Below are 72,089 nucleotides of genomic sequence, written 5' to 3'. Positions count from 1 at the left end.
GAAAATTGCCACCCTAAAACATGAAATTAGGAAATTGCCACTTCAAAGTCATCAAATTTATAAAATTGCCACAATTATACATTTGATCTACAAATTTAATTAAAATTAATCTGAAAAATAGTGTATAAAAATCGTATTTTAGTATTTTCAATAATACCCTTCAATTGAAGAGATCAAATTCCACCAGTACTTGTCTCTTTCACCCTTCCCTTCCAGTACTTCATCTCTTTAACCTTCGGCAATCAAGTTTCTTTTTCTTTTTCTTTTCTAATATTTCGAGTCGCCATGAAACCAAGAGAAAGAGAAAGAGGAAGAAGAGAAGATGATGTCATCTCCGATGGAGGTGCTTGCTCCACTCCACCTCCACCGGCGCTGAGGCCTCCTACTGACGTAATTTGCCAGGTGTTCTCCCAGCTGGACTGCGTTGACCTCCTCACTTGTTCCCTCGTTTGCAAGTAACTACTCCCTTCCTCAATTTAATTAATTAATTAATTGGATGATTTTGGGAAATGAAAATGAATTCAAAGAGGCTACTGGTTAGTTGTTGGTGCCTCGTACCATTGACAGTTTTACTAGTACAAAAAAGCTATATGTATCCAAGTAACATAATTTATTTATAATTTTTACCAGAAAATGTTTCCTTGCATTTGGACAGGGCAGCTAGATTAGATTATACATCTAGATATGATTGATGGTGTCATTTGATTGATTTCAGGCAATGGTACAGAGATTCGTCGGAGCTGAGAGAGGGATGGAAGAGTGAATACAAGGAAGCATCAGCTTTGTTTTGTTTGGGTATCAAACGTGACGTGCATCCCCCTTCCTCTACTTGTTCTATCAAAGGCTTGCATTGTTGCACTAGTGGAAAAACTAGAATCATGATCGGCCTATCTGGATCGGCTATAAGAAACAACCGATACTAATACCTATCTGGATCGTTTTTATTAATAAAACCGATCCTAAAAACTAATAAGATCAGATTTTTTGGTCAACCGATCTTAATTTATGAACTTTTAGTATCGGTTCTTATAAAAAATCGATCCTAATAGTATCATGATCGATTCTAACAAACACCCGATCCTAATTAGCATATATTAGGATCGGTTGTTTATAAAAAAACCGATTCTGATACTATTAGGATCAGTTATTTGAAACAACCGATCCTAATACTTTTTTTTTCAAAGTTGGTTCTGCAAAACAAAAACAAAAAAAAAATAGTATTAGGATCGGTTGTTTATAAACAACCGATCTTAATTTTTTTTATTGTTTCAAAAATTAATTAATGGTGTTTGTATATTGTTTTACAGTCTCGAGGACATCTCGCTCAAGTTACTTAATCATCCGGCCGATCAACTATCACGGTATTAGCTTTATCTAATTTTTTCATTATTATACTTTAAAAACACATTTTTTTTTTGTATTTTTTATTGTAAAATATTTTTCCATCTAATTGTTACCTTTGTTTTTGTTTTTAGGGTCTTTTTTAATCTCAAGTGATGTGATTGCAAAAGAGACAATTATTGATTTTTTTTATTGTTGTGCTTTACATTAATTGCATAAATGTGTGTTAATTGAAGAAATAGCTCAATTAGTCACTTGTATGTTTGTTAATTAAATTTTTTGGATTTAAATTTCTTGTTATAATATGTAATGCTTCACAAAACTTTGTATGAACATGAATTTTTTGTAATAATTTAAGATGTGTATCATATTTAATTTAGGATGTGTATATGATATTTGATTATTGCTTCTTATTGTGCAAAAAAAAAAAAAATTAGGATGCTGGCCAGCAAAATATATATGGAAGCTGGTCAAATAAATAAAAATATTTTTTTAGCTTCAATAAAACATCAGGATCGGTAATTTTAAATAACCAATCCAGATTACTACTATTAGGATCGGTTGTTTAAAATAACCGATCCTAATTCTAAAAAAAAAAAAACTTTTAGGTTCAATTATTTTTTAATAACCGATCCTAAAATTTTTTTTAAATTTTTTTTTTTTTAAGAATTAGGATATTAAAAAAAAAAATTTTAGGTTCGGTTATTTTTTAATAACCGAACCTAAAAGTTTTTTTTTTAAGAATTAGGATATGAATTAGGATCGGTTAACCGAAGGAACCGATCCTAATAGGTATTAATCTGGATCAGTTATTTTAAATAACCGATCCAGAAGGGTGGTAAATTCCTGCTATAGTTTTTGCTTATTTTCCATTATTATTTTTATTAACCAGGTTGATCACAATAAAATGTTTTAACAATTTAACAGCTTTTTATAGAACAGGTTAAAAGAATTCCTAAACTAAATAATTAATTTATTGGTATAATGGATTAATTGGCCATTAACATTTATACAAGTATTAGCACTTCTAAGTAACAATGATATCCAATAATTAATCCATTGGTGGTTGAAATTTTTTACTTAACAATACTTCTTCCATAAATTTTCAATTCACTTTATCATAGTTTTTTTCCTGATACCACTAATTGGTTGCTTGATACCACTAGTTCCCTTCAGAACTTATGGTTCTAGAAAAGAATAATAACGAGATATATGATTTTTAAAAGTACTATAGAAATATATGCACCAAATTGAACTTTGACTGAAATATATGCACTGTAACTTTGACAGAAATATATGCACTGGAAATTCAAGTTGCAGCATATATGCACCAAATTCAAGTTGCAGCATATATGCACTGTAACTTTGTCAGCTAGTGAGGTTTCAGCTTTTGGTTTTAGAGAGAAGATTTATTTCAGCTTTTGGTTTTGGCGTAGGAGGAGGAGGAATGGAGTTTAGGGTTCCCGTGAGGTGAGGCACTACTGTATAGCAATTGGACGTGATATGAATTCGATTCCAAATAGAACCAGGCCTCCGCCTTAAAATCTTAGGCGTGATATGAATTCGATTCCAAATAGAAATATCAGAGATGAATTCAAGGGTATTTTAGTCCACATGTAAATTTATTGTATTTACAGATTAATTTTAATTAAATTTGTAGATTAAATGTATAATTGTGGCAATTTGATAAATTTGATGACTTTAGAGTGGCAATTTTCTAATTTCATGTTTTGGGGTGGCAATTTTCTAATTTCCATGTTTTGGAGTGGCATAAAAATAATTTTCCCATTCAATAATGATGTTGATTGAAGAATTAGAACACTTGTTTTTGTGAAGAAAAAGAGATAGAAGATTGGTCTAATTAATTTATTGTTTAATTATTTTACTTTTGCTATAAGACCCTGATAATTAATATACCTACTACTTTAATTTGCACAAAAAAAGTAAACAAATAAGGAAATATAGGTGGGCATTAATATACAAGATTTTTTTAAAAATAAATAATTAATAAAGAGCAAATTTATCTAGACTATTAAATTATTTGAATATGTTGTGTTAATATAAAAATTAGTGTTGTTAATATCAGCACCCCTCCGCATCTTATTTATAAACCTTTTATTGTAGACCCCACCAAAATGCAAACTTTACATTTTTACCATGCTTTCTCCATGACTCCATACATGTGGGCCCGAGTCCCCATCCTCTGAGTCTGAGCTAATAAAATTGCATTATTTTTTAGTTTGCATTGCATGTGGGTCCCAGTACAAGTGTTAATATATTCTAATAAAATTTTATAATCAACAAGCCTTCCAAAAAATGTACGTGGAGAAGAACAGAAACTGGAGAAGAAAATTCATTATATTTTGGTTCGGTATCGTTGTCCGAACCAAATTTTGGGTCGGTAACGATGACTCCGATCTTACTATCAATCTAACAATTCAACTACTCTCTCTTTTCCCCTTTTTAGTTTTTAATAATTTCTATTAATAAAAAATTCTCTATTAAACCGGATTCGGCTAAGAAATAGTAAGTCGGATTTAAAGAGTTAATTAATAAGTACTAGTTAAAGAACAATATTTTAATTTCTAAGCATCTACATCTCAGCAACTCAAATAAATTTTTAAATAATTGTTAACTGCTTTTTAGAAATTATAGTCTCTAAAGTTTTTAACTCTCACATTTCTAAAATTAATTTTAGAATTTCTATTAAGCCACGTCAGCAACAAATTACAAAGGAGAAATAATTTGAGCCAATTATTTGACCAACATGAAGTTTATAAACAGTTTCTTAATAAAAAAAAAAACTTAACTGCATAGTTTTCTAAATAAGAAACTTTTACAAATCTCTGAAACTAATTTAAAAACTGTTACGTCAGATTAGAAACTCTAATAGTTTCAGGGATGCAGATGTTAATTAATAATCAGAATTTATAAAATTTATCTTAATATTTTTTAAATTTAATTATAATTACAAATTAAAATTTTAGAAGAGGATAAATAAATTTTTAGAAAAGGATAATTCAGTCAAACCCATAAATCTTCATAAAATATAAAATCGAGGCACTAACACCTACTAGAGTCCACCCCGAATTCGTATCCTCTGCATTAACTCAAAAGGGAATCTTTTGAGTTAATAAATCCTGATCATCCGATTTGTTTAAAATTCATACAGACTAAATCGGCAATAATATTAAAGGACCCCTATATCATAAGCAGAGGGTCAAATTAGCTCCGTTTAAAATCAGACAATTGAGATTCATTAACTCAAAAGATTCCTTTTTGAATTAATGCAGAGGATACGGATTCGTCCGCCCCTGCCTCCACAAATACCGTAAAAAGGAATCTTTTACAATTATCATAATCACGATCTAGATTACTCCTCAGCCGGTGTCTATTCGAGATGGCGCAGGAGCCAGTATTATTTGTACAAAGTTAAAAAAATGGTCCGGATCAACTAATTGTAAAAGATTCCTTTATGCGGTACCGGGAGGATCTGAATTCTGCCTCCACCTCATTCCCGTTGTAGCAGAATCCTCATATTAAATACCAACAAGCATACATTCATGCAATTCAGAACAATCGATCTTACCGTCGGCAGTAGCAGAGAGCCCCACAGCTGCTCTTGTATCTAGTTGAAATCCAAAAACGTCACCAGATTTGAATCTAGTTGGTTAAAATTTGAATTTTACCTACTTAATCTGAGTTTTGTTTATTTCTGATTGGACCTGAGCCTTAAGCCATTGTCTAGGTTGAAAATTGAAAAATTTGCTTGCACTCAGAGCCAACAGTACATACGCCTTCACTTTGCGTTCGAAACGAATTATTAAATTGTTAATAATGCTTGTAATATTGGTAAAAATAATAATTGATCCTTGGAATTTTGTTTGATCGGAAAATACCGTTGAACAACTTGGCTAACTAAGCTGTTTAATAACATTTTTCGAGTGGAGGAGAAACACATTAGTATCAATTCTCAAGAATAAAAGAGATATTTAAAGTTGTACAAATTACAGATGATCAAGTTTATGAGTTATATAATGAAGCTTTGAGAGAGAGTCATTGAACATCGTTTAAGAAGGATGACAAGTTTACGAAGAACCAATTTCGTTTTATGCCTAAGAGGTCAATCACGGAGGCAATTTTCTTAACAAGACAGCTTATGAAGAGATATAAAGAGTAGGAGAAGGATCTACATATGGTACTTATTGACTTGGAGAAAGCGTAGAACAAAGTACTGACAAAGGTATGTGGTGAGCTCTTGAAAAGAAGAACGTCCCAACAAAGTACGTTATCCTCATCAAAGATATGTACGACAATGTTGTGACTAGTGTCAGACCATGTGATAGCGAAACCAGTGACTATCATTTTAAGATAGGATTACATCAAGGATCAGCTTTGAGCCCTTATATTTTTGCTCTGGTGGTGGATGAAGTTATAAGGGACATATAGTGGGAATTCTTTGGTGTATGCTCTTTGCTAATGATGTGGTGCTAATTGACGAAAGTAGGATAGGAGTTGATAGGCAACTGGAGTTGTGGAGACATACTTTAGAATCAAAGGGTTTTAGACTTAGCAGGACTAAAACCGAGTATATAAGGTGCGAGTTCAGCAGTGTTAGGTCAGAGGATGAAGATGTCACTTTGGACGGACAAGTAAGGCCCAAGAATGATACTTTTTGATATTTAGGGTCGATGATGTAGAGTGATGACGAGATTGATGAAGATGTGAGCTATAGGATATGAGTGAGGTGAGTAAAATGGCGACTGACATCTGGCATCCTATGTGACAGAAAAGTCTCATAAAAACTCAAAGGGAAGTTCTACAGGATGACGATCAGACCTGTGATGTTGTATAGTGTAAAATATTGGAATATTAAAAGACAACACATCCAGGAGATAAGTGTAACAGAGATGCGTATCTTGCTGTGGATCTATGGCCTTACAAGACGCGACCAAATTAGAAACAATGATATACATAACAAACTTGAGGTGGAACTGATTGAAGAGAGGCTCATCCAACACCGCTTTAGATGGTTTGGGCATCTCCAACGGAGACCTCCCGAGACACCGGTGCGTACTGGGATTATACGTCGTATCAAAAACACAAGGAGAGGCAAAGATTGACCAAGATTGACATAGGAGGAAACAATAAAAAAAAACTTGAAGAAATGGTATGTATCTAAAGAGTTGGCTTCGGACAGAAGCGCATGGAAGTTAGCGATTTACGTAGCAAAACCATAACTTGAGAAATATTGTTTAGAGGTATTTAGGGGTAGTATTATAGGCTTTAGGCCAAATGACTAGAAATTTGGGATCAAGAACATAAAGCTTAGGACTTTAGTCCCTACGATCTATAGTGTAGGCATAATATAGTTAGTATATTATTAGTATTATTATTATTATTATTATTATTATTCGTATCATTATTACTATTAATATTACTACATTTTATTTTATTACTATCTTATTCACTTGTGACTACGATTAAATTTCATTTTTATAGCATATTCCAACTTATTTGAGATTAAAAATTTAGTTGTTGTTGTTGATATTTTTATTGAATTGTTTGGAAATACGTGATCTCCATTTTAATGAAAGGGTGCGTTGGTCATTTTAGTTTTCAATTAAGAAAATGATAATAAATTAGGGATCGACTAACTATCCCCCAGTCAATTTCCCCCATTCATCCCCCAATCAATAACTACTTGTGGGGACCATTAACTAACTGTACTTCATTAATTACTTGGGGGACCACTTAATATTTGATATATTTTATGACTGACGCGTGCAAGTATGAATACCTATGCACGTAAGTGTTAATATATAATATATCAAGTATTCATACCTAAGATACCAAGTATTTTAAAAAAACAAAACTGGACACATCATACACACATCTTCTACATGTTTTTAGAGTTGGGTTTTTTTTCTCCGTTTAATCTCAACAATATTTTCTGAAGATCTGTGAGGAAATTTGCAAATCTAAAACCATTGACGTTTTCTACGTAATTTTTTCTTTCAAATGAGATCCATGATGACATACTTTCGGGTTGTTCGTCGTGCAAGTATTCATATCTTGTTGAGCAAGTATTCATACCTCCTCGTTCAAGTATTCATATCTTGTAATGCATGTGTATATAATTAACGTTTGAAGTATTTATACCTAACATATTTTATCAATTTTTGTTCCATATGACACAGGATGACGTCTGAAAATATTAATATTAAGTAGTGCAAGCATTTATACATCGTCATGCAAGTATAAATAGTTCACATGTCAAGTGTTAGTAACTAACAAGTGTGCATAGTCATGTATTAAATGCTTGTATCTAACAAATTCTATCAATTTTTTTCATATGACACTGGATGATGTCTGAAAGTATTAATATAAAGTATTGCAAGTATTCATACATCGTCATACAAGTGTGAATGGTTTGTGTATCAAGTATTTGTATCTAATATATTCTATCATTTTTTTTCCGTGTAACAATAGATGGCGTTTGAAATAATTAATATAAAGTATTGCAAATATTCATACTTCGTAAAGTAAGTATTTGTATCTCATACTGATTCATATTATGAAATGAATATTATCATCAGTCTTATGTATTTAAAATATAAATATTAAAATATTAATTAATAAAATATTAATATAAAAATAAATGAATAATGTCTATACATAGTTCTGATTCAAAGCTTTGATAAATTTAGTTTTTTTGTTTTGTTTTGTTAATACAAGCCCGTAGGCATCAATGAATTCAGCTAGAGTGGAAAAATGTGTCGTGTCGTGGAGTGCTGCGATCAAGTTAATTTTTTATGTGTCATGCAGTGTGGTGACTAAAATATCAAGGAGTGGTCACAGGACGCAAATGGTCACGCCACGTGAGTCACACCGTGCCTAAACGTGTCATGACCGAACGTGACTCGTGTGTCCATTTAATCATAATTTAAGTTAGTTTATTGAAGATTTACCATCTAATCAATATCTAATGATCCTAATTACACGTGACTCGCGTGACTACGTGCCATGTCGTGATTAGATCTTTCACGTGACGTGTCGTGCCGTGTTAAAGTATCAAAAGATAATCACGGCACGCTAATGGTCACGGCACGATACACACGAGTCACGACATGTATCTGACAAACGTGCCATGCCGTTACGTAATGTAATCGTACCGTTCCATGATGTTACCGGCTCCGCCGTGTCATTTTCCTACTCTAAATTCAGTTATCAAGCGAGAAAATCCATTAAAAAGTTTGTCGAATAAAAATCCGAACACGTGAGTGTCATGATACATAGTCTGACCCATTAATTTTTGTACCTATTCAGTACCAAGCTGTTAAAATAGCTTCCTGGAAGCGCTTCATGCACCTAAGAGTACGCACATAATTAAATTCACATAAAACGATCAGACAATACAATAGTTCAGATGGTATTATTTTTTAATAGAGGCTAAGTTCAGACAAAATTGCATGGCCTTACCAACTTTAATGTCTCTTTGAGAGGAAGGAATTCATTCTTGCATACGTGTACAGCTGATAACCACTGCACTTCAAATCTGGAAGCCATTCGCTTACCCACGTGGCATAAAAGAAATAACCGGATAAAACTGGTAATGAAGGAAATATGTTTTGAGAAAGAAACCGGATATAATCGGTAAAGAAGAAAATATGTTTTGAGAAAGAAATCGGTTAACCATATTGGATTTCAAAGAACCCACGTGATCATTTAATTTTAATTATCCACGTGATTCTAGTGAATTGTACTTGCCCGATTTGTTTTGGATATAACTGTGGGGGATAATCGGGGGATAAAAATCTTTATTTATAAACTAATAATAAATTAAATGAAAAATTAATAATAAATTATGTGAAAAAAACAAAATATAATAATTTGTTTAGTCTATTTTTAATAAAAATTCTGACGAAAATTCTAACTACTGCTAGGTGGAAAAGTTGTACAAAGGGCAAGAAAGATACAGAATATTCATCAAAATAGGTACAAATGGGTGCCGTTATGTTTTTATGTTTTATGTTTTATGTTTTTTTGTCTTTTGTCTCATTTGTCAAGTAAAACATTACCTAGAGAAAATTGACTACAAATTTTGAAAGTAACTTGGTGAAATAATTTCACTCCAGTAAGCATTCGCTTCATCTTCATGGCAGCGTTGTTGTAAAATGTCCAATACCAAGCCAATCTTATGATGTTCAGAAGTTTTATCGTCAATCCCTTCCTACAAAGTTGAAACAGGAAGTAAAATAAATCATACATGATAATATAATATACACGTGTGTGCGCAATTTACAGGAGTTCAATGTGCTACCAAAAGAGGTGTATGTACCAATAATTCCAGAAAATGAAACGGATCATATTATGATAAGTAGAGTGGGAAAAATGGCACGGGGGAGCAGGCACGGTTACAGCACGGCACGTGTGATTGTTCTGTGCCGTGACTTGCGTGTCCCATGTCGTAATCATTCGCGTGCTGTGACCAGCTTTTGAAAATTTGGCACGTCACGTTACGCGAAAGATCCGGTCATGGCATGGCACGGCACGGCACGTAATCACGCGAGTCACATGTAATTATCACCGTTAAGTCTTAATCAAATGGTGAACCTTGAATAAACTAACTTAAATTATGAAAAATAGTTAAACGTGAGAAATATGATCAGTTGCGTTTGGACACGACACGTGAGTCACAATTATCTTGATTAATTTGAAATTAAAATTTCGGAATATAACACATATAGCATATTTACATGAGGAGGGATCAGATGACACCCTTTTTTGGTGACATCGAATAACATCGTGCATTTCCAAATTTTTCAAAGTTCAAACAGTCGATCCAAACCGTTCAACTTGATGAATATGTTAATTCAACTTGATGAATATGTTAAAATGTGCTTGCAGATCAAGTTTTACATTTTTCTGAATTTTTTTACTATTTATTAAGTATTTAACAAAATCGCTATATTCAGACCGTTGAATTTTTGTACACATCTTAATAAATAGTAAAAAAATTCAGAAAAATGTAAAATTTGATCTGCAAGCATATTTTAACATATTCATCAAGTTGAACAATTTGAATTTCAAAAAAGGATGTCATCCGATGTCATCAAAAAATTTTGACTGCTTAGACTTTGAAAATACATAGTGTCATCCGATGTCATCCAAAAAGATGTCATCCGAACCCTCTATTTACATTAGAGCCCGAAATATGATAACAGTCACCTTCCATGTTTATATTGAATGAGCTAGTACTAAAGTCAACTCTCATATTATCTGGAGACAAAAGTAGTGATATCCTTTCGATGGCATTGAACAAGCTACAATTGGCTATCATCCATGTGGTAAGAGCTATATGGTTGATTTTCATTTTTGCAAGTTATTTTCGAAAATAGGAGATCCAGGTTGTAATATCATGGGCCAACTCGGCCCGAATGTACTTTGGTTTGGATATAGTAGAATTGAACCATTATCTCCTCTTAATGGGCTTGGATGTGCTAGACCCACCCGTCATATGAAATATCTCCTCTTATCGGGCATGGTTCTGCTAAATCCGGTCGATATTTTCTAGGTTTCCTCATATCAGGCTTGCATCATTGCTTAGATCAATCTGTTATCAGCATTTTTCTCTTGTCGGGCTGGTAATGTCAAGACCTACCCATTATTTCAAGGATTTCCTCTTAGCGGGCCTAGATCTCTTGATCCACCCGTTATTTTAGAGTTAAGAACATGAATTCCTGAACTAGGCAAGTACACTACACTTTCAACCAGCAATCAAAGCTGCAACAACCGAAAGTTTATTTTTCTTGTTCGATCCAAAAGCGAGGGAGTCGACTAGCGAGTATCGACGAGATTATTTGTTCAAAAATCGGGAAAATGTACAAAAATGCGATAAAATCAGATCAGAATAGTTGATCCTATCGGGGATGCTTTAGGAAAAGTTCCTTTTAAGAATAATTTAAGGGAATATGCTAGCATGCTATGCATAGCATAGAGCCTCTCCATGCAACGCCTCGGATTTCGACTTTTTAAAATTCTAACGGTTGATCCGAACCGTTCATCTTGTTCTCCATATTAATATGTGTTTGGGGACCAAATTTTATATTTTTTGGAATTTTTTTACTGTTTCTTTAGATTTATTGAAAATAACTATTTTTTATGGTCCAGATATGCTAAAAACAGCGATTTTCAATAAATCTAAAGAAACAGTAAAAAAATTCCAAAAAATATAAAATTTGGTCCCCAAACACATATTAATATGGAGAACAAGATGAACGGTTCGGATCAACCGTTAGAATTTTAAAAAGTCGAAATCCGAGGCGTTGCATGGAGAGGCTCTATGCTATGCATAGCATGCTAGCATATTCCTAATTTAAGACTAGATAACTGAAGGTACTATCCGAACTCCGATAGGATACCTCACTCTCTAGTAACTGGAGAAAAGAAATAGACTCGAACACCAGAATTAGAAAAAGTGAAAAGGAGAGTAGAATAGAACTTGAGTCAGTCTATGCTACTATGCATAGTATGGATTGGTCCATAATACGAATTAATGTATTTATTTTAAAAATTATAACAATCGATTTAAACCGTTCAACATGATTCACATATGAATATTTACTTGCAAATCAAATTTTATATTCTTTTTAAATATTTTTTTTTATTTTTAAGATAAATCCAAAATCACTGTTTTTGGATGGTCTAGAATTTTACATATTAAGTGATTTTCTACCTATCTTAAAAAATAGTAAAAAAATTCTGAAAAATATAAAATTAAATTTGCAAATACTATAAATATGAGAATCACGTTGAATAATCCAAATTCACCTTTAAGATTTTGAAAACAAAAATATTGATCCATATTATGGACCAATCCGTGCTATGCATAGTACCATATCCTCACTCATAGAACTTTGTTCCTCGAAGCAAAGAACTCATCATCTTGTTCCTCGTCGCCATCTGCTTCTCCCTTTTCATCCTCCGTGGTCTCAGTTTCTCCATCGTTGCTCTCACCATCTTCTTCATCGCCAGAGTAGATATCTGGATCGTACACCAACAGCACGGAGAGGCCACTGGGAAGGTGCACGATTTGGTAACACCTCACATCGTTCGGAGATTTGATCACGGCATCGTCGAATTTTTTACTCTCTCCGTTACAAGGAACATGATCAAGTATTCAAGTATTGAGAGCAAGTCAAAACATATTGAGAATTATAACTAAGCACCTTCCATATTGAGAGCAAGTCAAAACATGATCAAGTAGGCTGAAAGGCAGTTGTGTGCATTTGAGATGGACAAGAGTACAAGACTACAAGTTGAGTAATTTACAAGACATGTCCATAGCACCAAAAATACATAATAATTTATAACACTTTGACTTCCGTCCAAAATATAAGCATAACGGGAAATCCAAGATAACCAGTTTCCACCCTAAATAATACAACAACAAAAAACGAAACAAATTTATCATCCATCCATCCATCCCACATAACTTACAACACATGAAACAAACCGAAACAAATTACAAACATTTTAATTTCCACCCATTGAACCAACAAATCAAACAACACAAGAATAACAATTTCAAAACCCCTCCCAAAAGAAGAAAGCAGCATGAACGAACAAACAACAAATAGGTCAGGCTATAAACAAAGTGAATCAATCTAACAAATTAGGTCAGGCTAGAAGGTGCTGCTACTCTCACTGGCAGAAATAGAAGAGCTCTCAGATTTTACCACAATAGCAGGCCCCTTGCTTATATCCAGGCCTTGCAATCGACCAATTGATTCTTGGTGCATCATGTCAGGTAGGGAATTGGGGTTGTGAAATTGAGACTGATGGTGAAATTGGGAGAACGATTGGGTATGGTGGTGGTGGTGCTGGCTTTGGTGTGGTTGTTGCTGTTGCACTTGAGCTTGCGCCAGAGCAAACAAGGAGGAAGGATGGTGGAAAGAGGGCAAGTGTTGCATTCCAATGTTAAATGTGTCACTTGGATTTGACAGATCTCCTGTTGCCATCTTCAGCCTTTCTACTTCCTGCTTGAGAGCCTCATTTAATGCTGTTAATAAATAACAAAATGAATGAATGAAACTTAATATTTTTGGCTCCAAAAAATTATTGCCACAACAAATCAACCTTTTAGATTAGGAGTAGTACTCTTCGACTTGGTAAAATCCCTGTAAAATCCTTTCTGATAGGTTATTTTCATAATATACTTTTTGTGGTGCAGTATATAAAAGCCACATCTGTGTTTACTGTGTAATTCTTTGATGCGGACATTAGCAGCCAGCAAACCACCCTTAAATAATTAATTTTAGGTTTTCATAAAATAAAAAAAAAATCATGGATTCAGTAATATGTTATCAACAAGGCACCATTGAGGTGAAGACTAAGTATACCATTTTAAGTTTCCTCAAAAGTCAAACTATTAGTCAATTACCAATAATTGGCCCAGAATCTCAGGTTTTGACTTTTGACTTCCAGCTAGAACCAGCTGGTTTAGCATACAATACCAAGCATATGGGTGATACATCAACAAGTAGCTACCTGTACTTCACTGAAATTACACAGAACCTATCCTTTACAAACACAAGTTTACCTAAAAAATCATGAGAATTACTAATATGATTTTTTATTATTCCATGAACAACAGCCAATGAGATACTGCAAGGACCAACTAAGCAGCAACTTGAGTTATCAAAACTTTGCTAAACCAAAAAGGACCACATCTGTATGTAAGCAGGCAAACATACCATCACGTAATTGGGCTTGTTGCTCCATGGCTTGTAGCCTTATCTTAAGCTCTGCATTTTCAGCTGAAAGCCCTGTTGTGTCTCTCTACAAGGAATATGTATGTGATTCTCAAGTTAGCTCAAATTTCAAAACATTTTTGAGTTTGAAGAAAAGCATGAGCACAATTCATCACATATGAATTGAATTGTGGGCTAACAGTTACATTTTCACCTAGCTAAGGGTTATTACCCACGAACTTTCGGTACCATGAAAGAGTATATAACTGTAGGGGCTTAGTGCCAGTACTATTTGGGCCATCTTTTTATCCTTTCATTTTGTTTCACTTTCTTTCCTGGCCTTTGGTGTTGAATTGCACAACTGAGGGACCTTGAGGACAACTCAAACTCAATTGCACAGCTGAAAACCATTTTTAAGGCTCATTTAAGCCATAATTGCAGAATTAAGGGATTAGTTGGGCTGAAAGGAGGGAGTAAGTGCACGGTAACAGCAGTACGATATTGTGGTCTGATAAGTACCGTATTTACCAGCCAATTTTTTTGTTAGTGCTAGAACCAAAGCTTGCCTTAGACAAAATAGCTAAGGCTCTCCATCAGCAAAATTTCTCCTATTACAGGTCAGTACTCGGGCATCGAGTCCATAAGCTTATGAGATAGACCCATGTAAAAAACAATTACAATAAAATAACAAGCATTTTGAAGAAAAAATATGTACCTGAAATAGAGTAAGCTGCGCAGACAGAGTAGTGGCTTCAGTTTGAAGAGTTTGTACCTTGCGCTCCAGCTCTGCTATATAACGTGCCTTTCTTTCTTTTGATCTAGCAGCTGATTGCCTATTGGCCAGGATTCTGCATTTATTGGTGGTCTTTTGGGTTAACCAATTAGCCTTTCTAAATTATTGCATAAGAACATCCCCAAAGTAGACAATCCTGAATTGTACATTCTCCAAATACTAAATTGCACAAGTTGATAGAAGTGCAATGTGTAATGATGCCAGAAAAAGGAGCACAAGAATACAGAAGATTTAAAATAAGTGATAAATTTAACTCTGAAATATACTCATTCTTCCTAAAAGATCAAAACTAAACAGCGCCACATAAAACCACACAAAACTCACCAAGGAACAGAACATACCTCTTAGCCCGTTTGGGGTCAATTGCGGCGAGCTCAGCAAGCTGGTCAGATGACATGGCCTTTTTAGCCTCCAGGACGTCGCTAAACAGTGCGCCGGGCCCGCCAGACCCCACCATTGCAGATCCATCAATGGAATTACTATGCCTATGCTTGGGCCTTGGGACACCATTTCCATTCGCGCTTCCATTCCCTCCTCCCGAGCTCTCCCCAGTTCGATCCCTATTGAAGCCTCCTCCCTCAGATCCCGACCCACTTCCTTCGATCTTGCTGCTGATCTTCTCTATGTCCATGAAAGTAGAGAAGAGGTCATCCTCTGATCCGATCTCGTCGAAGCTGCCCGTAGAGACGGGATCACCGGAGCTTAGGTCGAGATCGTCGGGAATGCGAAAGGCGACCTCAGATCTGGCGCGGCGGTGGTGGGCCCCGCGCGCAGGGGGACAATGTTGGGGAGTGTGACCCGCGAAGGCATTGGATGGAGGAGGGAGAGCACAGGGGAGGTTGAGGTTAGGGTTAGAGTTCGACGGAGGGGAGGGGAGAGGCGGCGGGTGGTGGGGGAGGGGAGGAGGCGGCGGATCCGTGGCTTTGTTTTGTTGCATTTGTTTGAGAGAGAGCAAGAGAGATGGCGGTGCTGTGTGGTTAGCTTTGTTGCTGAGCTTCTGGAGTTTCACAACATCATGGATTAGGAGGGTTATTTTTTTTAATTTTCTAAGAAAGTGCGGGATCTGGATACTGGACTCTTGACTCTGGACTCCGGACTCTGGACACTGGAGAGGGCAGAGAGTGAGAGAGCGCGCAAGGAGACGACGATGCTGTTCTTCAGCGCCTTACAAATGGACTCCTCCATTTCCAAAAGCACTATTTTTTATATTTAACCAAACATTAACGTAATAATCTTTTCAAAAAAAACATTAACATAATAACGTCTAGCTCATTCCCAAAAAAAAGGAATCATTAACGTCTAGCCATAAAAAAAAATTAACGTCTAGATTTTTTTTTTCAAAATTTAACGTCTAGCTTATTTAAAAAAACATTAACGTCTAGCTTGAACTGATAGTTGGTGTTTATAGCTGGCTTATTAGTTATTATGCTCCCCCACTAAAAAATAAACTTTTTTTTTTCTTAAAGTTGGTGGAAAACCGCCAACAATATATTGATTAATTAAAAAAAATATTTACTAAAAATTCCTACTACAATAACACCGCCACAAAACTATATACAGACTAAAAAATGAACTTTTTTTTTTTTTTTTTAAGGTTAGTTGACAAAGTGCCAATCTAACAAATATATTATAAAAAAAGTTTAATTACAATCCTTAAATTTATACATTGACCTTTGCGGCCATCTACTCTGCTTGCCTGCCCATCTAATTCTATTTGTCGAAACTTGCGTGTAGCATTATGTTATATGCACTCACATGTCCCCTGCCCCTATACCCTTCTCTTTTGCTTCTCAATTTTTATGCATTTTGTATCCAATCAATAATTTCTAATACTGTGCTCACAATGACCATTCTCACTGGTCTGTTTTTCTAAGTAAACAATCTTTTGTTCCTTTTCCTCCATATTGCTCATGCTCATATAGCCCATACCGTATCCCATTTACTTTTATGCCTTCCGTTCAAACTTGATCTGATTTGGAGGATTTGCCTCTTATTATTTGGAATCTGATGTTGAATTCCCCCATGATTCCTTTTCAGAAGGACCTAAAAAATAAACTTAATGTTGGGTTTAATTAATATCATTGATGGGAGATCAAATTTCAAATTTCAAAATAAAACCTAGAACCGTTATGGTATTCAAATGACAAACTAACGTACTAGACATATATACGCATTTAAAAGTATCTTCCTTAACAAGATTTAAATTTATATGAGATCAGTTTAATATACTGAACATGACTGAAGAGACAAATAGACAATTAAGCAAGGGTGGAACCACAATCTCATGGTGTGAATCAATTTGTAACTATTTATCAGCCTTTTGATCAAAAGAGTACTTATTTGGCTTAGTCGGCACATATTAAAAGTCTAATAATTTGAAAACAGATGATAAATTTGTGATGTAGAGTATTTTTTAGGCCGTGTACCAGAAGGGATTACACGACGACAACGGAAGAGAGCGGGTGTGAGATCGATTCTGAATTTCTGATTGTATTTGGTTACTTGTATCAGAACAACAAAATTGAAAGGGGAGCGGACAAAAAAGGAAAGAGGACAAAGATGAAGTAAATGTTTAAATCTAACAAATTTTGCCTATTCTTTCTTTCCCTTTACATAATCCGCTCTAAAGTACAACCTTAGATGAAGTCCAATATTTTTCATCTAAAATAGTTCTTCATTTTGAACTTTTAAGAGCATTTGTATTATTATTAAACTAAATTTATGAAATCAAATTAGTGTGGACTGTGTGGTAGTTTATGGATGTTAACAATAATAATTTTGAGGTCAAAGTTAGCTGTCACCAATACACTATTAGTAAAGGATATGATTATTCCCAAATTTTTATAAATATCTAAAAAAATAATTAAATTTCAAAAAATAACTAAAGTTGGGGTAAATTTCGAAATCTACCCAAACAGCAAAAATTTTTTTGCGCTAATTCAGTCTAAAACCGCAATTTTTTTTTTGCGGTTTTAGAATTCCTAAACCAACTGTCTAAAAAAACCCCAAAATTATTTTGCGGTTTCAATTTTTTTTTCATTTTTCAGATTTTTTTTATTTAAATAGAAATATTTATAATTTATTTATTTTTTGTATTGAAATATTAGCAATACTTAATATATTTCTTTGAAAATAGATGAAATACTATATAATTTGGTTTATTAGAAAGACGGCTACAAATAACCCGGATCAACATTTTTCATGCCGGATTTTTTGCGGCTGTAAGAAAAATTAATATATTTCTTTATGTGTTTTTGGAAAAAAAATAAAAATGATTGGATTCTCAGTTATTGATCCCGGTTCAAAAGTCACTTCTAAGTAAATACAGAAAATATTGTCATCCTTCTAGTGCATTTAATTTCTAAAAAGTTGTATCTATTTTTGAAAAAAAAACAAAAATTTTAAGTTATTTAATGATTGTTATTAAAAAAGAATTCTCAAAATAGATACAACTTTTTATAAATTAAATGTACTAGAAAGATCACAATATTTTCTGTATTACATAGAAGTCACTTTTAAACCAGGATCAATAACTCAGAATCCAAGCATTTTTTTTTTCAATACCTCATAAAGAAATATATTAATTTTTCTTACAGCCGCAAAAAATCCGGCACTAAAAATGTTGATCCAGATTATTTGTAGTAGTCTTTCTAATAAATAAAATTATATAGTATTACATCTATTTTTAAAGAAATATATTAAGTATTTATAATATTTCATACAAAAATTAAATAAATTATAAATATTTATATTTAAATAAAGAAATCTGAAAAAAAATGAAACTACAAAAAAATTTTGCGGCTTTTTTTGTTTTGGAATTCTAAAACCGCAAAAAAAAATTACGGTTTTTTTTAACGTGGTTTTGAATTATAAAACCGCAATTTTTTTTTGCAGTTTTATACTGAATTACCGCAATTTTTTTTTACTGTTTGGGTAGATTTTGAAATCTTGCACAACTTTGATTAGTTTTGAAATTTAATTATTTTTTTAGATATTTATAAAAAAATTTGTGATTATTCAATTACAGTAAAATAATATTGAGTAAAAATTTGACTAGTGCGAGAATTATATTTTGATTTTCCCTTGTAATTTCATCATAGATCAATCGTTCATTTTCCCTTGAGAATACTTCCGCTCTATTTATTTACAGATAGAGATGAAAAGAAACATGTTGCGGTAAACATACAGTGCCCTGTGCCCGTTCAATGTTCATCAATAAAGAAAGAAGAGAAATTTATATATAATACCCATCATAACTTCATGATTTAAATATTTTCCCATCAAAACTATTCAAATTTAGTTATTTCCCCATATAAACTTATTCATTTTATTAATATGCTCATTTCTACATCTAATCACTTAAAAATATAATTTAATATTAATTAATATTTAAATGGACAGTTTTAGCCCCATCTAGGGGTGTCAATGATATCCTTTTAGCCGTTTACCCGACCCGTACCGTATTCGATAAGGTGAGTATGGATAAGATTTTTTTTCGTTAGTTTATTGGGTATAGGTATGGGTAAGGATTTTTTTTTTCGTTAGCTAAACGGATAAGGATACGAATAAAAGCTATTTCGTATCCGTTACCCTATAGGGTAATTATGTAAAATATAATAATATGATAATGTTTGAGTAATAATTAGTAAATGCTTTTGTTATTTAGTGTATTGTTTTTGTTGTAAGAAAAATATTAAAAATATTATTTTTATTAGTATGTCTTGTTATTTAATTAAATAATTAAATTTGTCAAAATATATATTTTTGTTTTTGAATTATCTTGTTTTATAAAAAATACAATTTAGTTGAAATTGATTGCACATTTATTTTTATTTTTTAACTTTTATTAGTAATATTATTGCATATGTGAGAATAAATGAGTTTTGATGTTTTATTTTAAAAATATAATAAAACTAATTATTATAATAGTAGCATTCCTTATTCACCCGCTACCGTTTCGTTATCCGATAATTTTAACGGATAAGATCAAATTTTAATGGGTAAGAGTAGGATATGAATAAAGTCATTCTTAGTGAGTATGGGTATGAAAATGTTTTTATCCTACCCATATCGTACCCATTGACACCCCTAGCGCCATCTAATTCGTCCGTCTGTCCTTCCCGCTACTCTCTCTTTCTCTTTGTTTTGATGCAAAATCCATGCAACGTGATTACTACACAATTTGAATTAGTCAAGACTATTGCCGAACACCTCACTTGAGAAATGCCAAAGAAAATTCATATTGTGTGATTTTGTTCTGGAGCTTGAGATGGTCGAGCCTCTGACTAAGGGCAACATTTTTGCATATGTTTTCTGGCGAGCTCTCCTATGTATCCCAACTCTCATGACATTATTTTTTTCTTATATTTTGACAAAAACAGTCAGAAGGGAAAAGTTTCAATTGTTGGATTTACTTTTCTAATTTATATCCTTTTAATGTAACAATGTAGTCCGTTTACTTCAGTTTTAATGAATTAGAGTCCAGGAGCTTAGATACAAAAAGGCACAGTTCCCATATACAAGCTTTTGCTTGTTGAAAGTCCTCAAATTCTAAATTAAAATTTTCAGAATTCACCCATAATTCATCCCAAACGGTGAGTCTGTAGACAAAACGGCAAGGTCAGACTATGAAAATTTTCAGTCTCCCCAACTTTTTTTTTCATAACAGGTAATAGGGCTTAAAAACAGAATAAGGAATAAAATATGTGTCACATGATGAGAGTAAGAATACGAAGAAGGAAATGTAAATGCCAATTTGTCAGCCACGATGAAAGTATAAAGTTGGTTATAAAATATATCAGTCTAGACGCAGTCATATGAAACAAATTAACAATAGCTGACAGTTGGTATTTGATAATTCAAACAAAATAATAGAGATTGGTTCTACGACTATATATCTAATTATTTAGAGAGAGAATCTAGTTGTACTTCTCGTCCCTAATTCTCACTTGACGAAACACAAAACAGTAGAAAGCGGCAACTAATGAAAAGTCCCGGAGGAAATGAAGTGCCTTTTATTATGCGTAGCAATTAGCAAACATTGAGGCCAAAGCAGGGGAGGGTCGCTGGAAGGGGTGTGGGAGGGTAAGGGTAAAATTGTCAATTTAAAATTTTATTAATTTTAAATTGTATTTTTAAAGTGATTAAATGAAGGAATGGAGATATTAATAAAATGGGAAAGTTTAGATGGAGAAATAACTAAATTTGAAATTTTGATAAGAAAATATCTAAATTAAAAAAATTATGATGGGCATATTTATAAATTTCTCAAGAAAGAAAAGGCTGCGAATGGAGTGGTAGTACGGTGAGTTAGGAATTTTTTTTTAAATCATTGGATATTCAAAAATCAAGAATCCGAACTCTACTCACCACTTTACAGTCTTTTGTGAAGTTTTGAAATAAAAAAAGCTTGGTGGTGTAATATATGACCTCATTTGTACATTTATACTATAGTGTTTGAGTATTCCCTTTTCATTTGTCGGTGTTTTTCAAAAGTCAATACTCTATAATAATTTTCTTTAAATGAATGGAACTCATTAGAGGGAGTATCAGTAATGTTAACTATCCAATTAAATTTGAAAACAAGATATCTTTTTAGCAAATAATCGGTTACAACCCTGGTAACTAGTTGTGCTGGTTTGGCGTAAATAAATTTAAAAAACAAAAAAGGAATATGTACCTCTCCGACTAAGAAAGTAAGAAAGGAGACTATTGAGGTGTCCTTATACTCTGAGATATTTCAAATTTTGAGTGGATTTAAGCTGCGCCAACCTTTTATTCGGTGCCTATTTAAAATGGAGGGGCCAGTTTAATGTGCTTTGAATTCGTGCAAACATGATTTGAATGGTCCAGATTTTGCAAAGAATCACCCAGAATTTGAGATATCTCAGAGGATTTGAATTTACTATTGAGGTCTACAGAAAATGGAATTCGGATCTCCTGAAGCAACTCAAACTAAGTTTGAGTTAGAATCTGCATGAATATTAAAAGAAATTTTGTAAATTCTCTCTCAAATAAGATAAACTAGATTTTTTTTTGGAGAATAATTTTTTTTAAGAGAACATATTAACTAGATTGCGAAATCCAGATCAACTAGATTTTAATTGGACTGTCCAGATTCAAACTCAAATTTTGAGTTACTTTATGGATCCGGACCCCAGAAAATTGATATGAATAGAGCATTTGTGAGTCCTAACAAGGTCACATAATGTGACTCACATTCCACTATTCCAGTTTCTTTAGAAATCACGAATAAGATCGGAATTTTTCGCAGAAATGACACCTCAACGGTGTTGCTCCTCAAGTCTTGCCCGTTTTAATTTTAATTTTATTTTTTAACAACTTCATACCCTCATAGGCTGGCTCTTATCGTAAGGCCTTTTTTTTTTTTTTTCTTTTGCAAAAGATACCCGGAGAAATAAATCACAAAAGAAAGGAGTAGCACAGTTGGTTATGAAAAAGTTATAGAGTTGTTGTATTCAAAGATAGAGAGTTTGATTTCTCCTTACAACTTCGTAGCTTCTATGAAAATTTAAAAAAAAAATAATAATAAATCACAAAATTTCAAATAATTCTAAAATCTATTATTTATTAAAAAATAAAGACTCTCTTGTAAAATTGACACTTCAGGTGTCCTTGATTAATAGAATACTTGGCATGACCTCACGCTCTCTCTAGACCCAAGCACCATTTCCTGTTCTTCCTCTAAATCTAAAGACAAATAGTTATAATGGTATGTCATCTATATTTATATCACATACAAAAAAATTACAACATGTCGATTTTGTTTTGATCGATATCAAGAACTTGCAAAAATACTTTAATATGAATAATTTATGATTTATGAACGTTGAAATTATTTATTCTTATAAAAACAAAACCGAAAATAATAAATTTTATATGTGCATGTCAAAAAATACTATAAATCATGCCTAGCGATTTTATTTTGAGTTTGACATATATGTTTCAAAAAATTTGTTATTAAAAAATTTAAAAGTGAAAGTACGATGAATGCACATAAAATAAAGGCATTTGATCAACCCTCTAATTTATAATAAGAATTATTCCTTTTGGTTTTCACCAAAAAGAAGCTAGAAAAATAATAAAGACCACAACAGATTATAAAGTTTTACAAACATCCCCTATAAAATAAAAACTATTTCTTTCCCTCTATACTACCCACGCAACATACACAAATGTACTAAAAATGCACATTATGACATGTAAAAAGACACAAGTTAAATACTATATGTCAGTTTTGATGATTTATAGAGCACGAATGAGATAAAAAATTATTTAAAAACAGGAACATATATGGCACACAAACACACTATAAAACATTTTAGAAGAACAAGGACAATTTATAGAGTTAAAATTTTAAAAAATAACGATAAGACTATCATATAGCCATAAAATACATTTAACAATAAACTTATTTTGCTCAGAAATGCTAGACAAATATCATGAAGAAAATTTTGCATATTTCAGAATTTATAATATAGTTCAAATGTTGAAATCCTCTCATATTAGAATATCTTTATTAGGTGCGTTTGGATGAAGCAAGAATAGTACTAATTCGAAAATAGCACTATATATTCTTTTGAGCTATTTGATGTTTGGATGGAGCAAGAATAGCACTAGTCCACTATTTTGGTTAGGTTAAAACCAAGGTTCTAAATAACGATTATAGCGGCATAGCGGGGAGACAAAAAAAAAAACTATTGCGAATAGCGTAGCTATAGCGGAAGCTATCATACATAGCGATTTTTCCTTTTCAGATTTTATATTATATATTTCTACTAATTATCAATATAATCAATATTAGAGAATTAATGTAACAACTAAATGACAACTAATCTACGTCTATACTTTTTATCAATTATGCAAATAAGAAGGAAAAAAAAAGATCTAAAAAGTAACGTTATTTAATAGTTTATACTTCATGGTATTACATATTATAATAGACAAAGAGCAATTAATTTTATAAGGTAAATGAAGTCAATATACATATTTAAATATTTTATATATTATAATAATAATCAAAATCAGCTTTCAATTGAAACGAACGATAATAATTTTACAAATGAAGAGCAATAAAAATGAAGAATTAATATTTGAATATTTCTCGATATAGAATGATAGAATAAATCACAAATAAAAATAGAAGCATATAGTTTGGTTTAGTATACTTATCGTAGAAGACCATGTAGCATTAAAAATAAGAATAGAAATACAAAAGCTCATATAAATTGCAAAAAAAAACCCATGTTTGCATAGCGGTAGCTATAGCGGGTCTCATATAGCGGTAATAGCGGTTAGCTATTATACCTATAGCGGTCGTAACTGAGTTAGCGCACTTTTATCTCATAGTTTAGTGTTTATGGTCCGGAAAAGCTATAGCATAGCTATAGCTAGCTATTTAGAACACTGGTTAAAACATATTATATTGATTATAATGATACAAGATTAAACCTTTCACCTCTTGTACATTTTCACATTTGACATAATTTTTCATACAAGTTTAACAGAAAAAAAATCAGAAATATATCAAATTTTTTATTTGTAGAAATATGTCAAATATTTTGTCGAGAATCAGACATATAACTTTTTTTTTTCCAATGCACTAGGAAACCGAATTATTGTTCGGTTCCTTAGCCTGCCACACTAATCCGGAAAAAAAACATTTGTATAATCTAATATCTTTGTATTTATATATTATTCTATATATTACTCTATAAATTGTATTGTTATAATTATTTTATTCTTGTTACTATTAATTTTTTGCTTTATTATTATTGTTCTCCTTATTTCTTGTTACTAATATAAAGGCTCAATATTATTTCTTTTACCAAACTGATATAAAGAAAATGAATATTTATAGGGTTATGGTCTTCCGAGTCATTATATTGGAGCGTGTTCCTCAACATGTTTAACAGAAAAAAAAAAAATCTTCCAATTTTAACTAACTTCCATTTCCAGCATTCATATACAACCTTTTAAAATCTTGTTTAGAACCTTTTACAATGATACTTGCAAGCAATTTAAATTTCTATCTACAAGCATTTAAATTCTAAATCTATGTAGTTTTAACTCCTAACTACTTTTGTCTTCAAGCCAAAAAAAGAGAGAAAAGACGAGATTTATTTTACCCACTTGTTTTTTCTTTAATCATTCTCGTCCAATTTTCTGACGATCCATGATGAATTTTACAAATCTAAAAATACAAACGTTTTTAACTCGATTTTTTCTTTCAAATGAAATCCATGAAAAAATGTGAAGCAAGTTACAATAGAAAACTGAACCGGAACAAAATGAGATTGCTAGACAGAGTAGGAAAAATGGCACGGCAGAGCCGGCTCCATCACGGAATGGCACAACACGCGTATCGGTTACGTGTCGTGACTCGTGTGTCTTGTGTCATGATCATCTTTACAAATTTTTGCACAACACGTCACGTCACGTGAAAGACCTAGTCACGACACGGCACGTGGTCACGCAAGTCACATGTAATTAGAACCATTATATATTGATCAGATGGTGAATCTTTGAATAAACTAATCTAAATTGTGATCAAGTAGTCACGCGAGACACGCGAGTCACGTTTGATCACGGTACGTTTGGACACTGCGTGACCATTTGCGTGCCATGACTATTTATTAACATTTTAGTCATGACATGACACGTGAAAAATTAACTTGATCACAGCACGGCTCAGCACATTTTTCTCACTATATTTCTAATAGAAACAGCATGTTGGGCTATGATGTCCTTTGAAGCACTATCTGGAATTAAAATGAATTTTGACAAAACAGAGATGTATCCTCTCAATTTGCCTCCAGAGAGTGCACTAGATACAAATGGAGGACATTCCCCATTACATACTTAGGATTACTATTATCCATTGGCAAATTAATTGTAGCTGACTAGCAATTCCTTCTAGATAAAATCGAAAATAAATTACAGCATTGGAAATGATAGCTCTTATGTAGTGGGGGAAGGTTAACCTTACTCAATTATGTGCTATCCTCAATGCCCTTATACACACTGTCCATATACAAAATACTCAAAATAGTTTTGCATAAAATTGACATGCTAAGGAGAAAATTCCTCTGGCAAGGTAGTGCTGCCAAAAAATGATACTATCTAATGAATTGGTCTAGAGTATGCAAGGCTAAACAATATGGGGGGTTAGGGGTACTTGATTTACATCTTATGAATATTTCATTATTGCTCAAGTGGTGGTGGAAATTAAAAGATACCACATACACCAGTCATTGGAAAACTTTGATTCTTCACAAATGCTACCACACACAATACCACTCTCTCCATTTGGTCAATCATCATTAAATTTGGGTACATATGACATATTAGTATGAGTTATGAACCCGGAGTGCAATCCACAATCCTATTTTGGACAGACCTGTGGTATGGGAATTGTACCTTAGCCATCAAATTTGATTCTTTGTTCAAAATTTGTGTTAACAAAAATGTTGGCTTAGTAGATGTCATACACTCTCAAGGGACAAGTCTCAGGTTTAGGCTATCTATAGTTAAGAAGTTATAACAAGAATAGACTGAATTATTATATCTCATTAGCAATGTTTCATTTACTCACCTTCAAGACGGAATTTCCTGGAGATGGGATTCCAAAGGAAAGTATACTACTCACTCATTATATTCAATGCTCAATTTGTTGAGAATGAATGATAAGTCAGACCCGTTAAGCTTTAGATCCGTTTAGAATTAAATAGAGCTACTAGTTATAAAAAGTTATCATTAGTAATGTAGCTTACTGTATAGGATAGGCATATTACCGTTGCATTTATTTTTTTCTCCAACTATATAAGGAACCCACTGTACAAATTAGATTAAGAATGAAATATATTTATTCTCTCATCCAAACTCTCTGTCTCAGTTCATAAAATCAACATGGTATCAGAGCTGTAGTTCAGATCTTAACTGAAAGACAGAAAAATTTGCGACAGCACCAGCAGCTGTAAAATCAGAGAAAGAAGACAGTACCAGTAGCTGTCAAAAAGAGAAAATAGCAACAGCACTAGCAGCTGAAAATCGAAGAAAAAAAACACCAAGAGCTGACCAAAACAGCCATCCATAATTCCCAAATCAAGTGCCTTAAAGGCCACCAAGAGCAAGGAAGAATCTGTTCTTATCAGATTCGTACCAAGAGAGAATAGCAAAGAACACAACCTGCTCGTATCATATCAGAATCAATACTAAATTCCGCAAAACCAACTTTGGTAACCCGATTAAAAGAAAAATCAGATCACCAAAGAGCGGTACAACTAATAAAGAATTGTACTAGGCACCCAAACCGACAAAACCCCTCGTACCAGTAAATTGGTACAGCAACAAAAATGGGAGAGGCAAATCAGTAAAACCAGCACACCAGCAGTGCTATTTCTACCAGAAAAAAGGCCATCAAAGGCATTGGGCAGTAAATACTGCAAACAAGATCCAACAAACCGAGAAAAAAAAAACTAACCGAAATCTTGAGTAATCTCCATGAATTATTCAGAAACTATTCAAGATAGTGATCAACTTGCGATCCATTAAAAAACCCGAAGCCAAAGCGCTCTCCATCGTCAGACCTAACTTTAACCCTTGAACCGAGGTGCGGAGAGCCCCAACTCCAAGGTGCGATCACTGCAAAAGAGATGGGCATAATCGGGAGGAGTGTTGGTTCCTCCACCCGCACCTTCGGCCAAAGATGAAGAAGGGAGGTGCAGGGTTTTAGATACCACTTTTGGGGTTTCGCGGTAACCAAAACCCGTTTAGGCTTAAGCTGCGGAAAGAACGTAAAACAAAAATTTTTACTTCTAACTCAAGCCGTGAATTAAAAGGGATATGCCGGAAAGACCAAAGCAGAGTTCCTTCTGAAGTCTTTCATTGCAAGGACCCTTTTAATCCTTTTTACAGATCTACTCCATGATTGATTTCTAAAACTTTAATCTACTTACAAATTAAATAGATTAATATAACATATTTATACCTTGTTTCCAAATCACAGTTGGAATGCAGACCGAGCGAGTAGAGCCTCACCAGGGAAGGAATCGACTCGGAGTATCACACGTGTGATACCTCTATCGGTTATCCACCAGGACTAACCGGAGAGCGGTTTATTTCTTCTGCCAGAAATACCGTAAACCGCGGAATTATGCAAAAACACTATTCACGGGAATAAGACGAAAACCCGTAAACACGAATTTTTGGTTGCTCAGTTTCATCAATATGCAAAACTGACATACCGCTAAATTCGGTAAAACACTATTCATCAATTCCGTAAATATTCTCCACAACAACCCGCAAGATTATACGTCAACTACGTATAACTTTCTTTTCTCAACCGAAACACTATTTGGGAGAGAAACCGAGAAAGAGAGAAAATACCGATTCGATTCTGCACGAAAAGATACATGTGAATGTGCATATTTTCTCTCTACCCCTCCACCCCTATTTATAGTGTTTAAAGTCGGTTGCAAAAGACCAAAATGCCCTCCAAGTTCGGCCTATTTACAAGACATGCCATTGACACCTCATCCTTTTATATGTGAAATGACCAAAATATCCCTTCCACACCCTTCCACATTCTTCTCCATGCTTCTACACATGCAAGGTGGCATAGGTGTGAAATGACCATTGATACCTCGCATATTTAGCCTATATTTGACTTGATTTCATACCAAATCCATGTTCCAAATTGTCAAAACCATGTGCATTTCATTGATATATTCTTAGAATTTGGTACTGCTGAGAGTTTGTTTGTTTTCTGCAGGATTGGAGCAAAATACACGAAGAAACGGCGTTTTTGGACACCTTGGTACGGCCCTTACCAAACTTGGTACGGCCTGTACCAAACTTAGCCGTTTCAGCCTTCTTCCCACCTTGTACGGCCTGGCCGTACCAAATTGGTACGGGCCGTACATAGGTGCCGCCTGACAGAATTCAAATCTTGGCAGAGGCTATATATAGCGGGGGATCTCTCCATTTTCGGGGATTCCACTTCATTCCAGATTGAGAGCTCAGTGAAAGAGAGAAAGAGAGCAAAGGAGCAAGAAGAGAAGATCAAGGAAGAGGAAGAGGCGAGAATCGACGGATCTACACCTTCTCCATTCCCGATCTTCAATCTAGTTCTTTCATGACTTTCTCTATCTCTTTTCTTGTATATCTGGACAGATCCATGACTTGTGAGTAGTAGACTTTCGTTTCTAGGGTTTGTAGATGGATTTTCTTGATTTGTGTTGCTTTTCTTGATTTGGATCTTGTATGAACTCTTGTGATTGAATTGATTGTGAATTTGCTTGTCTTGATTGCTTTGTGTTTCTGTGATTGCATGTGGTGTGCCTATAGTGGTAGATCAACCCTAACAAGGTCATGTGACCATTGCCTTCTCTCAACCAAACCAATCCCTTTAGGTAGACTTGATCGAATTGAAGCCGAAAGGTTGAATTCTCCTCTAATCGACAGATTAGAGGTTACCTTAGATCTCCAATCAATCAACTAGAGGATCTGGACCAAAACACGAGAGTTGAGGTTTAGAAACCCTAGAAGGTGAAGAATTGAATCCAAAACTTAGATCTTGAACCAACAAACGAGAGTTGAGGTTTAGGAACCTTAGGTATGGTCAATTGAACCTTTATCAAGAGTTTAATACGAGGTACCAGCAAGAAATGCATCAACTCGAACTTGTAAGCTCTGTTCTGGTAAACCAGTACGGCCCTTACAAGAGTGGTGCGGCCTACCCGTACCAAGCCCCATACGGCTTGGTCATACCAGGTTGGTGCGGCCTGGCCGTACCAACTTGGTAAGGGCCGTACCACTAGAGGCAAATCAGAGATGAAGTCTGAAACCCTTGAAACACCTTTTATCCCAAATCAAAACACAGTTTATACCTTTTCTTGCACATCTACTATTCTATATCATTGTGTGATTGCTTGAGTTGATTCCTTAGGAAAATTAAACACCAAAACCCCTTTTTCTCACTTCTAGTCTTTAGTCGAGATAAGTAAATATCTAGATAAAGGAACCGTCCCTGTGGATCGATACCCGATTATACTCCTCGATAGGGTTGTACACTTGCAACCCTAATCGGAAGGTGTAACCGCGGTTTTAAAAGGTACGCCCCCAAGCGTACCGAAACTTGCGTTGCGCTTTCACGCGATCAAGTTTTTGGCGCCGTTGCCGGGGACGGCTATCATTCTCTGGATTTTTGCTTATCTTAGCTAATCTAGATTTTAACTTGTATCTTTTCCTTTACGCTACTCTTTCTTATTACTAAAAACTGGCTCTCGAACAACCTCCTGCAGGAAAGTTCAGATTGAAATACCAACTGGGGAGCAGAGGGCCACTCTTTGACGACACTCCTCCAGACGACACTGTCCCTGCCCAGACCTCTCTCGACGCGACTCGAGTCACATCAGACGCGACCCGCATTGAAGAAAAGATGTCCGAACATCCGAGCAGAGAGGACAGGCGTGAGCGAGAGGAGGACAAAGACAGAGAAGCAGAGCTGACCGATCAGTCTGACCACGAGATGGATGATTTCATGCCCCGAACCTTGAGAGAGTTCAATGTGCCAAGGGCTGAAGATGTGAGAGGTGCAATCCGGCTGCCGCGCATTCCAGGACAACAACCTAACTTCAATCCAGGGGTTGTCAACATGGTGCAGCAGAACACCTTCCATGGACTCGATCACGAGGACCCGCATTCCCATCTCCAGACTTTCCTCGAGTGCATCACGACCATCAAGACCAACGGTGAGAATTCTGATTACACCAAGCTTGCTCTATTTCCTTTCACTCTTAGGGACAAAGCAAAGAAATGGTTGGGATCTTTACCCAGGGACTCGGTTTTGACTTGGAGGGAACTGTCCAAATTGTTTTTGACCAGATTTTTCCCTCATAAACGAACTGCCAAGGTAAGACATGACCTGACCAGCTTTAACCAAATTTTTGATGAACCCCTGAATGAGGCATGGGAAAGGTTTAGAGAATTGCAATACTCTTGTCCACACCACGGTATACCAGACTGGCTCTTGATCCAAACGTTTTACGACGGCTTGAACGAGAGCACTCGTGCTTACGTCGACGCTGTTGCGGGAGGCGCGCTGATGTCAAGGGAGCCTTTAGAGGCCATGAACTTGATAGACAGCATGGCGCAGAACCAGCAGTGGTCCGGCCGCGAAAACTCACGACGAAGAGGAGGCCAAGGAGGTAACCAAGGAGGTGGCAAGTACGAGGTGGATCACATCACTGCTCTCACCGCCAAGATGGACGCCATGCAGAGAGCGATGGACAAGCTCAGCGTCAAGGCAGTCGAACAGCAACCTCAAGCCTGCGTCATGTGCGGAGATGAGAGGCACGCTTACGAGCAATGCCCGCTGGCGCAACAAGACGAGGAAAGCGAGCAGGTCAACTCTCTCAACAGCGAACCTTCTTTCTTCCCGAGACCTCCTTTCAGCCGGTCTTATTCCAAAGATCCGGTTGAGCAGCAGCATTGGAGGTCGAACCAGAACAACCCTGCACCGTTCAACAACTCTTCTTCCAGACCGCCCTTCAACAACAACAACTTTCAGAGACCATCCTTCAACAACAACACATGGAACAATCGAGCGAACAACAACTGGAACAACCCCCCTCCCAACAACAATAACTGGGGCAACCCATCTTCGAGCAACAGCAACAACAACGGCAACAGGAACTTCTACCAGAACGCTTCCTTTTCCAATCAAGGCAACCGAGCAGCTCCATCTGATCTCCCAAAGTCACATGCGGCTACCGGAGTGAATGATTTCACCCATGAGCAGGGCAAGATGAATCAAATGATGTGGGAGCAGATGCAAAGCATGACGACTCAGATGGCTGCCCAAAGCAAGTTGTTGGAGCAGCTAAGCCAGATGGTCACCTCCAGCCAACCTCAACCTGGGAAGCTTCCAGCTCAACCAGAACCCAACCCGAGAGGAGAGGTTAAGGCGATTACTCTGAGAAGTGGGACCCACTATGATGAACCACCAATGCCGAGTGACATCACAGTTGATCCGGCACCTGACGCGACCCTGACCCCTGTGCAGATTCCAGCGAGCGAGGTAAATCCAGGACGTGCTGACCTCATTCCACCTCAAGCGAGTACGGGTTGTACCAGCTCAGCGAGACCTGTACAACCTTCATTTGAAGCGTTAGGGAGTTAAAAGAAGAAAGGAAATGAGAAACCACCCCCATACCGGCCACCCGTTCCTTTCCCCCAGAGATTAGCCGAGACCAGATTGAACGCACAATTCGCGAAATTCATTGAGGTGATCAAAAGGCTGCATATCACAATCCCGTTCACCGATGCCTTGACTCAAATGCCTACTTATGCCAAGTTCTTGAAGGACATTCTATCCAACAAGCGCAGCTTGGGGGGGCATGAGACTGTGAAACTAACGGAGCAGTGCAGCGCCATTCTGAACAGCGAGCTACCACCCAAACTGGGAGACCCTGGTAAATTCTCAATTCCTTGCAAAATTGGGAAAGCTACCATCAAGCGAGCCCTGTGTGACCTAGGGGCCAGCGTGAGTCTCATGCCACGCACCATCTTTGAGCGCATGGGAGTAGGCGAGCTCAAACCCACGCGCATGACTCTACAGCTTGCTGATTCTTCTGTCAGGGTACCACTCGGCATAGTGGAGGATGTGCCAGTTCTAGTCGGAAAATTCTATGTCCCTACTGATTTTGTGGTGATGGAGATGGAGGAGGACAAAGAAATTCCCATCATTCTGGGACGGCCATTCTTGAAGACGACTCGAACACTCATTGATGTGGAGAACCGAACTCTGACTCTGCGGATTGGGGATGAGAAAGTGGAGTTTAATCTCAACAGAGCTATGAAGTGCCCCTCTGAAACAGAAACATGCTGCTGGCTTGGTTTGGTCGATCAATTGGCCAAAGAACAATCTCGAAGGCAATACAGACCGGATGAATCCCACGCGGGTCGCATGCCACAGCTCGAAGGCTTGGAAAACAGAGAACGAGGATCTGATAAAGCTGACGCGAGGTCTTCACGCGACCCGAGTGAACCTGACGCGGACCGCGTCAAGGTTCACATGGAGCCGCTGACTCCCGAACTCAAACCTCTTCCAGCTAACCTCATGTATGAGTCCTCAGACCCAAATACCTCTTGTCCTGTGATTTTCAATGCAGACCTCGACCCTGCTCGCATCCTCAGATTATTGGAGGATTTGAAAGCTCAGCAAACGGTGATTGAGGACTTGATCGAGAAGGTGATAGGCGCTCATCCAGCCCCATGCAGGCTCAGGACTTTATCAGCAAACCAGCACACGGTCTGTACACCTCTGAAGTGGGAGCTCCGCCCAGAACCGCCTGATCCCGCCCGATTTGAAGCATAACAGAGAGATGGTCGAGCTCAAGACCTAAAACAAGCGCTCCTTGGGAGGCAGCCCAAGCCTATTTTTGTATCTTAGGAACAATTAGACATGCATTCATGTTTTCTTTTTCTGCATCATAAGCGAGATTGAGAAGTCTTCACGGGCAAAAGAACAGCAACCTTCCCTGATACAGCTAGGCCGTACTGACTTTGTACGGCTAGACCGCACCAGATTGGTACGGCCAGGCCGTATCTAAGGTTGGCACGGCTCAAGAAAGGCCGGTACGGCCCGTACCAGATTGGTACGGCCAGGCCGTACCTAGGGATGGGCGACACAGGGGTGCATTCAATGCTGTACCCTTCTTCTTAAACCCCCCCCCGCACCTTCTCTTCCTCTCTCCCTCCGCTGTATCCTTCTCTCTCTCTTTCTTTCTCTCTGCCTCACTTATTCTCTTTCTCTTCCTCCTTCCTGCCGCGCACCAACCTTCCCTCCTTCCTCTCTGCCTGCTCTCCTCCTTCCCTGCCGCCTCCGTTTCTCCCGTACGGCCCCGCACCAGTACAACCCGTACCAGTGAAGGCCGCACCACGTCTCTCTTCGAGTAAGTTGTCTTCTCTTTCTTTCTCTTTTCCATTTTTTGTCACCATTTCCATTTTCGTTGTTCTCTTCCTTTCCATAAACGGTTCTGCCATTTTTCTGCCAAACCCTAACCCTGGTACGGCCTACCCGTACCAGGCTGTACGGCCCGTACCAGCACCAGCACAGGTACCAGACCTTGTACCAGTGCTTACTTGTTTCATTTGAATTGACCAAATTTTTGTGTTCTGTACCTGGTTTGAGCTTTCTGAGCACTGATATTACCAATTTGGTGTTGGTACCAGTTTGTACGGCCTGTACCAAGTCCTGTACGGCCTGTACCAGGTTCTAACCTTACCAGCACAAGTTCCAAGTCCGGTACGGCCTGTACAACGTCCTGTACGGCCTACCCGTACCACTTTGTACGGCCTACCCGTACCACTTTGTGCGGCCTACCCGTACTTGACTGGTACGGCCTACCCGTACCAGACTTGTACACCCCACCCGTACCAGTCCAGACCGGCCTTCATCTGCTTAGGTCTTGTGTGAGACGTACATGTCCGACCCGAACACAGAACGCCAACGCAAGTACGCTCAACAGCAACGCCAAGAGCGTCTTCGCGAGATGCGTCGGCAACTCTCGCACACCCCCACTCCTTCCGGGTCTGATTCTGAGTCCTCCGTCCCCTCCGCTTCTGGCCCCACGTCATCTCGTCTCTCCGGCCGGAGTAGCTCCAGGAGCGCATCGCAGTCTCGGGATGGAGGAGAGTCCTCGTCTAGGAGTGCCTCTCAGGCCGGTTTTGGAGGTGGGCACGAGAGCCCATCCTACCAGCCTTCTGGTACACCCTCCAGTGACCACGCCTCCGACTCCTACGGCACTGATGAGGGTGTCTCTGACTCCACCCAGCACGCAGCGCAGTTCCACCAGACCCTCCGTCAGAGAAAGTTCGCCAATACGAGGATCGTAGACTTCTCGGACCTCCAGACTCTGGGACTTGACCAGGAGTTCCTACGTCTCACTGGTCGGATTGGGATATCCTCTTCCTTCTGGAGCATCGCCCAGAGAGGATACTCGGGTCTCACCCTTGAGTTCCTCTCCTCTCTGGAGCTTCGATATAACAAGAAGGATATTCCATACATCAAGTTCCGCCTTCGTCAGGAGGTTCACCGTGTTTGGCTCTCCCAGTTGCGCGAGTGGTTTGGTTTTGCACCAAACCCGACGACGGACTCCCTCTCATTCGCTGATGATCTGGATCGCAACCACTTCTGGGAGTTGATCTCTGGTAGGAAAGCGGGCTCTGCATTCAATCCGGAGTTCAAGCAGCTGAATGTCCCACATCCCGTCCTCCGATGTATACTGCGGATCCTCGGCGGCACCTTCTTTGCACGTGGCGAGACGATGACCCGTGCTAATGTCGAGGATCTGCAGTTGCTGGATCATATGCTGCGCCCTGACGACGCGCTCGAGCGGCCCGATCTGATGCTCGCGATGATCCACCACTGGCTCGATCTCCAGCGCGCCACCAAGGTTGGTGGCATTGTCTCTATCTCCGCCTACGTCACGCTCATTGCTGAGCGACTGGGTGTCCAGATCATCGGAGATGAGGAGTGCAAGGGCCCCCGTCATTTCACTCTGACGGCCCTGCACAATTACAAGTTCATCCAACCAGCCGCAGCACGTGATGGACGAGGTGTTTGGGCATGGCGCCTCGGCGACCAGGCCAGCTATGTCATGCCCTTCCCGGTCACTCTCTCCTTTGACGACCGGAGCACCTGGCTGTTCACCCGTCCCCCTCGTATCCAGCAGGGCCCCGCACCACCTCCACCACCACCACCACCACCACCACCACCCACGGACGATGTGGAGATGCTCGACATTCCCGTTCAGGATCAGGATGAGCATATGACTCCTCACTCTCCACTCCAGATGCCTCCCTCTCCTGGTCAGGTCCCTCTCTTCTCTCCGCAGGGACCTTTCCCTTCTCCTGCTGCAGGCCTTTCCTCATTGGGTGCTGGACCTTCCACCTTCGGTGCTGGACCTTCCACTTTCCAGCCTGACCCATCCACTTCCTCAGCTGGTCCCTCTCATGAGCCTACCATGCGCGAGATGTACGCCCTCATCTCCTCCATGCAGGCCACCCAGATCTCCATTCAGGCCTCGCAGCGGGCCATCCAGGAGACTCAGTCTGGCTTGCTCGAGTCTCAGCTCGCCATTCAGGAGACGCAGGCCGCTCAGGGGGACGCTATTTTCGATATTCGGGCCGATGTCGCTCAGCAGGCCCTGAGTATTCAGCGTATGGAGCGACAGATGACTGACTGGCGATTCTTCATGGACCACGGTCACTGGCCTGACCCACCACCACCCTAGACTTCTCAGGTTCGCTTTCCTTTACCCGAGCTTTTACATATTCTTTATCTTTATGTCTTGAAGCATTGAGGACAATGCTCAGGACAAGCTTGGGGGGGAGACATTTGCATGTAGGTCATGTTTACTTTATCGTTATTTTTACTTGTACTTTTTCGTATTTTCTTGCATTATTAGGTGAAAATTTGCGTGAACTATTAGAATTAAGAGTAACTTTGAAACATTTCTAGTCGTATTTAGGACAGCCCTGAATGAATTAGAACTAACCCATGATTAGTTGATTGAACTGCTTAAGTTGAGATGTTTTTAATGATTGAAAAAGATGAAAAATTTAGGATTGTATCGAACGAAATTATTTGAATACACTGAACTATACCTTTAGGAATGGAGATTTTCTATTGGAGTATCCGTTGGTATGAGCAAAAGAATATAAAAAAATAATATAATAAAAGATGGAGAAAATAAGAGTACTGGCAATAAGTCCTATTGGGCGCCTTTGAGCTCGTCTCCCAAAATAAAATAAAAATGATGAAAAGAGGAGCAATAAGCGAGTACTGGCAATAAGTCTGATTCAAAATGAATTAGACGCCTTTGAGCTCGCCTCCCAACCTAGGAAATAAAAAAAAAAATGAATGAATAAAAAAAAAATATATATATAAATAAATGTATGATTTTGCTTGTACCAACACATGTTTGAAATTTTCTTACCCAAGTTTGTTTCAAGCTTGGGGGAAAATTAAAATAACCATGAATAAAAGCATAGATTTGGTAAAAGAATAAAATTGTTTCGATCAAACCTAATCATGAAACCTTTACAATCATTAAAAGCATCTCAAAATAAGAAGTTCAATCGACCAATTGGTGGAGTGAATTACGGTTTATAAAGAAATGTCCAAACTACAACTAAAATGATTCTAGAAATTCTTAACCATAGCAGATTCACGTAAGTTTTCACAATTAGATTTGCAACAGCATTTAGATTTAGTTGTCTAGCTTCGAATCCAAGTTTGAATCTTTTTGCTTGAGGACAAGCAAAGGTTTAGCTTGGGGGAATTTGATACCTCGCATATTTAGCCTATATTTGACTTGATTTCATACCAAATCCATGTTCCAAATTGTCAAAACCATGTGCATTTCATTGATATATTCTTAGAATTTGGTACTGCTGAGAGTTTGTTTGTTTTCTGCAGGATTGGAGCAAAATACACGAAGAAACGGCGTTTTTGGACACCTTGGTACGGCCCTTACCAAACTTGGTACGGCCTGTACCAAACTTAGCCGTTTCAGCCTTCTTCCCACCTTGTACGGCCTGGCCGTACCAAATTGGTACAGGCCGTACATAGGTGCCGCCTGACAGAATTCAAATCTTGGCAGAGGCTATATATAGCGGGGGATCTCTCCATTTTCGGGGATTCCACTTCATTCCAGATTGAGAGCTCAGTGAAAGAGAGAAAGAGAGCAAAGGAGCAAGAAGAGAAGATCAAGGAAGAGGAAGAGGCGAGAATCGACGGATCTACACCTTCTCCATTCCCGATCTTCAATCTAGTTCTTTCATGACTTTCTCTATCTCTTTTCTTGTATATCTGGACAGATCCATGACTTGTGAGTAGTAGACTTTCGTTTCTAGGGTTTGTAGATGGATTTTCTTGATTTGTGTTGCTTTTCTTGATTTGGATCTTGTATGAACTCTTGTGATTGAATTGATTGTGAATTTGCTTGTCTTGATTGCTTTGTGTTTCTGTGATTGCATGTGGTGTGCCTATAGTGGTAGATCAACCCTAACAAGGTCATGTGACCATTGCCTTCTCTCAACCAAACCAATCCCTTTAGGTAGACTTGATCGAATTGAAGCCGAAAGGTTGAATTCTCCTCTAATCGACAGATTAGAGGTTACCTTAGATCTCCAATCAATCAACTAGAGGATCTGGACCAAAACACGAGAGTTGAGGTTTAGAAACCCTAGAAGGTGAAGAATTGAATCCAAAACTTAGATCTTGAACCAACAAACGAGAGTTGAGGTTTAGGAACCTTAGGTATGGTCAATTGAACCTTTATCAAGAGTTTAATACGAGGTACCAGCAAGAAATGCATCAACTCGAACTTGTAAGCTCTGTTCTGGTAAACCAGTACGGCCCTTACAAGAGTGGTGCGGCCTACCCGTACCAAGCCCCATACGGCTTGGTCATACCAGGTTGGTGCGGCCTGGCCGTACCAACTTGGTAAGGGCCGTACCACTAGAGGCAAATCAGAGATGAAGTCTGAAACCCTTGAAACACCTTTTATCCCAAATCAAAACACAGTTTATACCTTTTCTTGCACATCTACTATTCTATATCATTGTGTGATTGCTTGAGTTGATTCCTTAGGAAAATTAAACACCAAAACCCCTTTTTCTCACTTCTAGTCTTTAGTCGAGATAAGTAAATATCTAGATAAAGGAACCGTCCCTGTGGATCGATACCCGATTATACTCCTCGATAGGGTTGTACACTTGCAACCCTAATCGGAAGGTGTAACCGCGGTTTTAAAAGGTACGCCCCCAAGCGTACCGAAACTTGCGTTGCGCTTTCACGCGATCAACCATTTTTCCCTTGTGGATAGGATTGATGACATGTCATCTGGATAGGATCAATGATGTGTCATGCGGATAAGGTCGAATCTGAAAAGACCCGAATGCCCTCGGCCCGAACACAAATAATATTCGTATAATTATTCTGAACAATTATATATATATTTTTCTTTCGGTTATTTGTTTCGGTATCGATGACGTGTCATCTGGATAGGATCGATGACGTGTCATGCGGATAAGGTCGAATCTGAAAAGACCCGAATGCCCTCGGTCCGAACACAAATAATATTCGTATAATTATTCTGAACAATTATATATATTTTTCTTGCGGTTGTTGTTTCGGTAATTTATACAATGTGTCCTGCACATTTATAAATTAACCGGTTAACTTTTATACAACGTGTCACACACGTTTATAAATTAACCAATGTTTTTGCTTGTTATTTTTACATAACATTTATAATTTAATTATAACACGTATAATTAATTATAACCATCTTATCATTGATCATAACCAATTTATAATCAATCAAAATAATATTCTCCGATTAACTCCTATATGGTGTGACCCAATAGGATCTGTGTTATGTTGGTAAATAGAGTTAAAACTGTTTTAACTTCTATAATCATGGGTGGCGTCTGGAAACACATCATGACCATCCAATTACACAGATGATGCTGTACTGTACAATATCACGATCCAGTAAACAATTTACTTGTGTCTGTTCTTCTGTCTCATAGCTATCAGATTAGTTTCAAGGTAGATGTGTGTCATCCTTGCTAACTGAATCTTTTCTTGATCTTGAGCAGATTATCAAATATAATTACTCTTGTAATTATACCGCTAGCAGATAATCTAACTCTATCAAGGGGCCCAGTGATGCTATAGCTCATATAGAGATACGAGGGACAAATAGTATTCTTGGTAAACTATCACTTCCTCAGCTAAGCTATATATATAGAAATGCTACCGTTATGACTGCTTTTTACGGACAGCGTTAGATAACACTCACACATATATATTTCTTAGTGGGAACGATAAATACCTCATACTGTAGAACTTTGACACTGAATGAAAACATTAATGACACGAACACAATTCTATTTAATGTTTCATTCGGGGTCTGTCAAATACCATGCTCCTAGAACATGTATCTATGTGATTAAAATGACATCTCGTGTCAGGTGGTTTGTAAAACTTAACCATCTTTTAATCCACATACTAACCTTATAGCAGTAATTAGTGTTCCTGCTAATTACCTTGGTTAGTGACCTTTTAAGATTAAGAGTATATATCATCTATATTACGGAGTTTCACAATTTCAGTCATGAACTCGAAATGATCCGTAAATTCAATAATACTCAAGGCAACAAAATGATATTAATCATCCAATTCATGAACAAAGCTTTATGATAATTTATCGTATTATTGACTTCTAGATTATTACAAACTAACAGGAGGCGGCGATCGGAGACAGGGGGAGCTCCGCGATGGAAAGGAAGAAAAAAGAAAAAATCAAATGGTGCTGGCAAATGAAGGGACTGAAGATGAGCAGTCCACATCTAAAACCCTCGCCACAAAAAATCCAAGCTCAGATATGATGAGGCTGTTGCTCCAGCTACTTATTGTGCTGCTTCAACAATATAATCAAAAGACCTCTGGTATGGCCGCCTATTTTACTCATAATTTTCAAAATAAGAAATGGATTCTAGATTCTGGTGCTACGAACCATATGACCGGAAATAAAAATTTATTAGATAATTTTGAAAAATACGAAACCAAACAATTCGTCACGGTTGCAAATGGTGAAAAAATGGAAATTCTTGGAGAGGGTTCAATAACTATTTTCTCAAAGGTAATTTCAAATGTCTTATTTATAAAGGATTGTACATCTAATTTATTATCAATTAGTAAAATCACAAAAGAATTAAATTGTGAGCTTATTTATTCATCAAAAAGGGTGATTTTTCAAGAATGGTTAACCAAAAATATGATTGGTGAAGGATATTTGGAAAATGGACTTTATTTTTTGAATGAAGAAAAATTTAATTTCAATGCTAAAAAGGAAGAAATGAGCATTCTTTGGCATAAAAGAATTGGACATCCTTCCGATAAAATATTAAAAAATCTTTTTAATTTTTCTAGTTTAAATAATAGTGATTGTGAAATATGTAAACTAGGAAAGCATACTAGATTACCTTTTAATTTATCAAGTAGTAAAAGTGAAAAACCCTTTGATTTAGTACATTCAGATGTATGGGGCCCTACTCCAATTAACTCTTTTGATGGATACAAATATTTTGTTATCTTTATAGATGACTTCTCTAAAACAACTTGGTTGTATTTATTAAAAAATAAAAGTGAAGTATTTTCACAATTTTTAGATTTTTATAACTTCATAGGAAATCAATATGATTGCAAAAATTAAAACTTTTAGATCCGATAATGGAACGGAATTTATAAACCAAAATTTCTCAAATTTTTTCAAAGAAAAAGGGATTTTGCATCAAACAACTTGTGTTTATACACCCGAACAAAATGGTGTTTCCGAAAGAAAAAATAGACATTTGCTTGAAATGACTCGGGTACTTTTATTTCAAAACAATGTACCAAAATATTATTGGTCGGATGCCGTTCTTATCGCAACATATTTGATAAATAGATTGCCAAGTACTAATTTAAATTATAAGAGTCCATTAGAAATTCTTTACAAAAGAAAACTCAACATTGAGCATTTACGAATTTTTGGTTGCACATGCTATGTACACAAAAATAAACAAGACAAGTTGGATTATACCTCGATTAAGGCTATTTTCTTGGGTTACTCATCACAAAAAAAGGGATATAAATGCTATGATCCTAAAGAAAAAAAATTATACATTTTTAGAGATGTAACTTTTTTAGAAAATGAGTCATATTACAAAGAAAAAATTAATGAGGAAGATATTAGAGAATCATTCAAGGGAATTATGTTACATCAATACAATCCATCAAGAGACGAGGGAAGATTGATCGAAAATGAAAATGAAAATGAAAATGAAAATGAAAATGAAAATGAAGAGGAAATAGAAGAAATTTCCTCAAATGATGGAGATCAAAACATAGAAGAAACATCATTGAGAAGGTCGGTTCGAGCAAGACAACCTTCAACAAGGCTAAGGGATTTTATAACCTACAAGGTACAATATCCTATTCAAAATTTTATTACATATGGTAATATCTCTCCCAACTATAAAGCATTTTTGACCTCAATTGCAAATGAACAAGAACCAAAAAATTATAAAGAAGCCATAAAAAATTCTACATGGACCAAAGCCATGAGTGAAGAATTAAATGCTCTTGAAAAAAATAAAACTTGGATTATTGTGCAATTACCAAAAGACAAAAAACCCGTAGGTTGTAAATGGGTATATAAAATTAAGTATAATTCGGATGGTATCGTAGAACGGTACAAGGCTCGCTTAGTTGCGAAATGGTACACTCAAACTTATGGTATAGACTACCATGAAACCTTTGCACCCGTGGCCAAAATGAATACGGTGAGAATATTATTGTCTATTGCGGTTAACCAAAATTGGAAATTATATCAAATGGATGTCAAAAATGTCTTTCTTCAAGGAACACTTGAAGAAGAGGTATATATGACTTTACCACTCGGTCATGAAAAAGAAAGAAACAATGTATTAGTTTGCAAATTGAAGAAAACAATATATGGATTGAAGCAATCTCCAAGGGCATGGTATGACAAACTAAGCTCTTATTTAAAATTTTGCAATTTTAAGATTAGCAATGCCGATCATTCATTATTTATAAAAATTGAAGGAATTAGTACCACCATCATATTAGTATACGTTGATGACATTATAATCACCGGAAATAACCAAGAAGAAATCAATAAAATAAAAGTCCACTTGAAGGAAAAATTTGACATCAAAGACCTTAGTTATTTAAAATATTTTCTAGGAATAGAAATAGCACATTCCAAAAATGGTCTCTTTATTTCTCAAAGAAAATATATCCTAGATTTGTTAAAGGAAACCGGTAAATTAGGTTGTAAACCGGCATCAACACCAATAGACGGTAGGCATAAATTGAATAGTGAAGAAGGTGAACCATTAGATGATATAAATCAATTTCAAAGGCTTGTGGGAAAATTAATATACCTAACCGTAACTCAACCGGATATATCATTTTCCGTAAGCCAAATTAGTCAATTTATGCATGCTCCAAGAACACCCCATTTGGAGTCAATAAATAGAATTTTAAAATATTTAAAAGGAACACCTGGAAAAGAGATTTTTATGAAAAATAACAATTCTAATAATGTGTGTGGCTATTCCGATGCAGATTGGGCCGGAAGTTTTGATAGAAAATCGACAACCGGCTTTTGCACATATGTAGGCGGAAATTTAGTCACATGGAAAAGTAAGAAACAAAGTGTCGTGGCAAGATCAAGCGCCGAGGCGAAATATCGAGCCATGGCATCCACCGCAAGCGAGCTAACTTGGATCAAACAACTTCTTGCGGATGTTGGAATTAAAATTCAAGAACCAATAAAAATGTTTTGTGATAACCAAGCGGCACGACACATAGCAACCAATCCGGTATTTCACGAAAGAACGAAACATATCGAAGTGGATTGTCACTTCATTAGAGAAAAAATTCAAGCAAAAGAAATTGAAACTCCATTTATGAGAAGTGAAGAACAATTGGCGGACATATTCACAAAGGGTTTAGATCCGAAACAATTTGAAGGAAATCTAAGCAAGTTAGGGTTGATCGATATCTACACGCCTAACTTGAGGGGGAGTGTTGAGAATGAATGATAAGTCAGACCCGTTAAGCTTTAGATCCGTTTAGAATTAAATAGAGCTACTAGTTATAAAAAGTTATCATTAGTACTGTAGCTTACTGTATATGATAGGCATATTACTGTTGCATTTATTTTTTTCTCCAACTATATAAGGAACTCACTGTACAAATTAGATTAAGAATGAAATAGATTTATTCTCTCATCCAAACTCTCTGTCTCAGTTCATAAAATCAACACAATTATAGTGGAATAATGTCTTCACACCCAATACTTTGGTGGTCTTTACATGTTCCCTCCAAAATAAAAATTTTCATGTGGTTATTGAGTTCTAATAAATTGTTGACAAAATCTAGGTTGGCTCGTAAAGGATGGCACGGAGATAAACACTGCCACTTCTGTTCTACAGTTGAAACCAAAAATCATTTATTTTTAACATGTCCTTTCACTCAACAAATATGGTTCTGGTTGGGTTAAAGTCAGGATGTTATGCATACATGGTCAACTTGTCTTGATATTCTCCAATTTGCTAATACCCTTCCAAAAACAGAAAAAATTGGTTTCCTGATAATGTATAGTGCTTTGTGTTGGACCATATGGAAATATAGGAATGACATTTGTTTCAATCATATTCCTTTAAAAACAACAAGAAATATTATATTACTTATTATATCCTTGATCACATATTGGACAAGTAACATGAGCAAAAAAATGAAAGAAGCTACAGAAGCATGGATAGTGGACACTGTTGATGCCATACCCCTCCAAACCTTGGCACCTGATGCAGACCCTATTGAGGAGATTCCAGAAATGCCCCGCATTGCCTATGTTGAAGAGGCCTAACTGTTGTTTTATGACCATATATACTTAGTTGTGTTATATTTAGTCTAATATGTAGAACTTTAGCTTATGCACTGCTTGTGTTGTCTTGCAAACTGCTATAGTTGGCTTTAACTAAATAGGTGCTGGTGTGTGGCACACGTGGTGCCATTTTGTTTTCACACCAGTACTCTGACAGAAACCTCTATGTAACTTAACCCTTTTGTTCCATTAACATGAAACGGACTATTAAGCCTTTTATAAAAAAAAAACAAAAAACAAAATTTGGATTAAATAAAAAGATTATTGAACTAATAAAGTGAGTGCAAGAGAATATTGAGGTTTTAATAAATTGATTATGTTGATCAACAAAATCAAATAATAATATGAACTCCAAAGTTGACTCGCGCGTCAAAAGAAAAAGAAAAAAAAAAAAACTAATGTCAGATATCACTTTTTCTCGTGATTCCATGATGCAATTTATTTTTTATTTTTAGTTTCTGTTTTGTTCTGAATAACTAACGAGTTAAATTTATTAATTAGAATTAAGTTTTTATATCAGTGCAAATTCTTTGATATATATAAATGTAACTAGTATTTTAAGAATTCCACATTTACAAAGATAAATAAGGAAATATTCTTATTTCTCAGGAGAATTTGGATCTTAAGTTTCTTAATTACAATATAGATCTTACCATATATTCAAAGTATTAATTAAAGGCCAAAGGGATATATATATAATGAGAGCTCTCAAAATAGCACCTCGCATTTATTAATTTTGAAAGCTCTATTTACAATATTGAGCACAAAAAGAATTTTCTTTTCTTAATACCAGCTGTTCTATCCGTATTTAACTTTACATTTTTTGCTTAAGAGTTAAGACTAAATAAATCTTATATTCAATGTACTGCAAAATAAATTATTAAATGGTTTTTATATAAAGAAAGTCTTCCTTCCTTATTTTTATGGTGTCAAATTTAGAAATGTAATTTCTTCAGTTATGTGATCAAGCAACTTATATTGTGCTTCTCCGTAAATACATAATTTTGTAGCTAACTTCATGAATAGAGGTATCAATGATAAGGCATTGCATAATTCTAATTTAGATATTATGAAAATATATTTTGCATAAATATATTGACATGACGTCATATTTCATGAGCACTAATGGGACTCAAAATGAAACAAATATTTTTTAAATCAGATATGGTGTCACACGTTATATATAAGAGGTTTCAATGTATTAAAAGGTAATTGAAATTGGAAAATCATAATGAACAAAAATGAAATAAGACCACAAAACAATTAACTGCAAAATAATTTCTACAAAACAAAATACAACAAGCACATGTGAATCAGTGAAATGTAATCGATTTTAACAGTCAGTCAGGAAATTAAAAATATTATAAGCTGTTAATTAAACTTTGGACGTTAAGAAAAATTGATATAAAAAAAAATACCTAAAGCACCTATTGTTCGTCACATTTAAAAAAAAAAAATTAAAGAGGATCCATTTTTAGATTTTTATGATTCAAATATTTCTATGCTCTTTCTTTGTTCTGAAAACAATTCATGATTCAAATATATTAATAAAATTAATCAAGTGATCAACATACATATTTTATTAGGAATGTAGTTGGTGTATTTTAGAATTTGAATTATTCCAAAATTAAAGAAGTAAATAAAAATGGAATAAAGTATCTCGTTTAATGTTTAAAGATATATATAATATTTGCCATCATTCAATTTCTTACCTGATAAATCAATCAATCAACAAATCTTAGCAAATATTCAAGGAGCTTTTAACAAGGGTAGAGTTGGTATAATAAAGTGTAAAAAAATTGTCACAGTTCTCAATATTGTAAATTGTGCTCTTAAAATAGCACCTCCCCAACTATAATTAAACGAAAAAAATAACAAAATAAATAGACAAACTACTTGTTAGGTCATTCTAATTAAAAGCAAAGTAAAAATAACTTTCTAATTATATCGACCTTCATAAAGAAAGTTTCTAATTATAACAATCTTTTCAATTTTATAACTGAGTTGGATCTCCACCTATACACACACACACACTAGCTTTTCATTTAATCTTATCGAATTAAGAAGTAGAGAAGCTATACGAGAAGTTCAGGGTAAGTAATAGGAGAAAGTTAACATCTCAATATGGTGCTGGTGCTTCAGTCGATGGTGGAGGTTCGATCTGTTTGGAACCACAACCTCGAAGAGGAATTTGCAATAATACGACAGCTTTCAGCATACTATCCGTATGTTGCACTGGACACCGAATTTCCAGGGGTCGTGTATGAGGCGCCGATGAACCCTCACTACATGTCACCTAACCAACGCTATGCTCTTATCAAGAAGAACGTCGACTGCCTCAAGCTGATCCAGTTGGGTCTTACGCTTTCCACCTCTGATAGAGGAGACGGGATTTACGTCACCTGGGAATTTAACTTTCGGGGGTTCAACAAATTACAAGACATGCATGCTCCAAGTTCAATCCAGCTTTTAGAATCGCAAGGTCTCAACCTTTGGAAGAACTATTATCACGGCATTGACCCACGAAGATTTGCTTATTTGTTGAGGTCGTCGGGTTTGCTAAACAATCAATTACCAAAGATATGGATTGGTTTTCACATGGCGTACGATATTGCCTACTTGATAAAGGTTCTGATAGATAAAGAGCTACCCAACTCAATGGAAGAATTTCTCAAACTTGTCAGGGGGTGTTTTGGGTTTAATATCTATGATATTAAACATTTGTGTAAGACATGTAATCTATATGGGGGTTTGGAGAGGGTTGCTGGATCATTGAATGTGCATCGCAAGGCCGGGTTCTCCCACCATGCAGGATCTGACAGTTTGCTCACATGGCATACCTTTAGAATGATAATAGCAAACTTCTACCGTGGTGGCATTGAGGCACGGCAAGCTGGTGTCTTGTTCGGAATCCAGGACAGTTGATATTGCTAAAATTGACTAGACAGTAGACACTATTTTCTTTTTCTTTATTCTTTCATTTCCTTTTTTTTTCTTTTTGACTTTTAGGGTATGGCTGATCATGTATGTGTCAGAAAAAATATGGATGCCATGTTTTATGTGTAATGCAAAGTTTCATAGAGTTTTCTTTTGATTAGTAATATATTATGGTATTTTCTTGCATTTTCGCTATTTGTGTTGATCCTTACAAAGAAAAAAAAATAAGAATGTGACGCGTAGTTGCAAGTGAGTACGAGGAAAAAAGAAAAATTATAATTCGACTTCAAATCGGAAAAGTACTAAATTATTAATAAATACTTGCCTGCACGACATCATAGTACTATATATTTTTCTTTGAAATCACAAATGAGGATTATCTTAAGTTTTGTCTGATTGTTTCTACTATTTTGTAAGGTCATAAATAATATTTCTATTTTAACAAATTTGTGCTGAAGACTGAGTATCAGAATAATATATCTATTTAAATTTTCATCAATATTTGGTTTCGATAAGTCATTTTAAGCCTTGTTAATGATGAAGGTCTAATATATAATACCATATCACAATTCATAAATAATAAATATGTGGTGTTAATTAATTTGCTGACTTGTGGTATGATTTTGTACCAAATATTTTTGTGTTTTCAATCTTTTTCTTTCAAATGCTTTAAATATATGTTCTTCACGTAGCAAATAATAAAAGTTGCATATCCTTTCATATTGCGGTTTTGAACTTTTTATCTTAAAGTAGCATGTTCAGATTATTCTCTGCTTTTTTTTTTTTTTTAATTAATAATTATATTCATCTCCACACTCCTATCTCCCTCTTTTGTCCTCAGCTACAATTTAGAAAGATTGTATTATGATCTCCACTAATTATTTAAACACTTCTAAAATTAGAAGGTCCACTTTAAATAAGGAAGGTGGTAATTATTTAAATATTGTACTATGGTCCCCACTAATTATTTTTGTGTTTTTCAATCTTTTCCTTTCATATGCTTTAAATATAAGTTCTTCACGTAGCAAATAATAAAAGTTGTATATCCTTTCATATTCTTTCATATTGCGGTTTTGAACTTTTGATCTTAAAGTTGCAAAGTTCAGATTATTCTCTTCTTCTTTTTTCTAAAAAAAATAATAATAATTATATTCATCCCCACACTCATATCCCCCTCTTTTGTCTCCACAGCTACAATTTAGAAAGATTGTATTATGATCTCCACTAATTATTTAAATACTTCTAAAATTAGAAGGTCCACGTTAAATAAGAAAGGTGGTAATTATTTAGAAGTTGTATTATGGTCCCCACTAATTATTTAAACACTTATAAAATCAGAAGGTTCACTTTTAAAATTAGAGGTCATACTATGGTTCCCACTAAAATATATGACAAAAAATATTCATCAAGATAAATGTATATGAGGTGATTATTCAAGTATTTTTTACATAGGTATAAATACTCATGTTACATCTTTTACTGTGGTTGTACAGCCTAATAGAGAATTGCATGAAAGTCACACCCAAGGAGACCCTAACACAAAACTGAAGGTTTTCACCATGCTCATGAACCAGCTAGTTTAACCTGTGTTGGCTCTACCTCTGGCATAGCCATCCCCAATACCACTGAAGCTACTCCTATTACCCCTCAAGCTATTACAGAAACCCCATCTAGGAAAAGGGGTATCAGATTGGAGTCTCCTAGAAGGAGTGTTAGAATTAGATCTCAAGGTGATGAGGCTGTTCCAGTTTTATATAAAGCTCAGGCTAGGATGACTAGTAGATATAATCTGAGAAGCTCTGGTAAAGGTAATGCCTTGATTAAATTTTTTTTTCCTATTCTATATTAACGGTTAAGGATGTAGATTCTTTGTTTAGGGCATACCATATAAAATTGGGATTCAATGAATTACAGGCCGCTGCTATTATTCAAGCAATAAAAAGTTTAGATAGAAAGGTTTTTTATAGGGTGATCAATCAGGCTTTAGATACTTTAAAAGATCAATCAGATGGCCATATTGCCTGGTCTTGGATCAGGATGCTAGTGGAGCACTTAAGTTTCAATGATTTTACTCAATTGAAACATTAGAGGTATGAATTCATTTAGAAAAAGACAGATTTTGATGGATTTGCTATTAGACAATAAAATAGATGTAGTTGCTACTTGAGAAACTAAAAAAGAAAATTTCATTTCGGTCTTTTTCAATTTTTGCCTTTCATATGGTTTCAATTCAAGTGGCATATTATTTAAATATTAGTGAATTTGCTAAATTGAAGCTTGAATCCATTACTCGAGATAGGAAATTGTTTAAAAGACAAGGGAGATTTTGTAATTTGAATTTTCATTGAATCTTTATCTCAGAATGTTTACATGTACCACAAGCTGTTCATACAGAGAAGTTCCTATACAATGCTAACTATGGTTAGGCTCTTTCATCAGAGTCCTAACAACCTGCTAACTAATGTTTAGCTCTAACTAATTTACTAACAGCTTACTGTTACAACCAATTCTCTAACAGCACCGATTCTCATTAATCTGTCAATTAAAACTTACAAGGAATTGGACCCGGCCCATGTAAAGCAAAGGAGTAAGGAGGGTATTTCCATCATACCTACCAAGGAGGGGTATTCTCGTCCTTTTCATAGCTCTTCCGTATGTTTCGTCGTTTCATAGCCCTATTAAAAGTGAGACCCTGCTTCCGCTTCCAGGCATCAGCTATTTCCCGTTTCCTTTTCCTTTCTGAAAATCTCTCTTTCTTCATTTGCGGTGTTTAACTTTTGATCTGAAGCTGCAAAGCTCAGATTATTCTCTTCTTCTTCTTTTCGCAGAATTGAACTTATATATTCTATTTCTTATTCATTTTTTTTTAACTCTATTGCATTTATCAGATAATTAGCTCATGAAACCATCTGAAGCTTTTCGATTTGAATTCTTTCCAAATACTTATCTGCTTTGATAAATTGAACGAATACCTTCGAAACTAAACTTCTCTGCTTTTTTATACGCTCTACACTTCTCTACTCCTTGATTCGCTCCATACTTCAACTCTTTGATTTTAAGCTACTGAGTAGATCAACTGCTGTACCGATCTTTCGTTTTATTCTCGTTTGCTTTTGCTTTAAAGAAACAACTAACAGTAAAGCGCTTTGGGAGCCATTATTTCAGAGTGGCAACATGCAGAGGCAGGATTTCCGCCGTTGTGTTGTTCCTTTATACATTCAACTCTCGTATGAGCTCCCTTTTACATAGAAAAGAGGATTTCCATTGAACCTTAACTAATATTTCAATTGTGTTCTGGGGCTATGACTAAATTAGGAAGCCTATACTTGCTCGAGTGGCATATGAAATGAAAGCAGATGCCACACTAGCTAATGGACTTGTTTTATGATTCTGCTTATCTGAGCCCTCAAATTACCTTCCCCTCTTCTAGTATTTTCTTTTTCACTCTTCCCATATTTGCATTTATAACATAGCATATGTTTTGTTGATTCGGTCGTTCAATACTTGATAAATATTTGGAAAGTACTAAGGTTCTCTGCTATTTGTTATAAAGGTTTTAGTAATAATAAATACTTCCCTGCACCATCTCATAATGTCGAATGTGTTGTTCTCGCAAATCACAAAGGGAGGATTATCTCATAGTTTTGTCTGATTGTTTTTAATATTTTGTGAGGTTATGAATAATTTAAATTATTTTTCTTTTAATTTTATTTTAAGACTTGAGAAATTGGGGCTGTGATTAGAAAAAAAAAAGGGGAGGGGGGGGGGGGGGGGGGCTTGAGACTGAGTGGCTTGATTCCAGTATCTGACATTGAAGCAGTTGGTGGTGCCAATTGGAGACAATTAGCACCATCGACTATATCAAGTGATTTGAAGATAACTAGCTTATCAGGCTAGTTTTGCTTCATTCTCGCTTCTCTCTTCTTCTCTTTTCTCTTCTTTCTCTCCTTTCTCCGAGCAAACCGGCTGCCATGGCGCATCTCACCTTGGCCTCTCAATTTGTTTGTGTGATTTTGTGTGTGTGTGTGTGTGTGTGTGTGTGAGCGTGCGTATAATCTGCTTCTATGTCAGATACTGCGGGTGTCTACCACAATGATGTTCATCGCTCTTCTACAATTGTAAATTTTTACAACTTATGAGCCCTCTGAATTTCTTTTTTTATTTGAAATGTTATAGTTTATATTTCTTTTTTATTTGAACGAGAAAAAGGGCCTGAAATTCGTTCAGCCGAGAGTGGATTTTGATTATAATTAATTAAGGTTTTTTTATAATGCAACTGCATGAGCCCATATTTTACTGGAAATTCATTTTTGAAACATTCATTGTTCTTATATGTTCGTATTTTGTTACTTTATATACATGCATCGGTTGATGCTGTTAGTTTATTAGGTGGTATCACAGTATCAGTGTGATTGTCATAAGTTTTCTTCCTGAAATTTAGATGATTGTCAATTGCTGAAAATTCAGTAGTAGGTGCAGTAAACCAATAGAGAAATGTTGTTAGGCTAATTAAATTTTCAGATTTAGGGATAAACCCCCTCCCCCCCTCTATTTATTTTTTTTAAAAGGGATGAATTTTTTTTCTTTATATCTTTAATTATTTTCGGTCTTGAATCCGAGTTTACAAAGTGCAGATCATTTTCATCTTTATTTTCGCAAAATAGTGCTCATTTTTCAATTTCTGTTCAGTGCATTCCTGGAAGTGTGGCATTCTTTTCTATTTAGAATATTTCAAAAAATATTTTCTGATGAGCTGAAAAGGCCCTTTCCAATTAGCTCATCTCTGCTCTTTAAATTGCTCTAAATTTCTTACTGTTCCCTTATGAACTCAAACTAATTTTTAAAATGTGCGATTGAGCTATGATGAAATTTAATGCCTTGCCTTGACATGCCCGAGTGGGAAGTGGCCTAGAAAATTAGATAACACTGATGGTCTTGTTTTGTAATTCTCCTCTTCTCTGAACCCTTTAGCTGCATTCTTTTATTATTGTACCTCATTTAAGTTACGCGATATGTTGAGAATATTTTTGTCACATTATTCGATATCTTTTATTATAGTTTTATAGCATTACAGTCAATATTGGAAATATTTGTTGAGTACTAAGCTTTTCTTTTATATGCATTAGAGATTTAGTCAAATGGTCTCCCTCATCTCTCTCGTTTTCCTTTTAATATAAACTTTTTGTCTTAAAACTGAGAAATTGGGGCTGGGATTAAAAAAAAAAAAAAATTAAAGAGTCTTGAGTGGCCTTTTTAAGCTAATTAATTTGCGGTATTGTGAGCCTCTTTTAATTTGCACTTGGGCTGTGATAAGGTTTTTTTTTTAACTTAAGAGTCTTTTAATTCACACTAAACATCTTAAAATGGAAAGCAAATAAAAAAAAAAAAAAACTTAAGATGTTTAGTGTGAAAGCACTTGGGCTGTGATAAGGTTTTAAAAATTATTTCAGCCCAATTTTATTACAATACATTGCGGCCTTTTTCATGAAACCATTAAGCCCTCTTGTTATTTAAGAATCAAAATAAGTATTTTACACGTATGTATAATGTATTTGTTGCTGTGCTATTTTAAGAGCAATAATAATTAATAAATACTTCCCTGCACCATCTCATAATATCAAACATGATGTTCTCGCAAATCGCAAATGAGGATTATCACATATTTTTGTCTGATTGTTTCTTATATTTTGTGATGTTATGAATAATTTAAATATTTTCTTTGGGGCTGTGATTAGATAAGAGAAAGGGCTTGAGTGGCTTGATTTCCAGTATCTGACATTGAAGCAGTTGGTGGTGCCAATTGGAGACAATTAGCACCATCGACTATAACAAGTGGTTTGAAGATAACTAGCTTACCGGGCTAGTTTTGCTTCATTCTCGCTTCTCTCTTCTTCTCTTCTTCTCTTCTTTTCTCTTCTTTTTCTCCTTTATCCGAGCAAACCGACTGCTCTACGCGCATCTCATGACCTCCTGCCTCTTAATTTGCTTGTGTGATTGTGTATGTGTGCGTAATGATATGCTTCTATGTCAGATACTATGGGTCTCTACCACAATGAAGCTCATTGTGCTGCTACACTTGTTAATTGTTATGAGCTTCTGAACTTCTTTTTTTTTTTTTTTTGTTCTCTTATTAGTGATATTAGTGATATTTAGTGGATTTTCTATGTTTTTTGCTCTTATGTTAGTTTTGTATCTTAGGGATATTCTTTTATGTTCTTATGTTTTGTGTTTTGTGAATGGTAGTTACTAGTGGTTAAGGTTTTACTAGTTGAGTCTATATTCGGTGTTTTGCACTAATTTTGAATGAACTTTGTTGTTTCACAATGAATCTGGTGAAATATTTTCACTTTTACCAAAAAAAAAAAAAATGGGCCTAAAAATCTTTTAGCCAAAGTGGATTTTTTTTTTTTCAAAGTGGATTTTTATTATAATTAATTAAGGCATTTTTATGATGTAACAGCATGAGCCCATATGGTATTGTTGATTGATTTTTGATACACTTTTTTGTTCTTATATGTTCATATTTGTTACATGTGGTTGATTATGTGAGTTTATAGGTGCATCAAAGTATCAAATCAATAGAGCAATGTTATCATATATGCTACCTTTTATAGTTAATAACTATAATGTACAAGTACTAATTAATTTCATATTTAGGGATGGAAATCTCCCCGTTTTTTTTTTTTTTGTTTAAATGGGATGAAAAAACCTCTTTCTTTATTTGTGGTCTTGACGTTTTGATCTGAATTTGAATTTACAAAGTGCAGATCATGTTCATCTTTATTTTCGCTAAATCAAGGTCATTTTTCTATTTCTTCCTGTTCAATCTTTCTTTTTTTTTAAATTATTTGACAGTGGCTGTCAAATTTTCATGTTCAATCTTTTAGGTGATGCATTCCTGGAAGAGTAGAAAGCTTTTCTATTTAGAATATTTCAAAATTATTTTCTGATGAGCTGAACGGGCACATTCAAATTAGAACTTCTCTACTCATTGAATTGCTCTAAATTTCTTACTTTAACCTTATGAGCTCAAACTTTAAGTAATTTCTTTTCTCTTTGAACGGACACAGTCAAAATCTTCACCCGATATTTCGGTCTTTACCACAATGAAAGCTAATATGTGCTTCTACACTGGTATAAGCCCTCTCTGAATTTGCTTTCCCATTTGAGATTCTTTTTTTTCTTTTTTCTTTTTTTTTTTATACTACTACTGCGACTGGTTTTAAAAAAAAAAAAAAACTCCGCCTTGTGTTAATTATAATTTATTGTGGCTTATTTTATAATGCCATTGCATTAGCCCTTTCGGTACTGGAAATTAGTTTTTAACACGAATGTACCTTTTTTATTATTATCGTGGGCATATAGTATGTTGCATGGATATGGATACGGGTATCGTATCGGATACGATACGGATACAACAATTTTTAGAAATCCCGGATACGATACGTCTATTATATATTATTTCATTATTATTATATATATATTTTTTTAGATAATCACAGCTTAAATTAAATTTATAACCAAAAAATAAAAGCTGAACGGAAGTATCAATTATATTGATCATTTGTTAGAATAAAACACAAGTCCTAATTGGTTCAATGGTAGGTAATTTTGATACCCAATTAATCAGGGCTTATGTTTGGACTTGGGCGGCTCATGAGCGTGGGTCATGACCTATCCTGGAAACGTATCCAACTGTATCGGAACAGTTTCAACACGTATCCAGCCGTATCGAAATGGTTTTAACACCGTATCGCAATCGTATCTGCAGTTTAGAGATATGCCACGTCAGCCGATACGCCAGCCGTATCGGGTGTGTATCCATATCCGATACGCGTGTGATACGGGTACAGGTAGCATTATACAGGAAGTCTCGTTGGTAACACATTTTTTACGTTAACAGTCTTAATTGCTGTTGAAGTTCTCCATTTTTTTTTTGAAGAAAAAGGCTGTAAACAGCCCAGAATTTTATTATACCAGAACGGTTACAATTCTGAAGTTCTACTTCTACATTGTAGAAAGCCTAAGCAGGGCACTTTAATCTACTCCACAGGCCACAGCACGTTTTCCATTCGATCTGGCGCTTTTTTTTTTCTTTTACTATGGGTTTCTATCCAAGTGAAAGTACTTGTGCTTCTACACTTGTTATGAGCGGTCTTTTAATTAGTTTTCCTAATTGAGATGTTACACCTTTTTTTTTGAATAATTATTTCAATCCCCACACTCCAGTACCCCCATTGTACCCCCATCTCTTAAACAGATTTTAACTTCCCATAAACTAACTTAACTAACTAGTTTAATTAAATTGATTCAAAATACTAGTATAAATACTTGGAAGATAATAAATTAATACTTGCAAATTAAGATATTAATACTTGCATATCTAACTTGATATAACTATATAGAGGGACCACTCAAATTACATGGGGAGAAGAATCATACATATTTTTAGAGGTGGGTTTTTTTTTTCTTTTTTTCAATATCTTCCACATTTTTCACATTCTATGAGGAATTTTGCGAATCTAAAACCACGAATGTATTCTACGCAATTTTATCTTTCAAATGAGATCCATGATGACGTACTTTCGGATTCATCGTCATACAAATATTTATACCTCATTGTGCAAATATTTATACCGCATCGTACAAGTATTTATACCTATACTTGTAAGTATTTATCCCCAATCGTGGACCCCGCATCTCCGCATCACATTTCCCTAATCGTCCCTGCGTCAACCTTTCTCTAACAAAAATAGTTGACTACATAGGTATAAATACTTCAGTGCATAGCTATAAATACTTGTAATACTTGATATTAATACTTTTAAATGTCAGCAGTGTCATATGTGAAAAATATTATGTATAAATACTTAAATGACGAGGTATAAATACTTGTGTGATGACGAGCTCGAAAGTATGTCATCATGGATCTCATTTGAAAGATAAAATTGCGTAGAAGACGTTCGTGGTTTTAGATTCGCAAAATTCCTTATAGATCATGAGAAATGTTGACGAGATTGAACAAATAAAATTGGGGGTACAATGGGGGTACGAGAGTGCGGATACTTATATCATCTCCCTTTTTTTTTGTGTGCTTATTTGAATGGATATCTTAGATTCCCGATTTAATGCGCTAATTCATCCGATAGATAATTCGTGGTCTGTAATTGTTTAAGCGAGAAAAGAGGCTTGAAATCTTTCATCATAATGTGGGTTTACTATAATTCGTTATGGCTTTTCTATGATGACACTGAAATCAGGAATTTGTAATTCGTAATTGGATCAATTTCTATGCAATGATCACCGACAAAAGAAAGCTTTAGTAATTCGTAATTGGATCAATTTCTGTTCAAGCTCTGAACAAGTCATAAAACCAAGCAAAACATACTACCAATGAGAATGTGCATTTGGAAAATTTCAAACGTATCTACCAACTCAAGTTTTAAACCAAACAGCTACTTGCCTTTAAAATAAATTTATACACCATGTTTTTTTTTCCTCATTATTGTGATTTTCATAATATTCTCAACATCCTGTGGAGAATAGGATCTAGCATCTTCAGCAAACCATCCATATAATGCAAGCATAATGTACACAAGGACTTATAGTCAATAATTAATGCACATAACTTCCCAGCTTCTAATCCTAATAGCTAGAGATCACATATTTCATATGCACTTTCTTTTGCTATAATGAATTTACCCAAAGAACACGAAACCTCAAATAAACAACCGTAACATTCTCTAAATAACAATAAAACACACATTCACACACGACTCCATACGGGAATGGTGAAATCTTTAATCATACAGATTTCATTAGTCCTAGGTAAATCTGGGCAGTCCATTCCAGATTGGACGGTCCAAATCAACTCTCAAACGTAATGGATTTAGACGGCATCACCGGCAACCTTCTTCTGACTAGCATTAATCTCACCACTTTCCTCCAAACCGCTCTCCCGTTCCCGGTTCACTGAAGCCATGCGTACACCATCATTAGATGTTCTCTCCTCACTCTCCACTGGTGCCATTGGCACTGTGATGGCACTTGAATTACCCCCCAGCTCACCTGCCAGACTGGCAAGACCATTTTGTTTCAAATAACTCTCTAAAGGTCGATTCGCCACCTCCAGGAGACTCAGCATGCTTGGCCGTGACTGCGGGTCCGGGTGGAAATTCAAATCTATACCTGTCCGATTAGTGTCCAAACCCAGGCTACCTGATTCACTCTCTCGATGCACATCCAAAACAGGTAAAGGCGTACCTCTGGAGAAGTTGCTTACCTCAGCTTCGTCTTTACTTGCGGCCCAGGAAAGTTTTTTGCTGTTGTTAAACTCAGCCTCCTCCCTTTCTGACTGCTTCTGTTTCTTTCGCATCATTAAAGTTTTGAAACGGCGCCTCACAGTCATGCACACATTGCACGTGCAAGATGGGCTGTGTTTTGGGCCTTTCCCACTAGGGGGCTGGATGCAAACTATGCACGAGCAGCCCGGTCTGTGGCGTGGGTGCTTCGTGGTTGGTGCGACTGATGGCGTTGCTTGGTTCACATTAGCTGAATCCCCTAAGGTTGCAGCAGTAGCTAATGCATCTAACCCAGGAGCATCCAGTTCTGAGAAATTTCGCTTGAAACTGTACCCTCCATTTCTTTGCCTCTTGATTTCTACACCATATAGTAAAAGGTGGAGAAGAGTAGGTTTTGCAAAATCATATTAGCATTATGGTTCAGTAATGCTATAGACTTACTGTGTTGTGGAATCCATGGGGACACATTTTACATTGGTTCTGTAGTTCTATTTTCTTACTAAAATTAGCTCAAAATGTTCAATCTACTTCCAATAACAAAAAAAGCAAGTTGAAATACAGAACTGCAATGAGAAGCGCTTTACCTTCATATTGCTGTAAAAGGTTTTGTGCCTCTTGTGGGCTCAACTCATCTGGTGCAGAGCAAGAAGAACTGCAAAGGTACATTACTGATTAGAGAACATTTGTTATGAATTATATTTAGTCAAAATTTTAACAAATTTTGCAAGTGACGTACTATTTGGGGTCGCATGTGTTGTCGGAGCAAGTCCACTTTGATGCAACAATAACATTTATGGTCAGTCGTCGCCATCTGAAGCATTCATCGCATTGGATCCATTGATCTTGATCCCTGAACTCCACAAATTAATGCAGTTGATTCTCATTGCAAGTTTTAAGTTTCGCAATAGAACTTCAAATTGAAAATGCAAATTTGACAATACAAAATATCAAATTTACTTCAGGTTGCCATTGTCAAATTTCAAATATCAGAGAAAAAAATTCAAATGTGTGCTGAACTTAAATTAACTATGATACAAAATCTGAGTTTAATTGGTAACTTAAAACAGGGTTTCTATAGTTTTGTAAACACTGCTGCTCAAAGTGTAATATATCAAGGCCAACCTTAGTGCTTCAATATTGAATGGAGACAAATGAAAGTATGCTTTCTCCAAAGAAGAAAAAGTTAAAAATAGATTTAAAGATATAAGCTACCCAATTTAAGTATAACCCGTGAGCTAAAAAATATTAAAACTTGTGCTTTCTCCAAAGAAGACAAAAGTAAATATATTTAAAGATATAAGCCAGCCAATTTAAGTACAGCCAATTATAAAACTTGGACTATCAAAAATGCAAGTAAAAGAAAAGCATGAAACAATTTCAAATTCCTACCCTGAAGCACGTACAGTGAAGATGGTTCTCTTCCCAAAAATAGGAGGCTCCTGTATAACACAGCATCAGCAAAAAGAGGTGCAAAATTAGCTGCTCTGACAATTCATTCAACAAAACTATATGACCTATCAAATCATTCAGAATCGCGAAAAAAAGATCAAACTTTTTATTTCTCAAAACGAGAGGAGCAAACATGTATTGGCAAAAAGATAACGGGGAACATTTACATAACAGGTCAAGGTAAATTGTGTCAAATCTAAAAAACATTATTTTTCCAAAAAAAAAAAAATACCACTTACGTCATACTCTTCAAATTCGTAATCCTCAATGCGAACCACATTCGGTTTGACAGTTAGTGGCGGCCTCAACAAATCTTGAGCCTCCTCCCAGGTGAGCTTTAACTCCAACGCATCCTCACTATCCATCGATAGCCTTCGGCTCTTCAACCCAATGTTGCGACTTCTCTTTTGCAATGGCTGTAGCAAAGAGCCTTCATTCGGCAACGGCCTCCCTGCCTTATTAATCCAACCGACATCACTGTCAGATGAATTGGCATGGTCGGGTCGTCCCTTTATTGAGTGGAGAAAACCAGAGTATCCACTTACTATTTGTAAATTGTCAACTTGAGGGGCAAATAACGGGTCAGCCATGAAGGTGCCATTTGCAATAGCAGAGATCTGAGAATCCTGCTTTAGGAAAATGAGAAAAGGGTGATGCATGAAGGAAAGTACTTTTGAAGAGAGGAAATAACACCAAAACTTAGACAAATAGGCTTCAAGATTTTTAAACTTTGGGAGGAGATTACCGCCAGAGTTGCCGTGTTGGTTGCTTTTCTGAATCCCATGAGAAGCTTTCCCCCTGGTTCTATACGGCTGAATGTCACTGAATAAACAAAATATACAACAAAAAGCAATTAACAAAAAATATAATAATGAGCAAATAGTGAAAACCTAGTATTAAGGCTATACAATGTCTACTCCCAAGAATAAGTGTAAAACATAGCAAGGATCTGGCAAATTCAGATTACTTAGCCAATTGGATTAATTCCCCAATATAAAGACAAACCTGTATCACCAGCTTGTAGCTGTAAAGACTGTATACATGGTGTGACCCCCTCTAATACATACATTCTACTATTGTTGTTTGGCCAGAACCGAAATTGGAAATGCCATTCCTTCCCTTTAGTATCTTGAATTGTCAGTGGCCGGCCTTCAGGTTGTGAAATTGGGGGGAAATATGCCTGAAAATATATAAAACATTAGCATATATATGATTTTTTTTATCTTTTGAAGAAGGCATATTGGGTGGGGGGGGGGGGGGGCAGTTAATTTTCTTTACCTCAGCACAGGCTTTTGGGAGAACCAAACGGCCGATCCGACCTGCATCACTTGCGCTCATAACTTTCTCGAACAATGGAACTATTGTTGAATTTGAGCTTTGAAATAAGATGGGTTAAGGTGACAAAATGACTTTGAAAAGGCTGAGATAATAATAACAGGAACATCCATGTACCAACTTCAATTTTAGGCACTCATACATAATTGGTGCAAATGAACAACGAATATATGATAAAAAGATCCAAGGCGGTGTCTAAAAAAGATCCACCTGATTTAGACTGGAACATGCCAGTGGAGGACCAGTACAAAAAACCAAGCTACTGGTATCCAGGACTGGAATATGACACTATACATTTAGTTTAGCTCTTACAATTGCAACAGACCTTAGCAAACAATAAAAATCTAAATAAAAGGATACTCTCCTGAAATTTGTTGTAGTTCTTGATCAGTAATTCTCGGCCAATAACGTGGGAGTAACTGGTTCCTCCCTCGCCCATCAGCTGGGGGCCTTGCAACTCGCATGTGTGGTAGTGAGCCCAGATCCTTTGCGGCATCATGTGGCATGACCTTTAATTGCTTGGGTACAAAATGACGAACCTTTTGAGCAGTCAATTCAGGTGAGGAAAGCATAATAGTCTTTTCTGTGTCTGAAGTATTAGCAAGACCAAGACCCATGCTCAGACTAGTCTCAGCCAACGATTCAGAGTTGTTATTGCTATTGTTGTTGTTATTACTGCTATTATTTTCTGGGGTGATATCTTTCAGATCAAGGGCATTCTGGGAAGATGTCCCCACGAGGGATGGATTTCGATTTAGAGATAAAATGGGCTTTTCCTCCCACTTGACCTGACTGGGGTCGTATGTGTCAGAAGAAATCCATGTCATGTCTATGGCTCGGCCTTGTAGCACTTCCTCACTAAGTCCCCTGGAAGAAAGAGGAAATGGCCTCTGACGCATTTGTGGCGATGCTAGGAGTTTAGGCATCGGTTGGGTGGATATCTGCAGAATAAATTATGTGATATCTAAAATCAAATCAGATGCAAGAATTCTATAATGGGACCATAGCAACAAATTTGAGCTGAACTATTTGATAAAATATAGTCACAAATGTGTTGTTCCTTTTATTTTTTTAAAAAGAAACTTCACCCACATTTTAGCTTGCTATCAAATGACACAAATGATAACATGATACTTACAATCTAGACTAAACATCTTTTAATACATTGAACATGAAAATGAGCTGATGGGAAAGAACTGTTATGTTGAGTTCACATCTGCTGCCATTATTGCAATCACACAATTGAGCCATCTGATAAAATCGATGTGATGGTTCGGATCAGAAAACCCACCTCGCATTATTAAAGTAAGGTCTGGATCGAACAATAGTATGATGGTTCCATTACATTAACGTTATGCTCCAGCCTGGCCACCTCTAATAAGCATTATTTTTTATGCTCAATTGAATTAAAATCAAGCCAGAGGGATTCAGGGTTGAGTACGCAGCTTGTATGGACTTGTTATGAGCCAGTTCAGTCATTTAATATGAAAAACATCTCGAGGGCAATTAAGTCAGTTTTTGTTGACTCAAGCTTTAGCTGCAGGTGATCCAAAAATTCACAAGTTTATTTGCAAAAACAATATAATATGTGAATATCATTTTGAGGAGGACCACGGAAGATACAAAAACTACAAAAAAGTGAGAGAGAAAGGATCTTACAAATTGAACTCCTGAAGCTTTGATGCAGTTAAGGCACTGAACACCTCCACTGTCAAGAAGGTCGAATGAATTCCTTGAAGCAATACACCCACAATGGAGACGCTACAAAACAAAGCAGGAAAAAAGTAAGGTGGAACTAATAGTTTACCAAGGCTACCACTGTCTAAGAATTTGTCAGAAAAAAGGGTATAATCATAACATTGCCGGTATAATATATATGTGAAATATGTTGTTTGCACTAACCTTTCCACAGTAAAAGCATTCCCTCCATCCTGACTCTTTTTGGTGGAATATATCACAAAACACATGCTGGTCATATGCCAATCTAATGCGCATTTAAAAAGTTAGGCATATCAAATGCTTGATTGAATAATGAAACAGATCATGATAACCATCTCTACTATGAATTTGGTAATGTCAATAAATTCTACTGTTGGTTGTTGAGAGATGGTATGGCTATTGTACCAAACTCATCTTCAGAATAGGTTGAGGTCAATTCCAAATGATGCAAAAGGACGAAATAACAATGAAGCATTAAATGAGAAATTAATCCATGTGGGACCCCAGACCTGAAAGATTAGGTCATTTAAAGAGGGGAGATTTTTCTGCTGCTGCCATGTCCTCAATTTAACCAATTAAATGCAAAAACAAAAATCCAAACTTAAAGGCATGGCAAAAAGAAATATTAGTAACAACGAAATTAACCAATTAATGCATCTAGGTGCTTTCTTCTATTCAAAAATGATCATTATCAATCCAAAACAATCAATAACATTGTACGCACAACTTTTTTTGTCAAAACTTGTACCAAAATAAAATAACAATAAAAATATAAAAAAAAAAGTGGACACACAAAAGGCCATACCCGCACTTGTCACAGAGAATGGCGAACCCACCCGCTCGGAGGGCCCAACCCTTCCGCCACTCGCCGCCCGGCGCCACCGCCATGCACCCGGCGTTCATGCACCGCTTGGTCGCCATAGTCAACTGCTTCTCGTCCAAACAACCACACTCCACTCCTACGCTCTTCGAAACCACGATTGGAAACGAAGCATCAGAAGTTACCTCTATATTATATTTGCAGATCAAGTTAGGCAGAGACGAGACGGTCAAACGAGAGCAACAAGGAGGTTGAGAGAGGGGAGGAGGTGAAAAAATGAAACGAAGTTGGGGACAGATTGATGATGGAAGAAGAAGAGCCTATTCCATGAGAGGAGATAAAGATGGTTTCTTCAGAAAAAAAGGAGACAAAAAAAATGGAGTGAGAGAGATTGAAAAGGAAAGAAGAAGGGAGTGAAAATCGCAAAATTTAAAATGCATGCACGACACTTTGTTATAGTCAATAGGCAATAGCTCGTTTCTCTCCTCCTTTCTACTGAGGTCGCCTGTCGTCGGTCACTGGAGCAAAAACTGCTGGGGTCCACTTGAGGAGTCGAGTGGTAGTTGGTACGCCAGCGTAAGAGCGAGCGTGGGACCCACATGGGAGCGATGGGGACACCGCACCGGTGAGATGCGACACATGTGTTCGGCTCCTCCGAGGTAGCACGGCTTAATCCTGTTCCAATAAATATAAGACGTTGATCTGAGATCTATGGTCCATATTATATCGATCCGAGCAAAATTTCCTTAAAATGGGTAGCACGGGTACTCTTGAAGACATCCGAATTCCGAAGTGTGGAACGTGCGAAGTGTGCAAGCACCAAGCCGTAACCCGTAAGAGCGAATTCTTTGCTTGTTGGATTTTTTACATTTAGTACCAAATAAAGTACAATTTATTTACTGGGCGTAAAAAGTTTACCCATGAACCATGATGAGTTCCTCAGGGGTACCTCTTCTTTCTTTTAGTTCATTATTCATTATGAAACGTCAATGTCATTCAATCAATCAATTCCATTGGAACATTGTAAACAAATATCTCGGAGAAATAATACTATGTAAATTATTAGGTGAAGGAGCCATTTCGAAAAAGTAAAGCTCGGACGATTAGCTAAATACTTTTATACTTTTTTTCATTGAATGAAAATCATAAAAGAAGAGATGATATATTATTATAGTTAGCGTTAGCAAGAGGGCAAGTAGTGGGGATGTATGTAATCATTAAGGCAATTGACGAGCATAGCCAAAAATGAGGAGGAGAATAATAATCCTCGGTGCTAAACATATGAGGCCCCAGTCAATGTTTGTATTTTTTGCACCCTTCTTCAAACAATCCCTCGTGTGTCTAGTCTATTCTTTGGAGCATGGTTCTTCGTAATTTCTTATGAGGTTAAGTATGTTGATCGTTGAATGTTTTGCATGAGTAAGGACGCACGAACGTTTACTTGTATAAAGGCACTGATGATCTGAACCTCACGACAAGAGCACGTCATATGCGAGGATGTAATCACTGATTTACTGGACCCACCAAACCGGACAGTGGTTATTGTCCGGCAGATTGGAAATTAACATACTTTCTGGTTCAAATTTGTAAGTTCTCTAAAAAAGGGATATAGTTCCTCTGGTCCCTTCCCGATGTTATGAAAAGTACCTCAACCAGATCGAGTTCAGATCGTAACTCAATCTTTGGATTTTAAATCTGGACCGTCCAATTTGTATTCATAATAACATATCTGAAATGGAGCGTACACATCTCGAGAGACAAATATAAATCGCAAAGCAATCTAGAACAACGGATTCGAATTGAACGGTCTCGATTCAAAACCCAAAGATTGGGATCCGGACCCAACAGATCTCGATCGCCTTATTTTAAATCAGAGGTCAAGATCAACTCCCTTTGTAAAAGAACATATCACTCAATTTAAATCGTAAATGTTAGATCTGTATCTGATAAACTCCATTTTGGGCCTGTAGTGGAAACGCCCTTTCGGCTTTTACATGCGCTTTTGATCGAATACGACGCCTGGGCCGTAATGGGCCTTATTTTACATGCCATTCACCCGCACTACCTTGTTAGAACAACAAGAAAATGAAGCCAATCAGTAAAAAATTTAAGAAATTAGTGAATATATACCTATCAAAATTTCTACTACTAAATACTTATCCAGCAAAAAAGTCAAAGATTACACCCATTCAAATCCAAGTCCTTATTTCTGAATTTACTCAATATGAATAATAGACTAATATTTTGTAAGCAAAATGACTATTATATTCACACTTTAAAATTACCAAACAAAAAAAATATATTGAATGACGATTCTACTGAAGCAAAAAGATGATTCCTTAAACCACTTAATTTCTTAATCCTCAGTTTCAAACTATAAAGATCAAATACATATAGAGTCAATTATGTAAAAAAATTCTCAAAAAAATAAAATTATTTTCCAATATTATAATATTTTATTCTAAATTATATAAAATATATATATATATAAATACACAAGAATTTAGGAAAAATGAGAGCCCATAGATCATGTTTCTTGTACTGGCATCCTCCGCTGTGGACCGCATGTGACAACCAAATGCTATAAAGTGTTGGGCTGTTTTAACAATTTAATTTATTATTGATCGAACGGTTTCAATAAGCTGAATTGACTTTTTGAGAAAATATTTTGTATCTTTTCAAACTTATATGTGTATCAGTCTTGAATGAATTCAATATCCATGTCCGTATTTAAACGATCGTTTATTATTATTATTATTATTTTTGGGATAAGGTGACAAGTTGTTATATTACGGTTTCATTAATAAAAAAAATGGAGGCTTTTAAGAAGCCAGATTGATTATTATTATTATTATTATTATTATTATTATTATTATTATTATTATTATTATTATTATTATTATTATTATTAATCCATGTATTTGGGAGAAACGAGAGAGGTGAAGGTACAAAATAGGAAAGGAGAACAAAAGAGAGAATTATTTGGGCATTGAATTGCTATTTTTTTAAATTTGATGAGGATACAATAATACATAGTTCTTTTATTTTGTAATTAATCATTTATTATTTATATTCAATTTAGAATAGGCATACTTATAAGAGTTGAAATGGATAGTGGTAAATTTAAATTCTTTATGACCCTTCAAAAATAAATTATGAAGAAATATTTAATAATAAAGCTTCCATCCATATTAAATAAGTTTGATCGTTTTTTATTTAGAATCTATGTATTTGGGAGAAACGAGAGAGATGAAGGTACAAAATAGAAAAGGAGAACAAAAGAGAGAATTATTTAGGCATTGAGTTGCTATTTTTTTTAATTTGATGAGGATATATAGTTCTTTTATTTTGTAGTTGATCATTTATTATTTATTTTAATTCAATTTAGAATAGGCATACTTATAAGAGTTGAAATGGATCGACTAATCAATTTCTCTTATTCATCACTCAGTCAATAACTACATGTGGGGACCACTCATTAACTAAACATCATTAATTACTTGGGAGACCACCTAATATTTGATAGATTTTACAACTAACGTATGCAAATATATCAAGTATTCATACCTAAAATATCAAGTATTTCGAAAAAAAACTGGACACATCACAATCATCTTTTACATGTTTTTAGAGGTGGATTTTTTTTTCGTTCAATCTCGCCAATATTTCTTACGATCTGTGAGAAAATTTGCAAATCTAAAACCATGAACATCTTCTACGTAATTTTTTTTTTCTAATGAGATCCATGATGACATACTTTCGGGCTGTCCGCCGTGCAAGTATTCATACCTCGTCATACAAGTATTCATATATCATCGTGAACACCTTGTCGTGTAAGTATTCATATCTCGTCAAGCAAATATTCATACTTCGTAATGGAAGTGTAAATAATTTATGTATGAAGTGTTTGTACCTAACATATTTTATCAAAAAAATTTCCATATGGCACCGGATAATGTCTGAAATATTAATATTAAGCATTGCAAGTATTTATACATCGTTATGCAAGTGTAAATAGTTCATATGTCAAGTGTTAGTAACTAACAGAATCTATGAAATTTTTATTTATATTTTCATATAGCACTGGATGATGTATAAAAGTATTAATTTCAAGTATTGCAAGTATTCATACATTGTCATGCAAATGTTAATATTTTATGTATCAATCGTTTTATCTAAAATATTTTATCAATAGTTTTTTCTTTTTCTTGTGGCATCAGATGATGTTTGAAAGTACTAAAATCAAGTATGCAAGTATTCATACCTCGTAATATAAGTGTAAATAGTTCGTATATCAAGTATATGTATCTAACAAATTATATTATTTTTTCCCATATGGCACTGGATGATATATGAAAGTATTAACATAAAGTGTTACAAGTATTTATACATCATAATACAAGTGTGAATATGTCATGTATCAAGTGTTTGTATCTAACAAATTTTATAAAAATAATTTCATATGACACTGGATGATGTCTAAAATATTAATATCAAGTATTGCAAGTATTCATACCTCGTCATGCAAGCGTGAATAGTTCGTGTATCAAGTGTTTTTATCTAACATATTCTCTATCTTTTTATTTTTTTCTTTGTGGCACTCGATGATGTTTGAAAGTATTAATATCAAGTATTGTAAGTATTCATATCTCTTAATGTAAATATTTATACTTATAACTGAAGTATAAATTATTACGTTAAAAAATATCTTAATTTAATATGTTTTTACAAATTACTCTGTTTGATGCTTGATTATATTAATACATAATATGAAAAGTATTCACACCTATGCATTTATGTACTAATATTTACATTATAAACTATGTTGCATGTATACAGATACACGAAATCTGATTTTTCTCATTCTAATACGAAATCCTCCATATGAGCATCTCCGATAGAAATTAATTTAAATCCAAATCGCAAACAGGAGTTGGTTTGAGAATATAATCCCTTTAAATCTTAAAAATAGAAAACCTAAAAGTAAAGAGATTCATTAAATTAAAAAGATACGACACCGAGATTACAAATAGTTCATCCGATAATTCATCAAGTATTTCTATCATTTTTTTTCCTTATTTGAGACTTGAGAGAAAAACATATAGAAAACACAAGTCGGTATTTTTTTTCATAAAAGTTACATTTTTTTTTCTTCTTCTTCATTCGGATTGGATCACTCCAGTAGGCATGTTACATATCTGTCTTAATGCATGATATTTATGTTAGATATGTGTTCTAAAAGTTATCTTATGTTGATCACTTTTACATGTTATGTTTATGAATTGGATGCTACATGTATTTTGTTCCATGAAATTTATGTTTATCTATAGAAGTGTTCAAAAAGATACTCTTGGTCTTGAACCATAGAACTCTATATGATGACAAACATAAATCTCTCAAATGTTCACAAAGTTGGTTATTAGCATAGAACACTAATATACCATGATAAGTTTGTCATGTTGATTAAAGTACATTGTAATTCTATGAATGTTGATAAAGGCTTATCGTTTAATAACATGAGTATATGAAAGGTTTCATATGTTGAACAGACCTAACGAATGAAAAAATTATATGGGCTATGTTAATGTCATTAATATTTTCATTGTGTCTCGGAATTCTAAGATATGAGATGTATTTCTTTTTCACATGAGAAATATATAATGTAATTAGTATTAAAAGATGCTTATCATAAGTGGTGATAAAAATATTAGTTCCTTGTATATAACTTGTGCAGGAGAAAGTTATATGTCAATAGTATCATTGCCCCTCATTTATAATGAGTGATGATATTTTATGGGCCCCTTGGTAAAGTAGAATTATAATGCATGCAAACTGAAGTGCAGTTATATATTTATAATTTACTTAAGAGATCAAGAAACGAATATAATACAAAGATGACATAGTCCGACTTTGTATATTATTCATAATATCATGTGGCAAGGAATGGACACAAGTAATGTTATTCGTAACGTTACTTTAAAGGATCATGTATTGTAAAAATGATATTTTACATCTATGTTATTTGGGTAACTATAATGTATAGCTGGAATACCGCTTATAGTTTATGGTAATAAAATGTTTTATGCTATTGCTAACATAACACAGATCCTCCATATAGGTCACACCAACTGAACGAGAAACAAGAAGGATATTTTATTTATATTATGTATATTGTTTCATATGGCATGAAATAATATACATGTGATAAATAAATATCACGACTGCTTAGAACGAAGATAAATTTATGAGAAGTGTGAATGTATATTATTTGGTATAATATGGTGCATATTATATAGTATAATATACATGACACATAAATATAATAATGTGCAAAACATTGTTATAACATAAGTTTATTAAAACCCAAAATTAATATGAGTTAAGGCTGGTACCATGCAGTTACTGTAGCATGCACTGTAGCGCGCACTGTAGCAGCGGTTAGGGTTGGCTCTTTTAATAAGGAGAATTATACTAGGAAGGTTACACAATGGAAACCCTAGTATATTTGTATATAAGGAGAGGTAGAGAAGGTATTTATCAAGTAAGCAAGCAAGCAATTTTCTGAAAATTTATTTCCTTCTCTTCCTCTCCCTCCTAGCCGCCACCCCTCTTCCTCTCATATTATTGGTTTCTCTAATAAAGAATTATTAGAAGAACAAGAAGGGTTAATAACTAGGTTCTAAGCTTAGATTAGATAAAAATCTCTAGCAAGGCCTTTCTAATCCTTGTTTAGTTCAAGGTGAACACTAGGAGGCCGTTTCGACAAATGAAGGTATCCAAGAGATCTAGAAGAGAATTCGACTTCTCTCTATTTACCAAATTGACATTTGGTAGAGATATATCCAAATCAACTTTAGTAGATAAATTTGTGATGAATGAATGAGTAAATATCCATTTGCATACATTTGAATTGCTTTAATAGAATTAACATAATAAAGTAGATCCGTAGATGCTTGTAAGAGGGTCAAAAATTTTGAATTTATCGTCTTGCCGCATCATTAAATCCTTCAATTTAAACACCATTTTTTTGTATGTGAGCACAAATACAAACGAACAATTAAAGACAAAATAGCAAAATGTAAGAAGGGTTATCAAATCATCTGATGCTATGTATACAAAACTTCTTTCTTAGATGATTTAGAGTTTGACTAAAACTAATAGATCATTTATGGAAAACAATCAAATCAAAAGTGTGACAACTTAAGTTTTGCAAGTTTAAAGATTTTGCTTCGAAGGATTAATTATGGGTGTGCAACTCGAATTTTCTGTGCGAAAAAAAGATGAGATGAATATTCGTGCTCAGGGATGAGAGATAATGGTGAACCTGTTGCTCTAATGTCGCTGGTGGGGTCAGATCTCTCTAGAGAGAAGAAATATTTTTGTCACACCCCGCGGCCACGGGTCGTAACAGTACTCCGCCGTAAGCATACAATACCGTGTATACTTACAAGACAATTAACAATTTAATCAAGACAATAAGCAATATAAAACAAGTTTCTAAATATAATCAGAGTACACAGTCTGGTCAGAGTATAATACAACAAAGTATCTCATCCGGATACCAACCATAAGGCTCAACCTAGAACTATACAACAAAATATCTCTAGGGTCATATAAGGTAAACTACTAAAGACCTGCTACTCGCGTGCCTCCCCGGAATCAGACGCACCAGAACCTGTAAGATAACCCGAAGGGTGGGGGTGAGAATAAATTCTCAATGCGAATTTACCACAGTTAGATTATTGGACTTGCAATCAAGCTCCATATTCATAAATGAAATCCATACAATAGCAATTCAAACAGATACATGTTCATAAATAAACGAATGCATATGCTCAACAATAATTCAACCAACTAAATCACAATTAACAGAATTTCCAAGATGAATTTCAAACACAACACATATTTGGCTTAACTCGACTCATTAGGGCTTGTAGCAACTACATATGTTCATTCGAGCTGGACCCTTTATATTGTTGGGTTTTGACGGTTCAAACCCATTGATTAAGTATGTTGGGATTTTGACGGTTCAAACTCATTTATTTGCTTAAGGTGCGGAAAGAGTAAAACAATAATTTTTACATCTAACTTAAGCTACGGATTAAATGAATCAAGAAGATCCGTTTAATCCTATTTACAAATCTACTCCATAATTGATTTTCTAAAGCTTTAAATCTATTTACCAATTAAATAGATTAATATAACAATTTATACCTTGTTTCCAAATCACAGTTGGAATGCAAACCTGATGCGTCCAAAGGGTATGGTGCAAAGTTTCAGTACAATGATGTACTTTTTAAACCTTTAACACACGTTTGAGTTAAATTGCAAGTGCACAATTCTATCAAAGTAGTATTTGAGGTGTCGAACCGCAGGGAGTACGATAAAAACTTAGTTTAAACTTTAGTAATAAATTTCATAAAATAAAGTAAAATGCAATAAAAGTAAATTGGGGGGGGGGGGTTTGTTCTAACAATTCCTAAGGTTGGGTTCAATACCCAAAAGAAAGGAGTTTGAAACAATAATTGTAAATAAAAGTAAAAGAAAGGAATTGATTTGCTTTCAAGATTTAGAGATCTAGGGGTCTTTGGTCTACAATCCCTTACTAACTCTATTTATTCGGTATTTGTTTGAATTCATGTATGATTTGATGAGGTTTCTAACCTAAAGTGTTAAAAAGGGTCACGGTCGTGAATTAATAGCGTGCCTAGATAATTTCGGACTTCACGGTCGTTCTTCACCCTAATTATCTAGACCCATTAAGCTCTTGTTAGCCTATATTGACTAATTACTTAATCAATATAGGTGTCCTAAGTAGGGGTTTGACTTCACGGTCGTTCTTCACCAAACCCTAACCCTTAATTTCTATAGTTCCGGTTATAGGTATCAAAGTACGGTCGCTTCTAACCTAAAACCTAAGATATTTGTGTTCATAATTTGGTACTCTCCTCTCATCCTAACTTCTTTGGATCTTTTGCTTAACAAACCGATTCCAAAGCGGGACTACCGCGATTTCAAGTACTAAACTATGTAATCAACACAAATGATAAATCACAGAAATTAACAATCAAATCCCATAAA

The 72,089-nt window shown here is 35.5% G+C and overlaps 2 protein-coding genes and 1 pseudogene across 3 annotated transcripts; 1 reads left to right on the top strand and 2 right to left on the bottom strand.

Moving 5' to 3' along the window:
- Positions 1–12,729: 12,729 nt before the first annotated feature.
- On the bottom strand, positions 12,730–16,049 carry LOC144555235 (Basic-leucine zipper (bZIP) transcription factor family protein). The gene is made up of 4 exons (XM_078303498.1): positions 15,231–16,049; positions 14,812–14,944; positions 14,100–14,184; positions 12,730–13,405 (listed from the first exon to the last, which is right to left on the bottom strand). Exons 1-4 carry the CDS (start codon positions 15,824–15,826, stop codon positions 13,029–13,031), a joined length of 1,191 nt encoding a protein of 396 aa, XP_078159624.1. The 5' UTR covers positions 15,827–16,049; the 3' UTR covers positions 12,730–13,028.
- A 30,540-nt stretch (positions 16,050–46,589) lies between these two features.
- On the top strand, positions 46,590–47,383 carry LOC144556088 (putative CCR4-associated factor 1 homolog 11 pseudogene; annotated as a pseudogene).
- Positions 47,384–56,934: 9,551 nt separating this feature from the next.
- Positions 56,935–63,538, bottom strand: LOC144555982 (B3 domain-containing protein Os07g0679700-like). 2 transcript variants are annotated; one of them, XM_078304445.1, is made up of 13 exons: positions 62,994–63,526; positions 62,372–62,453; positions 62,129–62,230; positions 60,830–61,410; positions 60,413–60,509; positions 60,140–60,314; positions 59,880–59,956; positions 59,680–59,760; positions 59,374–59,589; positions 59,075–59,124; positions 58,422–58,535; positions 58,270–58,337; positions 56,935–58,043 (listed from the first exon to the last, which is right to left on the bottom strand). In XM_078304445.1, the coding sequence occupies exons 1-13, from the start codon at positions 63,107–63,109 to the stop codon at positions 57,274–57,276; spliced, it is 2,529 nt and encodes an 842-aa protein (XP_078160571.1). In that variant the 5' UTR covers positions 63,110–63,526; the 3' UTR covers positions 56,935–57,273. The 2 variants fall into 2 exon arrangements, with proteins under 2 accessions (XP_078160571.1, XP_078160570.1); XM_078304444.1 differs by having other exon boundaries at positions 59,374–59,760; positions 62,994–63,538.
- Positions 63,539–72,089: the final 8,551 nt, after the last annotated feature.

This window comes from Carex rostrata, chromosome 6, assembly GCF_964058835.1.
Source record: "Carex rostrata chromosome 6, lpCarRost1.2, whole genome shotgun sequence".
Classification (NCBI taxonomy): domain Eukaryota; kingdom Viridiplantae; phylum Streptophyta; class Magnoliopsida; order Poales; family Cyperaceae; genus Carex; species Carex rostrata.
Note: the sequence above shows the minus strand (reverse complement) of the source record. Positions and strands in the feature narration are given on the sequence as shown.

Excerpts from the sequence above, each read along its gene's own strand:
- LOC144555235 (XM_078303498.1), bottom strand. The coding sequence starts at position 15,826 with ATGCAACAAAACAAAGCCACGGATCCGCCGCCTCCTCCCCTCCCCCAC. Across the intron at positions 14,185-14,811 it reads CGCAGCTTACTCTATTTCAG|AGAGACACAACAGGGCTTTC; the intron begins GTACATATTTTT and ends TATTCCTTGTAG. Across the intron at positions 13,406-14,099 it reads ACAAGCCCAATTACGTGATG|CATTAAATGAGGCTCTCAAG; the intron begins GTATGTTTGCCT and ends ATTTATTAACAG.
- LOC144555982 (XM_078304444.1), bottom strand. The coding sequence starts at position 63,109 with ATGGCGACCAAGCGGTGCATGAACGCCGGGTGCATGGCGGTGGCGCCG. Across the intron at positions 62,454-62,993 it reads ATTCTCTGTGACAAGTGCGG|ATTGGCATATGACCAGCATG; the intron begins GTATGGCCTTTT and ends AATGCGCATTAG. Across the intron at positions 60,510-60,829 it reads CTACAACAAATTTCAGGAGA|CTCAAATTCAACAATAGTTC; the intron begins GTATCCTTTTAT and ends CTTATTTCAAAG.